Below are 60,948 nucleotides of genomic sequence, written 5' to 3'. Positions count from 1 at the left end.
TTTCCTCCTACATCTCTTTTGATTAATGTTCGTCGATGATATTCTAAGACAAAGTCTTGCTGTAACAGTGGCTGGCCTTGAACTTGTGATCTTCCTTCCTCAGCCTCAACTGGAATTATGGGGGTGGACCACCACACCAGGTTCTTAGATTTTTTTCAAACAATGACAGACTCCTGTTTTTATTGTTCTATACTTTGTGTTTTTGTGTGTGTAGGTGTGCACTCGTGGAGGCCAGAATTACTGTGTTGGGTATCTTTCTCTCTTCCTTTCCAGGTTGTTTTGAGACAGGGTCTCTCACTGAACCTGGAACTTGATGTTTCAGCTTGACTGGCTGGCCAGTGAATCACAGGGATCCTTCTTCTCCAACCCTTCTCCAACAGAGCTGGGAGCACGGGTGTGCATTGCCATATTCAGCTTTTCCGGGAGTGCTGGGGATCCAACGTCAGATGCCTACACTAGTGTAGTAAGCCCTTTGCTCACTGAAAGATTTCTCATGGTCCTTTCTTTTAACTTTCTGGGTTTTTCAAAAAAGGTTTTTCATGAGTAGCCAGAAGACCTGAAGAGTACTAACTTTTTACTATTATGCAAATTAAATGATGTAAGCAAAGTGATTTGTCCATTGTAAGTATGCAATAAATGTTAGATGGCCTTGATAATCACCTATGATTCAACACCTAGAAGTCCAATTTGCTTTCCAGTTTATCTTGAAGGTAAATATAAACTAGCTGCAAAGATGGATGGGAAGGAGGCTATATCTGAGGAAATGAAGTTGGAAAAAATCCATTTTTTTTCTAATTTATGGAAGAACTGTGTGTTCATACTGCACCAGGCAGAAACCTCAAACTATAAAAGCTCATATTAACTGTGGCTTGGCTCTTATATCACCCAGATGGCAATCCTGGTCATAGTTCTGCTCTACGTCATCACTGGAAATACAGATGCCTCTCAGTAAACCTGAGAGACCATGAGAATCCAGGGTGGAAACCATATCCCACAGATGCTGAAGGCCTTAATACAGAACAGTAGTATTTGCTTAAAACATGCACCCACCCTCCTCTATACCTTATCATCTTTGGATGACTCATAATAAGCCAACATAACACTTATGCTTTGCAAATGGTTGTTACCCTGGCAACCACTCTAGGCCAACTACATGGTGCAAAGTAGCTACAAAGTAACATCTGTCCCCCCTCTTAATCTCATTGGTCCAAGATTGGTTGATTGCATCCCTTGGCACAGTGTTGATGGATAGAGATGGCAAGCTGAAATATTTTTTCTGGGCATGTGGCAAATACAAACTGACAAAGAGGATACTCATGATTTTACCTGGGTATTAGAATAATGTCTGGGCTTTTTATTTTCTTTGATAAAGGACTCCAAGAAGTGAGTTTTGATTCTAAGATTGCAAATTCAGGTATCAGTGTATAAGGATGTCTGGGGACCTTCTGAAAAAAGTGACTAGGGCTGAAGACGATGGTCCAAGTAAATGGCAGAGAATGTTTGCTCTTTTGGTGATAGAGATAATTTTCCTCTGATAAAAAGTTATGAGCCCATCACAAAATATCTACATTGCTTTCTAGACGCTAATGATTGATGTCATATTTAATTCATGGATTTTTATTTTCAGTAAACAGCATTAAACTGATAACACAAAACTAATACCAGAGTCACTCACTGATAACATCATACTTTTTAAAAGTTGTTTGTAACAACTAGGGAAATTAAAGAGAATATTTTACAAAATGTATAATTTATATTTTCATAAATACTTTAAAAAGAAAAGTGGGATGTGTATGGTGATGTACAAATTGTATTTTCTAGCACATTTTGTGAACTTTGTTTATTAAGCATACATAGGTACACATGTATAACTTGTGTTTTCATAACTATGACCAAAAGATGTATTTTGAGCAGGTCTTCAGCTACTTTAAACTTTCATAAAATTTTGTAGATTCTGCTCTTCCTTTTCAAAATTGCACTAAAAGCACATTTGAAAATCATCAGAGATTGTAAATTAGGTGGCTTGGTCTTCAGTGTACTTTAACTATGAAAGAGTCCCTGTTTAATTTTGAAGAAGTGGGCCTCAGCAGCCTCCGGGGTACAAACCATGAGCTGAGAGGCCCCGTCATCTCTGCATTGGGAGTTTTTGGTTCAGCTTCTTTCTATTGGAAAGGAGTCGGTTTGTCTATAATGGAGAAAGTTCATGACACTAGCCCACGTAATTAAGAGACACTCTACTGCTGTAACTATAGCATATTTCCTGGTGCACTAAGTAGAAAATCAGTCTCTGAACTTCATGTTCAAGAGATGTATGTTTTCTTTGATCTTACACTTGGAAGCACAAGTTGACCTACCCCAACAAGGAACTCAGTAGAGATCCCTCAAGTCAACCTTGGTATTATATATATATATATATATATATATATATATATATATATATATACATATATATATATATATATATATATATATATATATATATTCAACATGATCTTAGATTTCACTGTGTCAATCATTTCTGTAACATTTATTGGGATTTAACTAGTGCACAGAAAATGAATGTGATGTGACCACATTCTACTAACTAGATCATTTATGTGACTTAAATTTATATAAATTTGCTCTTGTAATAAACAGCACAGGAAAGGAAGTCACCTTTAAGCCATATCCTGAGCTTACCTTGATTCTAAGTTTACATTCGGAACATCTTTCATTAAAAAAAAAAAAGACAAATATAAATGGCCTCATATGATCACAGCAACATACGTGGGACAACTTCATTATGTTTCCTATATACAGATGGTGGGCCATGCCGCAGCAACCATTTGCCTCAACCAATATGCTTCCCTGAGCACCTGTTAAATTTCTCCTCTGCTTGTCTTCAGCTCCAGATCTTGGAGGAAGGCCTCATTGTTCTGAGGGCAGTTGGAGTAGCAGGTACAGGTTCCAATGACCATGACTGGTTTCTTGATGATTTCCCCCGGGAGACACTGAAACTCCACCTGGATGGTTTTGGTGTTGTGGGGGGTACAGCAGCGGCCATCACTGCAGACCCCACAGAACCGGGGCTTATAGGTGTACAAGCTAGTGCAATTCTCGAACTGTAGGTGGATGGCTTTCAGGGATTTCTTGGTGCGGAGACACTTTTTACCTTTCTAAGAAAAGAAAAAGAAGAGTGTTGAGTGGGGGATCCTGCAGTTTTTCTGAAGTTAACCACCCAATGCCCTTTGGCTTTCTTCTTTTTAAATAAATCATCAGTTTTATTTGGACGATGTTGTCAGATAACATCAGTTGCTTCCTTAGATTATCTAGGAACTTGAGATAAAATCTGGCCAATAATGACATCAGTCTAATTATTCTGGGCAAACCTCTGCCTTTTAGACAGTTCTTACTTGTCTCTTACATTCCTTTTCCTTTTTCTACCTAGAATTTGAATATAATGCCAAATATGCAGAACCCACTTTTGTCTTTGAGTCTATGAACAGGAAGAAGGAAGTATCTCTCTCTTATTTAAGACATTGCTTTTCTATAGCTAAATGTATTTAGCTTTGGTGTTCTTGAGAGAAGGACCAAATGTAGCATTGGTAAAGTCTATTAATGTTTCAAGGACTGCCCTGGCTTTAATCCATTTAACTACGACAGCATTCATTCATTCATTCATTCATTCATTCAGGGAATATCTGTTTATACAAGGTACAACTGGCCCAAATTTATTTAAAAAATGGAGTCTCAAAGGACTGAAATGATCAGAAAATATTGAGTATTGGTATTTGTCTGATACAAAGCCAGTTCCTTTCAATATATTATGACCTTGGACATTCTGGGACAGTGAAATTTAAGAGTCTTTTCAAGAAACTGAATTGAGTGGAGACTTTATTCAGTATCCTACCAGTTCAGATAACAAAGAAACCAACCCAGTTTCATCAAATAAGCAAACAACTGACTTTGTTTCTTATTCCACTACCAACTTTCTGTGACCCTCTACTGCACACTTTCCCGATAAGGCTCATAGTATGTGAGGTGGTGATTAGGAATCCTTTTATGTCAGTGGTTCTCAAACTGTCATGTACGGACACCACCTCGGGTTCTTGTTAAAACACAGACGCTTGGTCCTTACAACTAGAGTTTTGGATTTAGCACATGTGATTCAAAGCTCATGAATCAGCAGATGCTGCTGTTTACCTGGGGACTACAAAAGAATAGCCTCAGTCACAGACTTAAGAAATCCCAGAAACAAGAAAACATCTAGTCCTATATCCCAAACATATTTCCAGAACCTGTATAATATATGTAAACCCGATAAACATCTTAAGCATTTTGTTCTCCCATATAAAGTGAGGTGGTAAAAGAAACAACAGTTATATGAAAGAACAACACAAAAGACCAGATTCTAGAAGCACCATATAAAAAGGCCTTATTTAATAAAGAAGTATTTATGAAATATGCAATATTAAATGTGAAAATATTGAAGGTCCTGTTTTTCCTTTTTTGGTAGTTAATATTCAAGATATATTCTTTTCAGTGGCCATTAAAAACTGCTGAATTGTGTGTGTGTGTGTGAATGTTTATGTGGGTGATCTTTCATTGTGAAATGAAATGTTTCTTAAAGTGTCAGAAGATGCAAGGGTATAATTTTGGAGAAAAGGTGTCTCGAGGTGTTCTTTCTGAATTTGCAGAAGCAACATAAAGTTGTGATAACTCTCTAAAATCATATAACTGAACAGTCACATAATCAGTAAGATCACAAGGGTCTCTTTTTTAGCATCAAGGAAAAAAATTAAGTATTTGATAGCTAACATTAACAGAGTATTTAATCTGTGTCCATTGTTTTGTAAATTCATTTTGTTTAATCCTTTTGTCTATCTGTGCCTCCGTGTCTCTGTCTCTCTCTGTCTGTCTGTCTGTCTCTCTCTGAGTCTGAATTTTTCTATGTATCTCTGCCTTTACTGGAACTTTCTATGTAGACCAGGCTGGCCTCAAACTGCCCCTACCTCCTGAGTGCTGGGATTAAAGGTGTATGCAACTATCCCCAGCAAGAGATATAAATGGTCACAGTCTATGAGGAAAGAATTTAAAATAAATTGCCCAAGATTACAAAGCTAGGTCATGTCGAAAGGATTTAAAGCCAGGCTGAACTGGTTCTAGTCTTGTCCCCTTAAACATTATATGATACTGCTTCAGAGTAGAGATACACAGAGCTTGAATTTCCAGGGGCTATTTTATTTTGTCCTCGGCTGATATAAGAATCTATGTAATGGTTAATCTGATAGTTTAGTTATCTGATCCAGTTCTGCAACAAGACCTTTTATGTCATCAGGAACCAATTAGGGCTCCCGATCTTTATACCTAGAATCAACATACTGTGTTGACATAATTCCATCAACAACAAAAAGAAGGTGGTGGTGGTTGGGAGGAAATATGTTGTTTCATTTGGCTCCTGTTGCCTTACTCTGGCAAACGTACTGTGTCTACCAGGCTTTTGAAAATATTGTTCATAATTCCCAGACATCCATTCATGCATTTGCTGACAGCTGTTTATTATGTACACAATATATTCCAGGGCACATAGTAGGATCTTTGGACTGCAAGATGAGTAAAGCAGGCATAGTCTTTATCCTAGTCCTATAGCTCATACCTGGTTTATTTAAAAAGCTAACTTTGCTAAAGGCAGCTCTTCTTCACAATTAGAAAGCTACTTTTTCCCTCCAGGTATGGGATTTGATTTACTAGAGCATCCTCATTAGGATAAAGTATTATAGCTCTGCATCCTTTCCCATGTGTTTGTAGACCTGCTGTGAGTTTCCTGGGAGCATTTGTGTATGTTAAAAATGAAAGATGGGAGGTACTGATTTTGATTCAGGGTGCTCCATGCTCTTTGTTTGGGTTAATGCCCACCTAGGGCATATTGTTTTCTTTTTTTTCAGCTAGTGTGACAGTGACTTTCTAGAGGCCAGGCTCCAAGGAGTCAAGGCCACTGGTATAAAGGGATAGGTTCCTACCTTGTCTGTTACTTCCTCGGGCTCTTGTTCACAAGGCCGAACGATGCAGAGACGAGTCTGTTTTACCATCTCACACTGGCGATTCCTGTTGGTGACCCGGGTGGACACGCCCATTCCACAGCTCTTGGAACATGCGCTCCACTCCGTCGTCTGCTCAATGCAGTTAATGCTGGAGTCAGAGACTTCAACTCCTACGGTGGCTTCCGGTCTATAGGCTATTGAAGGCATAAATCATTATTACACTAAAGGATGGAGATATAAGTGTTATCTCTCAGAAAACACTAGATCATAAATTTTAATTCTGTAGCTGATATATACCAGTTTTGCAGAACACAGCACTAGGTTTATGTACAATCCCTTAATAGGTAGGGCACAATGTAGGATTTCAACAAATCTTTATTCACCGAACCCCAAGAAGCTTAGGACAAGTTGCCCTAAGAAACTTAGTAATTATATGTACTTAAGAACATATACCATCATACGCTGAATTTTCAATACATGATTTGGTACACAAGAAGTTCATGTTAACAGTTTAATTTTTGTATATTTGTTCAGGGGTGTGTGTGTGTGTGTGTGTGTGTGTGTATGCCCATGTGTTTGAAGGTGTGCATGCACATGTGTACAGAGGCCACAAATCTACCTTCAGTGTTGTTCTTCACAAGCATAGTCACTGAAATCTGGGGCTACTTGATTAGTTTGGCTAGTGACCCCAGGCAGGGTTTTTGTTTTTGTTTTTTAAGAATACTGAGGGTCCAACTGAGGTTCTCACACCTGCACCATATTACTTTACCAACTGAGGCATTTCCCCAATGTCACATTTTAATTCTGATGAGCAAGCAGAGCCAGCCAAATTAAGAACAACAACAAAAAACTATCACAGAAAAGAGATTTCTTCTTTCTTTCTTTCTTTCTTTCTTTCTTTCTTTCTTTCTTTCTTTCTTTCTCTCTTTCTTTCTTTCTTTCTTTCCTTCTTTCTTTCTTTCTTTCTTCCTCTCTCTCTCTCTCTCTCTCTCTCTCTTTCTTTTTTTCTTTCTTTCTTTCCTTCCTCCTTCCTTCCTTCCTTCCTTCCTTCCTTCCTTCCTTCCTCTCTCTCTCTCTCTCTCTCTCAGAAGGCAAAAATGAAACACTGTGGCTGTCTCTATTGGGCCCCTTTAAAACAGAGGCTGTGCGCATATTTCAGTAATCTAGCTCAGAGTTAAATAAATGATGCGTTTGATCTTGTTTGGGCGATCTGTAGTTCACAATGGGATGGAAAGCAGCGCCTCATCTTAAATCCCAGAGTCACACCTGCATTGTGACTAGATTTCCCCTTAACTGTCCCACGTCTGCTGGGTTTCTCACCTGGAAGGGCCAAGCCTCCCAGCGTCCCCTGCGTCCCCTGCTCGTCTGAGCCACAGGTCCACTTTTCGCAGCACTCCCCTGGCACTGCGACTTTTCTCGGAGCTGGGCAGTCAGGACCCGGCAGTAGCACGTCTAGCTGGCAGCGGGGCAGACAGCCAATCTGCCCATCTCTGCAGGTGCAGAAGTACTGACAGTTCGGCTCAAACTTCTCTCCGTTGCGGTAAATGACCCCATCGAACACACAGTTGTCTCCCTCTGGAACTAGAATATTCAGGCAGGAAGGCAAAGGGAAGAGGAGAGAAAGAGAGAAACGTGTAATTCAACTGGAAGCTGTGTAAAATGGTAGGACATGGTCAGAAGTTCTTCATTTTCTAGTGCAGATGACTGGCTTAGTATATGTCTTAAAGAGAGATAAGTCCTTGCGGTTGCTTCCAGAAGGAGGAGAAGGCACCAATCCCACCTGGTCCTCCTTTCTTCACCTAGTTCTCATGAGTGAGCAAAGAGGACTGTAAATACTGCAGACTCTGCACATGGCAATACACATATTCTGGTTAATTGATGGCTTCTGACACATCTCTACTTCCTTTCAAAAGTACCTACCCCGAAATGATTTCATTTCTAAGACAGAAACACAGAACAAAGACCAGAATAGATGCTGAAGTCATGCTCCAGAGACCCTATTCTCTAAAGAAGAGATGGTCTCCAAAGAGTCATCTTCTGTAGTAGTTTAGGATTTACAACCAAATAGGTTCACTGGTCAGATTGGGAAAGGCATTAAGTTTTCTTGATATTGAAGCACAGTATGTCACCACTAGCTGAAAGGGAGGGAGGGAGAGAGAGAGAGAGAGAGAGAGAGAGAGAGAGAGAGAGAGAGAGAGAGACAGAGAGAGAGAGACAGAGAGAGAGAGACAGAGAGAGAGAGAGAGAGACAGAGAGAGACAGAGAGAGAGACAGAGAGAGACAGAGAGAGACAGAGAGAGAGAGAGAGACAGAGAGAGAGACAGAGAGAGAGAGAGACAGAGAGAGAGACAGAGAGAGAGAGAGAGACAGAGAGCGCTTCAGACTCTTACCAAGGGTGGTAGGTATGACCCTAATTACAGTACCTGATGGGAAATTGATCTCCCATTGATTACTTCCCATAAGTCTCGGTTGGTGAGTTGCCTGCATTTTATTTTACTGTAGCTCAGATTGGAGTGTCATAGTCCTCCCAGGAGAAGGAGTTGCTTTGGCTCCAATTAGGACAATTACAGGTGTGAAAGCAAACTCTCTGGGCTGCTGCGGGTGGGGGGTGGAGGCAGAGGGGGACTATAGACCTGGGGGTAAGCTCATACTTCCATCACCCCAAGTGTTCCCCTGGAGCTGGCCAAACTCTGGCCCTTAACTCTGTTTTCATCCCTTCTCTAGGCGGCAAGTGACCTACCTGCACGGTGCATGTTTCCTCTCAGCCTGATACCCGGTACATTGAAAGCTCTCCACACATGTCAATTACTGTACTGCACTATTGCTACAAATGTTTTTGCTTAGTTCTCTGGGAAAGTAAAAAAAGAGGGCCAAGTTTCACCTAGCTGCCAGAGGAGAGGTCAGGCCAAGAAGGGGACAGCAGGGTGGGAATGGAGGTAGGATTACCCATGCAAATGCCAGTCTGGTTGTTGGGGTCTGCGCTGCGGTCACAGTAGAGACCACTGCTCTGGTCACAGGGTCTCATCTCAGAACAACTCTCCCCGCGCTGGCGGGCGCACACCGGACAGCAGGAGCAGCCGTCCAGCACCGAGCGCACCCCGGGGGCGCAGGTCGGTGATATACTGGGGCACTTGGGTGGGCACCGAGAAGGGCAGCGCAGAGATGCAGAGACCTAGGAAGATCGACGAGACAAGAAAACGAACTCAGGTTATCAGGGGCGAACCAAGGCAGGGTGAGCCCGGGACGGACCAGAGGCAGTCCAGGAGGTCCAAGTAATCGGGGGCATCTTAAGCGTGCGCCACTTACTTGACTTAAGAGATGGAAGAGCAGGAAGCCTAGGCAGAGGCATCGCTTTCGCAGGAAGAGGCTCATGTTCTGCCTGCTAGGGCTGTTACAGGCTGGAGATGGGACTGCCCCTTCACCCAGGTCTGGCTGAGCGGCGAGCGCCACCCGTGCAGGTTTTATAGTGCGCTCCAGGGACGCAAAACCGGTTGGCTGCACTGGGAGGAGGGGGTGGGGTGGGGGGAATCAGCTGGGTGGGGAAATAGAAGGAGCTCCGCGGTTGCCTTGGTGATGGGCCCCAAGGCAGCTCTCCTTAGGGCGTGGCGCCCGGCCTGAGTATGCCTCTGTGTGTGTGTGTGTGTGTGTGTGTGTGTGTGTGTGTGTGTGTGTGTGTGAGTGAGTGGACTGGCTTTTCCCTGAGCACAGGGAGGGACTGGGTGGAGCCCGGAGGCCAAGACCCCGAGCCAGCTACAGCTCGTGAGAAGGAAACACCCTCTTCCTCTGGGTGGTTGCTTCACCTTCCCCCTGACACCGCTACTTCCTAGCACCCTCCGCCCTCACAGTTCCAACCAGAGCTACAAATGTGGAGCTCTTGATCGGGATGCTTAAAGTTTGGAGCCATATGAGCTGGGCAGGGATTGGCCAGAGGCCCAGAAGTTTAGTCATAAGGGAAGCACATGCAAGTTTGTCACCCTTTATTGGGGGACTCTTTGAAATATTTTGAGGGGGTGGGTAGGAGGAAAGGACACGACACGACACACACACACACACACACACACACACACACACACACGAGGGAAATGAAATAACAGAAAAGAGTCACTTCATCAGAGTTGGGGGCTGCTATTGGCCAAATGGCCAAATTCTTCTGATTGTAATCACGCCAAGATTTGCAAAGTCTTAAAACCCAAGTTCTACATGCTCAGTAGAAATAAACATGAAACAATGGAACACAAATAAAAACGGGAGCAGGGAGACGTTTTCTAGTAGAGGAAAAGTCTTGAAGCATCTGCCATATGACATCAGATGTAAAACTGCTTCTAACTGCCTCACTGGCTTGCACTCAGTGCCCCATGAATGGAGCAGGAGCCTGAGAGAGGATGCTTCCTGCTTGACTTGACTCTCCAGCTGGCATTCATTTGCAAAAGAAAAAGGTGATGTGCTGAGGTATGCTTCCCTTCTGTCAGAAGAAATAGAGAGCAAGTTTGACCCCTTCAAAAATGACCAGCAGGCAGTGGCGCACACCTTTAATCACAGCACTTGGGAGGCAGAGACACATGGATTTCTGAGTTCGAGGCTAGCCTGGTCTACAAAGTGAGTTCCAGGACAGCCAGGGCTATACAGAGAAACCCTGTCTTAAAAAAACAAAACAAAACAAAACAAAACAAAACAAAACCAAAAAAGTGACCAACAGATTTAAAACATGTTTTCGCCTTGACTTCAGTATTATGCCCCTTGGTGGGGAGGGACTATGCGCACGCAGCCCTCTTGAGGATAGCTACTTCAAATCACCAAACCAAACCAAATCAACCAACCAACCAACCAACCAACCAACCAACCAAACAAACAAAACACTTGGTGAGCAAGATTATACAGGCTTGTATAGCTCTAGACTTTACAAAGAAACAAATTGCCCTTGCATTACTGACCTTCAGCAGGAGGGAAACCAATGGCAGAGTGCATAGGGAGCCCGGGCTGTCCCTCTAATACTCCAAGATGGCACAGTCACTTCTACCTCCTTTATGGCTATTCTTTTAGAGCTCAGAACTGCTCAGATGCATTCCCACAATGGTGACAATTCTGCTTTTGTTTGGCACACTCTGGATGAGAAGCATGCAAAGTTTAGGCAGAGGTAGGGGAGCTAATTTGCACATCTGATTGGAGGCGTCCATCAGGTTAGTGGGGCTCATGTATCACCTGGCTCTGCCATGCTTCCATCCAGCTGCACATCCGAGACAATGAGAGCGCACGTCTCCCAAAATCGCTGATTCTTGACCCTCTCCAGGGTGGCTCTTGGGATGTTGAATTTTAGTGCCTGATTAAATGGAAGCTAACTTTGGGCAAAGGAATTGGGCACAGCACTGAGTTTGGGCTTCAGTCTGGGAAAGGGTGAGGAAGGGAAGAAAGGTGTAATTTAAGGACAAGGAAATGGCAGACACACTTCTATGTTATGGCTAATCTGGTGCTGTTATGTATTCAAATGCTGAATACTGGCTCCTGAGATTTGGTTACCCCAGTGAACAAATCCTCCTGTATACCAAGTGATGCTATGTAACCTTGTTCCCTAAGTTAATTGGTCAGTAAAAGGCTAAAGCTCTTGATTGGATAGTTGATAAAATAGGTGGGTTTTCAGTTACCTGGCTGGGGATCACAGGTAGAGAGACTGGGAGAGAAGAAAGGAAACCAAGAGAGGAGGAAGCCACCATGACAGGACATGGACCATGAGCATCTGGCTAGAAGAAAACTGCAAGTAACAAGAGTCATACGGGCAGGATATAAGTTTGAAAAGCTCCCAAATCTGCCCAATCTAGATTTATAGCTTGTAAATAAAATGCCTGGATTGTGTGTCTTTCATACAGGATAGACAGGATAGATAATTCATTTCACTGTTTTAAAGACTCCTGCTGGTGAATTCTAGAAACTAAACTTGACTAAGCTTTGCCTAAAGGAGGGTTTTAATAGGGCATTATGCACAAATTAAGGCTGATAATGCTCCTGCATATGTATCCAATAAGATACAGCAATTTTTTGCATATTACAATATAAAACATATTACTGGTACACCACACAATCCCACAAGATAAGCAATTATAGGAAGAGCCATGCATATCTTAAAAGAGATGCTTATTAAACAAAAAGGAAGAGTAGAAAATCCCAGGGGCAGCCTAAATAATGCTTTGTTAACTCTAAATTTTCTTAATATTGGTGAAAAAGGAACAATACCAGCAGAAAGACACTGGATTATTGGAAAAAAAAAAACCCCTGAGGTACTAAGCCAACCAATATACTCTAAGGGTGTGTTGACATTAGTATGGAGACCTGCAACAGTTTTAAGACGGGGTCGTGGTTATGCATATGTATTTACAGGGAATAAAAAAATGTGGTTACTCACAAAGCTTACAAAGATTAGATCTGATCAGAGAAAACCTTTTATCAGCTGAGACATGAATGTCACCACCAAGCAAATAGCCCTGACTCTCACAGACTGTCTCAGTTACTGATTTCTCCAAAATATGAATGTAAAACAACCTAGACTACCCGAAAGATTGATCACACAGAGACTGGACAGACAACACAGAGACTGGGCAACAAATGCTACAGCTAGCTCTCTAAAGTCGAACCATTTTTTTGGGCGGAGCCCAAACACATTTTTTTTACCCCAGTTCAGCAGGATGCAATTATAAGAAACCTGTGGTCCTTGTCCCTTAGGTTGTGGTGGATGGTTTTGGTCATTTGATGTGTTATGGTTGTAATCATCTAGGGTGGTAGGTTGTTAATGGTCATGACCAGGGAGGAAACAAAGTAAGCTTTAAATCATGGATTTTACTCCCCTGTTTTCCTTTCTTAAAATGAACTTTCTTATCTTATGACGGGAGAAAGCAATAATAAATAAAGGAAAAGGGAATAACAATAAATAAGTTTTTAAAATAAAAATTAAGTATACCGGTCTTAAATATTTTACTTTGGCATGGTTTAATATATCGTGATAGAAATTTAAGGTTGTTTTGTTTGGCTATTGTTTGATATATTGTACATATGCAGCTTTCTTTAAAATATGATGTAAAGTTCTAGTTTTATGGTTCTTTTATTTCTGTTGTGTGTAGATTGTTAATGTTAGAGATGATTTTTAAACAGAAAAGGGGATATGAAGTGAAAATTTCTGGTTTCTTTGGAAACTCAGTTGTGTCCCATGATGTTTTTCTGGAAGCTGTCTTGTAAGAGGATGTTTTGCCGAAGCAGACACATGAGAGGATGTTTTGCTGAAGCAGACACATGAGAGGGCATGTGATGATTTGCTGGAGAGGACACTTGAGAGGGCTCGTGATGTTTAGAAAAAATATAAATGTAACCCCACAGAGAGTGATAGGATGCTCTTGCATTGCTCTGCCTTGCAACGCTCAGCTGGTCTTAGCTGGTCATCACTTCGTAGAGAGATATGCATCAAAGAACTTCTCGTGGTATTCTGACTGATTCTTGCCACTTCCGCTGACCTGTGCCAATTCAGTGGAGCCTTGCAGTTTCTGCCGGATCGAGCTTCTGCTACTGATTCCTGTTTGGCGTTTGCTATTGGATTGGACTGCTGATATATTGACACAGAAGATTGTAATTGCCCCAAAGAACTACTTCTAAACAGGTTTACAAACCCTCTTTCCTATTAAACTTCTTCTTGTGTTACCTCTGGTTGGTGAGCTAGACGGGAGGTTAATGCATTTAAGAACACTAATTAAAGTAGGTTCTGAAAAATCTAAGTCCACAGGATGGCTGTGAGGGCACTGACGACTGCCAAGACCAAGTCTCTTTAATGGTCCTTATATTTTCTCTGCGTTTCGACAACATACACCAGCCTCTTCCCTACAAAGGGAGGGATGATTCGTTCAAGTCCCTGACTTTTATGGCCACATTGCCATAGAAGGAACATCCCTTTGTATTAGATTCAACTTAGAGAAATTAAGGAAAGGGAAACCCAGGAATCAGTCTGGGGTCATCTGAGGAAACGAGAAAGTTTGGTGGAAGAGAAAGCAAAAGCAGTTTCTTAGGAGAGGGGGACTGTTCTTTAGAAAGAGAGGAAACCTGGCAAACAGAACAATACACTTCCATTCTCTGGTCTACTCAGAAGGTCGGAATAAAGATCCACAAATCAAAACAACTATGACCTGAAGACAAGACCATCTGGTAGTACCTATGTCACATAAGGCTTCCTGTTGTCCTCGAAGCCAATCTGGTATGGCTTGCTGGTCTCTTTTATCACTCTACAATTAAGATTTTGTGAGAGTTGAGGTCTCTGTGAAGTCCTTATTGGAAATTCTTGCTAAGTTGCTGGCCTAGATAGCCAACCATAGTGGTATAGGGTTTTTTTTTTTTTTTTGTCCTCCATCTTTCCCTCTCTTCACTTTTCCTCCTTCTATATTTGACAATAGAGGCTCTTGTCTGCATGTTCTTAGTCTACTCTAACCTCATTACTTATCAGACAATACTCCTACCCAGGATGTACTTGGAGAACTTTCCTTAGTTTTATAGCACCAAGTATACAGAAACAGGCATATCCCAACTCGCTGCGAAGCCAGGCTACCATAATCCGTGAGCTCCAGGTTCAGTGGGAGATCTCGTCTCCCAAATCAAGGTGAAACATGATGGAAGAAAACAGCTAATTTTGACCTCTGATCTCTACATGCAACACATGCACGCATGCACGTATGCACACATGCACACACACAGAAGCAAACACACATGCATGCCTGTAGGTACACATGCACACACACACCACACACCAGGCACATCTTAACACTTAATCTTCTCTTCTTTAACAGTGTTTTTAAGTTGCTTACACTGTAAAAAATTAAGATGGAATTTAGTGAAATTCTTAAAGAAAAAATGTCCAGAAAGTGAGAAAAGATTATTCAAGTGAAAGTTGCTAGATGTATGAAAAATAAGTTATTTTTTTTCTCGCTAGCTAAGGACTTTCTTTTAGAAAAATGTTGCCAAACTTAGGTATTCTAATTGCGTTTTTAATGTTTCCTTCATTGGAAAGGACTCTGGATGTCTTATATCCAGGCCACACTCACAGCTTCTGGTTACAAAAACCCTCCTTCTTTTGGATAGCTGAAGTAGCTTTGGACTACTTGGCATAGTCAAGCCAGTCCTACTTCCAAAACTTGAACTATTGATGCTATGAATTAGCACTGGAGACAAGGCACCCATATATGGACTGCACATCAGGTTATCTGATAGCCTATCTACAGTACTTTATACTGGTTGATGGGAAACTCAGTTCATAAATATTGGGGACAAAGTGTTTAACAAAAAAGGAAGTTATAGTTAAATACAGGTTAAGCCCTAATTAATTTGTTATTGTCCTCAGAAAAAGAAGATAAAAATTACATTCTGTGTTTGAGAGAACTTCTATTTGTATTTAGAGCCTGAAAATACTTAGCATAATATCTCCCACTCAAACTTCTGAGTTTTCATCAGGGAGTATACTAGAAGATATACGACTACAGAATTCTGGTGAAGTTGACAATGTGAGTGTTGACACTGTCCAGTCACTCCTGGATAACCATTTTATATTTCATGGCATTAACTGAGGATGAACAAAATGTTTTGTGTTTCAAGGATTTTATAATTTAGCAGGATAATGAAATAAAAATAACTACTGTGCAACAGCTGTAACAATTCCTATAAATAAACATAAGCAAAGTTGTGAGGCAGTATAGAGCAGAAAGAGAGAGATTTCTTTGGAGAATGGTGGAGGCTGGGCAGAGAATGTTGGGAAAGACAACTCGGCATTCATTGTCGTCCCACGAACGGGACATTGCTGTGGAGACTGAATGTCATTAGATGGACTGAGCTCGGAAATGTGTGTGTTTGTCACAAACAATGTGAACACAGTTATGATGAGGGAAATTCAGAACCTTTCAAGAAATAGAAAGTGTTGAATGTGTCTGAAGCCAATGAAGGGAGCAAGAGATTAGACTGGAAAAGAGTCCACAGTCACCTCCTATTGAAAGACTCTAAACAACCAATGCCAGAATTTGTGGTTTAAACATTTGCCTTTATTCAGGGTACATTGGGGAAAGTCAGAAATTCATGCTGCCTTGCAGCAGGAGGAGCTTAGGGGAAAGGGGAAAGGGGAAAGGGGAAAGGGGAAAGGGGAAAGAGGAAAGGGGAAAGGGGAAAGGGGAAAGGGGAAAGGGAGGGGGAGGGGGAGGGGGGGGGGAAGGAACAGGAAGGGGGTAAGAACTGCAGCTATCTTCATGAAGGTCTTTGTCTAAGCCTGAGGCCCCCTAAGCTTTCCCTCTCCCCACTTAGCATGCTTACTGGTATCATCCTTGCTTGGTTTGGCTCCACATAAACTTTTATCTTATCATTTAAAATTTCTTCAGCATCATTTATTCCCAGTTTCCACCCTTATGTCATGCAACAGTATTCTCTCAAGTAGTTTATAGTATTGCTTCTTGCTTTTTCAAATTTCCATATTTAGCATTCATCTTACTTCTTTGTGAATGGGGGCTTAACTCTTTTGTGTCATAACAAAGCACAATTCTATGCTTTCTTTTTCTGCACTGACCATGTCTCCATTTCCAGTTTTCCATAAGAATGTCTGTTTAAACAAACACCATTTAAGGTTAGTTATAGTTGATGATGTGTTACAATATGTTCACTTTTTTTAAAAAAATGAAACTCTGTGTTTCCAAAACTTACTATTTATTTTTCTTCATATCCCTTATTAAGTCCTTCCTTGGTTAGGGTCATATAACAAAGGAGGAGGTTAGAACAATCGTAAGTCTTCTGACAAGAGAAAAGGTTCAAGACCAGATAGACTCACAGAAGAAGTCCACCATACTTTCAAAGAACTACAACCAACCCTTTCTATCTTTAAAAAAAAAAAAAGGAATGGAAAGAACACTCCCATAGTCGTTTTATGAAACCTGTATCACTGTAATACTCAAGCCAGGTAAATAAATAAATAAGTAAGTAAATAAATAATTAAAACTACAGACTGATATTCCTGATGAACATTGACGCAACATTCTCAATAAATTACTAGCAAATCAAATGCAATCAAATACCAGATTATCCAACATGATCAAGTTGGTTTTATGCTAGAAAGGTAGGGTTGGTTAAATATACATATATCTATAAATATAATAAATCATTAATGGACTCAAAGACAAAAATCATATGATCATCCAAGATACTGAAAGGATCTTTGCAAATTTCAACATGCTCTCATAAAGCTTCTAGAGAGAGTATGACAGGAGGGGACATTCTCCCAACCACCCTCATCCTAAAGGGAGCAAAACTTGAAGCGGTCTCATTAGAATCAGGGATAAGACAGAACTGAGCACTGTCCCCACCCCTTCTCTATGGAGTTCTTGAAGCAGTTGCTGAAGCAATATTATAAGAGGAGGAAATAACGGAATAGGAATAAGTCAAATCATCTCTGTGTGCAGAGGTCTCAAAAATTCCACCACAAAACTCCTAGAAAAAAATGAAGTGACAGTTACACAATCAACTTATAAAAGTCAATATCCTTTCTAGACCCCAACAACAAACACACCGAGAAAAACAGATCATGGGCATACTTTCATTTACTACACCGTAAGACATCAGGATAACTGGGAATAAACCCAAGGATGTGAAAAATCTCTACAAGGAAAATTTCAAAACCCTAAGGGAAGGAATTGAGGAAAATGGTATGTCAAAGTGTCTTTCACATGAAAGACATTTCATGTTCGTGGACTGGTAGAATTAATATGTAAAAACCACTAACCTACCAAAAGAATGTACAGATTCAACACAATCTCAACCAAAATCCCCAGAACTTTCTTCTCAGAAATAGAAAAAAAAAACCCTAAAATTCATATGGAACCAAAAATGTCCCAGGAAAAGCAATCCTAAGCAAAAAGAATAATACAGGACAGGAGGGACTGTTATTCCAGACATTAATTGAATCTCTCTCTCTCTCTCTCTCCCTCTCTCTCTCTCTCTCTCTCTCTCTCTCTCTCCCTCTCTCTCTCTCTCTCTCTCCCTCTCTCTCTCTCTCATCTATCTATCTATCTATCTATCTATCTATCTATCTATCTATCTATCTATCTATCTATCTATCTATCATCTATCTATCTTTGGGCTGACAATGTCTTGCACAATAACCATAAACTAAAAAAACAAACAAACAAACAAACAAACAAAAAAAAACCCAGTATAAGTCAGGAGAAACTTACTTTTGAATTGTTGCTCAGAGTTGTTTAGTGACTCCCAGAACGGTACAGATTATTGACATAGCCTTTAATTGCTTCTCAGGGATTGAGAGTGAACAATATTGCTGAAGATACCACATGCTATGACACAGGATTCAGATAATTAGAGCTAGATCTGACTTGATAGTCTTTTTTTGCTGCAGTCTAGTTTCCATGGCTCTAGAAAGTACAAGCTTCCAAGGGAGTGAAGATTAAGTTCAACTCTGCTGCAACATCCATGGATGACATCAATAGCTAGCATGTCAAGATTTGCAGAGAGGTGCAATAAGTGACACTTTCAAGGGCCAACAGCTGTCTAATTGGACTTAAAGCTGAATCAACAGGAGAAAAATCATGTTTGATGCTAGAAATCTTGGCAGCTTCTTGTGGTCAGGGGGCTTATGGGCTTTAGAAATGGATCTACTATTCTTACTTTGCTAGACCAGCATGTTTTTTTTTTTTTAAATTGAATTCTAAATCAGGTAAGCATGGCTACTATGACTCATCCAAGGAGACTCTCTTCACAGGAAACAGAGACCATCACACAAAAACACAATTGGACACAATGCGAAAATCTAATGATTGTGGGCAGTCCCTGTTTCTGTGGCTCAGGAAACATTGCAGAAGAGGAGGAAGAGAGATTCTAAGAGCCAGAATACCAAGAAATGCGCGGTAGAACAGTCTTTCTTAGAAATGGTTGCATAAACCAGACCAGAACAATGAAAACTGCAGATGGCATGTTTCTATGGAAGGGGGTTATTTCCCCAGGGCCCCTCTACAGGCAGCTGATGTCTTGGGAGAAGGAGAGTTAGTGTCTTCCAGGGATGAGACCTCTCTCTTATTAGTTGTCCAATGTGCAGTGGTTCTCCCTGAAACCATATTCACAAAATCGACAAAAATGGATCCATCAGGTTGTATTTATATATACTTGTGCATAAACCAACATACATGTATGTATACAATAATAATCAAAGATAAAGAGGCTATTGAGTTGAGAGTTGGAGAGCATGGGAGGGTCTGAAAGGATAGTATGTGGGACAGTTTAGAGGGAGGGAAGGGATGAAAAAGTGATGTAATTCTATTTTGATTCAAAAAATTTAAAATAAAAATTTAGGGCCAAATCATAACATTCCTCAAAAAATGGCCAGGACATCTGATGAACTGTCACTTTCCTTTTCTCTCTTCTTGGCTGAGTTTTTCTTGGGGCGTACAGCCTCTTACTCGTGTACTATTTTCCATATATCTGACTTGGGTTCTACTGGGGCTACCCTGCAGCTGGGAGGTCTCTTTACCACACGGTAGTGCTGGGTTTTGATTCTGTGAATCCTAGGTTCTACTTAATTTATTCTCTTGTTTTGGCAAACTGCCTCTTGTAGTAGAGTCTGCATCAAATGGGCATGCAAAGTGGATTTTTTTTTCTAGAGAACACAAACCTTAAAATATTCTGACTAATGTCTTTGGTGGATGGTATGACTGTGACTATGGCACTAGACTGGGAACTATGAATGGTGAAGTGAATTACTCTATTAACTTCCAGCTCTCAGTCCCCCCTTTTTATATGGCATGTTACCTTTCGTCTCTGAAAGTGTCTAGAAACTTGTTTTCAATCTAGACTTCTAAAATTTAATTAAGCCGTGTTTTTCTTGCTTTATTATTTATGTGTGTATGTATGTATATATGTGTCTGTCTATTATTTGTCTGTCTCTGTCTGTCTGCCTGCCTGTCTAACACACACACACTCTCTCATATCTCTGTCTTCTATCATCTGTATCTATCATCATTATCATCATCTATCATCTCTATCATCTATCTATCTGTCTATCTATCTATCTATCTATCTATCTATCTATCTATCTATCTATCTATCTATCATCTATCTATCCATCCCCCCCTCTCTCTTTCAATCTATCATTTATCAACTTTCTATCATCTATCAGCCTCCCTAGTTTCATCTGGTGTTCTCCGAGGATCTGATTAAACCTTCAGTCTAGAAATCGTTATATTCACTCTGTGAGGTACTGGACATCGAACCTAGGGCCTCACACATGTTAGGAAATGTTCTACTGCTGAGCATTTGAGTCTCCAGTACTCAATTACCTGTTTCTATTACCGTAAAAAAAAAAAACCAAATTTCTTTTAAAGCTGAATGTGTAATCTCCAAAGCTGGTGAATAAATTACAAAAGAACTTTCCAGACTTCTTTCATTAATTAGTGTTTTTTTCCTCTCTACTTCTAGAAAGTCTATACTTTGACTTCATTAAAAAAAAACAAAACCTCTTACTGATTTTCAAAGTTTTTCAATGCAGGCTAATTGCCTAACTGGTATGGTTAGCCAAGGTTTTCTTTTTCTTTTTTATTTTTATTTTTTTATTATTAGGTATTTTCCTTGTTTACATTTCCAATGCTATCCCAAAGTCCCCCATACCCACCCCCACAATCCTCTACCCACCCTCCCCCCCTTTTTGGCCCTGGCGTTCCCCTGTACTGGGGCATATAAAGTTTGCAAGTCCAATGGGCCTCTCTTTGCAGTGATGGCCGACTAGGCCATCTTTTGATACATATGCAGCTAGAGTCAAGAGCTCCGGGGTACTGGTTAGTTCATATTGTTGTTCCACCTATAGGGTTGCAGACCCCTTTAGCTCCTTGGGTACTTTCCCTAGCTCCTCCATTGGGGGCCATGTGACCTATCCAATAGCTGACTGGGATCATCCACTTCTGTGTTTGCTAGGCCCCGGCATAGTCTCACAAGAGACAGCTATATCTGGGTCCTTTCAGCAAAATCTTGCTAGTGTATGCAATGGTACATAGTTTAAGTTGGCCTGGAGCTCAGGATCTTCTGTGCTGGAATAGGTGTGCAACGCCATGCTCTGTTTGGGGTGATTTTACACACATTAAAATGTATGCATATATTTTAATGTCTAATTCCATATCATCTTATAATGGCTATGTAATCATTATTGAACCAGGACACAGAAAGGCAGATCAATCACAGCTCAAGTGTTTTCCTAGGTCTTTTAGCCAGCTCCTGAATACCACTTGTCTGCTCTGTGTTCTTCTAGCTTTGCCTTTCTGGAATGTCATGTGAAGCTTCAAGCGCTTTCAGGCCACTGCCTTTTGTATTCTATGCAAAGTTTTCAGCTGAGAGAGACAGAAAGGCTGCAAGCCTTTTCCATGTTGACTGATGTGGTTATTTTCTCTTGAATTTAGAGAAATTATTATTTATTTTATCTTGTAATATGTTAATCATGTAGTATGTTATGTAAAAATTACTTTGTTAGACTTTCAATGTTATATCTGTTATTCAAAGAGAAATTTCATTTGTTTATAATACTGTTTTGGATTCAATGTGCCAGATTTGCTGAGAATTTTCATAACTATACTGATGAGAAATATTCTCTTGTATTCTTTCTTTTACTTTAATAATTTGCCTAGTTTTTATAGCAGAAAATTGCCAGACTCAGATTGAAAAGTGAGAAATTTCTTTGTTATAGAAGAAATTTTAGAGTTGATATTGACTGTATGTAATTGTTTGGCAGAGTTTATTGACAAGGTTGTTTGAACTTGAACTTTTCTTTAAGATTTATTTATTTGCATGGAAGAAGTTGTGATTCTTGAAATCTGATGATTAATCTTTGAGAGTTATATAATACAGAGAGCCTGTGAAATGTCTGCATGCTTCCAAAAGCAGTTCTTTCAATATTAATCTGTATTTTCCCATACTAACTATAGATCATTGTCCAATAAGCCTACAAAGTTAGAAACTTTAAAAGTAGATGTTTCCTTCAGCTCAATGATATGGTCGATTTTTTTTTAATTTGAGGATTTACTTTATTTGGAATTGATACATAATACTTGTACAAAGTTACAAAGTACACTGTGATGGTTGTGTACATGTATGCATTGTGAAATATTCAAATAAGTATACTTATTTTTTTTTACTTCTTTTAAAAATTAGGTATTTTCTTCATTTACATTTCAAATGCTATCCCCAAAGTCCCCCATACCCTTCCCCCACTCCCCCACCACTCCTACTTCATGGCCCCTGTACTGAGGCATATAAAGTTTGCAAGACCAAGGGGCCTCTCTTCCCAATGATGGCCAACTAGGCCATCTTCTGCTACATATGCAGCTAGAGTCATGAGCTCTGGGGGGTACTGGTTAGTTCATATTGTTGTTCCACCTATAGGGTTGCAGACCCTTTTAGCTCCTTGGGTACTTTCTCTAGCTCCTCCATGGTTTATTGTTTTGATTGAACATTTCTTCTACTTTGTTGTTTTCTGGTCATTCATAGTTACTTTCCTGATTTCAAAGCCCCACAGAATTTAAAAGAATCTGCAGACCAGTTTCTTTTTTGTTACTTGGATGTAATGTTAGCATCACTCCAGCCAGTTCCACTTGTCCATATCACTAATGTACTCAGGGTGGTACTTTTAGTCCAGCAGTGTTCTGAGTTTGTGGAAGACATCATCCTCACGAGTTTCAGTCATGTTGGGATCTGTCTTCCTCCCTCCCTCCCTCCCTCCCTCCCTCCCTCCCTCCCTCCCTCCCTCCCTTCTTTCCTTCCTTTCTCCTTTCCTTCCTTCTTTCCTTCTGTCCTCCCTTCTTTCCTTCCTTCCTGTTGTAATACTTCATTGCTATCTTTGTTGGTCTCTGGTTACTGTAGTGAAAATTCTGCTTTCATTTCTGATATTGGTACTTTCTTCTCTATGTATTTATCATTCTGGATACAAGTTTATAATTTTATTGATGTTTTCAAAGATGAAAACTTTGGATCCATTGATTATTCAACAACATTGTTTCTCTCTCTTAAAATTCACTTACAGGTCCCTAACATAGGTCTTATATTTTTTCATTTGAGATTTTTATTGTTCTCTAATATATATTAATACTATTTTTCTAAGCACTTGTTTATCTGACTCAGATATTTTGATAGGCACATTTCAATTTCTCTGGTGACAATTTCTTTCACCAATAAATTATATAGAAAACACTGTTCAAATCTTGAATACTTGGTGATTTTCCATATAGTGTACTGTTATCTGTTTCTAGTTAAATTAGATATAGTTAGAGAATGTACTTTGCATAATTCAACTATTTTTCAACTTTTCTATGTGTTTTAATTTTCAAATTTTTATCAGTTATTATAAATTTATTTTGAAGTGTCATTATTCACATAATTAATAAATAACCCATTTTGTTGACTATTTTGAAGTGAATGATTTTTTTCTTTCATTGAAAAGACTTTTCTTCCCTTCGAAATGTAGAATATCCAGATTTTGATTTCTTCCTGTACTCCTCCTAGTTTCTCCCCTCTTCCATATTTCTCTCCCCTTTTCTGTCTCTTGCTAGAAAACAAGAGAATACCCAGAAGATGCTCCAACATATAATAAGGACATAAGCTCCACTATGTTCATAGTAGCTGTATTTATAATAGCCAGAAGCTGGAAAGAACCCAGGTGTCCCTCAACAGAGGAAGGAATGGATATAGAAAATGTGGTACATTTACACTATGGAGTACTACTCAGCTATTAAAAACAATGAATTTATGAAACTCTTAAACAAATGGATGGATCTGTAGGATATCATCCCGAGTGAGGTAACCCATTCACAAAAGAACACACATGCACTCACTGATAAGTGGATATTAGCCTAAAAGTTCAGAATACCCAAGATACAATTCACAAACCACGTGAAACTCAAGAAGGAAGAGTAAAGGGTGGATACTTTGATCCTTCTTAGAAGGGGGAACAAAATACTGTGGAAGGAGTTACAGAGACAAAGTGTGGAGCAGAGACTGAAGGAATGACCAACCAGAGACTGCCCCACCTGGGGATCCATCCCATATACAATCACCAAACCCAGACACTATTGTGGATGTCAACAAGTACTTGTTGACAGGAGCCTGATATAGCTGTCTCCTGAGAGGTTCTGCCAGTGCCTGACAAATACAGAAGTGGATGCTCACAGCCATCCGTTGGACTGAGCACAGGGTCCCCAATGAAGGAGCTAGAGAAAGGACCCAAGGAGTTGAAGGGGTTTGCAGTCCTTTCGGAGGAACAATGTGAACTAACCAGTATCCCCCAGAACTCCCTGGGACTAAAACAACCAAAAAGTACACATGGTGGGACTCATGGTTCTAGCTGCATATATAGCAGAGGATGGCCTTGTGGAACATCAATGAGAGGGGAGGCCCTTGGTCTTGTGAAAGCTCTATTCCCCAGTATAGGGGAATTCCAGGGCCAGGAAGTGGGAGTGGGTAGGTTGGGGAGCAGGGGGAGAGGGAGGGGAAAGGGAAAGGGGCTTTTTGGAGGGAAAACCAGGAAAGGGGATAACATTTGAAATGTAAATGAATACAAAAATAATAGAAAGATAAAGTTAAAAAGGAAACAAAAAACAAAACAAAGCAAAACAAAAGAGAGAAAGAAAAGAAAAGAAAGAAAGAAAGAAAGAAAGAAAGAAAGAAAGAAAGAAAGAAAGGAAGAAAGAAAGCCCTGATATAACATAATGAGACAAGGAACCCACAAAGATGCCCTTGAGTTTGTTTGCTGTTGGCCCTCTACTTCTGGGCATGCAGATTACCCTTAAGAGTAGTTTGTTGGGCCTAGAGAGATGACTCAGTGTTTAAGAGCACTGACTGCTCTTCCAGAGGTCCTGAGTTCAGTTTCCAGCAACCACATGGTGGCTCACAAACATCTGTAATAGGGTCTGATGCCCTCATATATATATCTAATAAGCAAACAAATCTTAAAAAAAAAAGAGTAGTTTGTTCCCCCCATGAGACTCCTTTGGAGGAAATAAATTTTCATTTGCAAGCGGTTATCAGTTGTTTTAGGGACAAAACTATGAGCTACATTGGTGACTATTTTTTGTGCACTTGAAAAAAAAGTGTTTACTCATTTTAAAAATGGAAATACTTATTAAATGGACTCAAGGGATTTTTTTTAAAGAATAAATGATGTAATGTTTATAAGAATTTAAGGATCATTGCATATGGGAAACACCAAAATAAAACAAAAAGAACTCTCTGTTTTTTTTTTTTTTTGTTACGATTGTTTTCTTCTCCACCCAAGAACACACTATGACTTTGCTTCCTTTTTTAGTAGTCTTTTTTCAAAGTAAACATTGACCTCATTAAAGCCAATTTTTGGTGACTAAATTTGTTCCCAGCTACAAATAGTCTCTGGCTACTGTAGCAAAGATATTTCGTAAACCATTGTTTGTTGCATATTTGATATATGTAATCTTTAAAATTCATCATTAGTTCTCAGTCCTTTCAGACACTCTACAACATTAGGCTGACATTTACTAGCTGCAACTCTGGGCACTGCACTGGGTGGTTCCTGCTCGTTTTATTTCTTTCCCCTTGTTCCGATGAATTGTTTACACTTAATTGATTACACTGTCACACCAGTATTAGTTACTGGGCCAGTGGCAGAGGGTTCTACCTTCTCTAAGACTTTCATGAGAACTCCTCTAATATATTGTATCCAGGATCCTGTTGATGTAAAGAAAATGTTTTAAACGCACTTTGCTTGTTCCATTTCATTGCATCCATTTATTGTAGGATTGGTAGAAATTGCATAGATTTTCCCATTAAACTATTCTGTATCGCATCAACAGACCCTTTGGTTATTAAATAATTTTATATTCTTGGAAAAGGCTATTAGTTATAGGATAGAATGCTAAATTGATTTCTTAGCTTTTATTTAGCATTATTGTCTCCATATTTGTAAATGAAATGTTATCTTATGCAAATGAATTAGAAAGTCCTTCCTTTTAGTTTTTGGATGTTTGTTTTGCCTGAGGATCATCTTTCCCCTAAAGCTGGGAAGGAGTCACTGTAATTTTGCTTATCTTTCAAAGAATTTGAAAAGTTTATTTTCTAAGGTTAAAATTAGCATATGTAATTAACATTATTCCTCATGTTACTAAATTCCTCTATATCAATACTTTAAACACACTAATGTTATTTGTGCCAAAAGATTATGTTGGTATTTTCCATAACCGTTATTTTTAGCCTTTGTATATTTATGACCTCTTTCAACATTTTAAATGTATAATACATGTGATCAATTTTTTCACAGTAAACTATATTTTTCTTTTGTGTGTGTGTATTTCCAGACAGCATTTCTCTGTAGCCTTGGCTTCTCTGGAACCTACTCTGTAGACCAGGCTGGTCCCATAGTGATTCACTTGCCTCTGTCTTCTAAGTGCTGGGATTAAAGGCTTGTGCTACCACAGACTGCTTTCCTTTCCTTTTCTGTCTGTCTGTCTGTCTGTCTGCCTGCCTGCCTGCATCTATCTATCTATCTATCTATCTATCTATCTATCTATCTATCTATCATCTATCTATCTATCTATCTATCTATCTATCTATCTATCTATCTATCTATCTATCTATCTATCTCTTTCTCCCCCACTCCCCAACCAAGATAAAGTTTATTTATGTAGTGTTCTGGAACTTGTTCTGTAGACCAGACTGGTCCCACAGAAATAGATCCACTTGCCTCTGCCTAATGAGTGCTGAGTTTAAAGGCCTGTGCTACTAGAAATCGGCTGTTTTAGTTAAGGTTTTACTGCTGTGAACAGACACCATGACCAAGGCAAGTCTTATAAAAAACCAACATTTAATTGGGGCTTGCTTATAGGTTCAGAGGTTCAGTCCATTATCATCAAGGTGGGAGCATGGCAGTATCCTGGCAGGCATGGCACAGGCAGAGCTGAGAGTTCTATGTCTTCATCCAAAGGCTGCTAGTGGAAGACTGACTTCCAGGCAACTAGGGTGAAGATCTTATGCCCACACCCACAGTGAAACACCTCCTCCAACCAGGCCACACCTATTCCAACAAGACCATACCTCCAAATGGTACCACTCCCTGGTCCAAGAATATACAAACCATCACACCGGCTTTTATTTTCTTTCTTTCTGTCTGTCTGTCTATCTATCTATCTATCTATCTATCTATCTATCTATCTATCTATCTATCTACTTCTTTCTCTTCTCCCACCACCTACCCCATAACCCAGGACAGCGTTTATCTGTTTAGCTCTGGTTCTGGGACTTGCTCTGTAGTCCAGGTTTTCTTTGAACTCATAGAGACCTTCCTGTCTCTGTCCCTGATTGCTGGGATTAAAGGCGTGTGCCATTACCACCAGGCTCTTGTATCCTTTTTTTTGGGTGGGGAGGGAGGTCTGGGAAAAATATTTCAACTCCTATCTTCCTCTTATTTTTCTGACATATTCTTGATGAGATGATTTATTGATTTTAAGTTTTCTGATTTATTTTTGTTTGTGTGTACATCTTTATTTAAAATTCTACTGTTCTATGTTTCTATTTCAAATAGCACACAGAAACACTATTATAGTTGAATTATTTTTGTAGAACCATTGCTTTAATATGGATAATACCCATATGTGTTTGCTTATTGTCAAAACCTTCAGGATTGTCTTTACCTATTGTCTTGCCCTGCATGCTCTAATATTTGGGATGTCTTGTTTTTTTTGAAGTACTTTTCCTTGTTTTTTTCAGATAATTTTATTGTTGTTATTTTTTAAACACACAGTTTCTACAGATTTACTTGGAAATTAAGTTGCTCAATTTATTTTATTAGTCTTTATTTTGAAATGAATATACCTATTGTGTGTCATGAAGCTAAAGTTTGACTATTTTGCCTTATATAGTCCATTTTGAGTCCTACATTTTATTTTATAATTTTATATTATATTTAATATATTATTGTACATTATTTATAGTTTTATTTTTATTTCTTAATGTTAAATTGGTTTCTTTGTATAAAATTCACAGAGCTTTTAACATTTTGCATTTTCTATATATTTAAATTGACTTTTAATTATAGATTATCATGTGACATTCTCATATGTATAAATTTATGCTATATATTTATAAACAAAGTAAAATTGAAAAATTTCACTAAGGACTCCTTGTGATATTTAAAGTGTTATAATGACCCCATCCTACTCTGATTTTCCTTTTATTGCATAACTTGCTTTGACTCATTTCTTAGCTCTTTGGAGTATAATATCCGTAACTTTTCAGGAGGCCTGATTGAATTATGTATTTTGAGGAGCCTTTGCATATAGAGAAGACCATTGCAGCTGAAGGACAGTTTATCTGGACATTGAATTCTTGGATGAATGTTCTCTTTATGGACTGAGAAGATGGCTCAGTGGCTAAAGTGCTTGCTGTGTAAGCTTGAGGATACAAATTTGGATCCTTAGCACCATATTCATATGGTTATTAGGCTATTATTATTTGTAAGGCTATTATGACAATGTCTGCCTGCAACCCCAGTGATGGGGTGGAGATGCATGCCTGCCAGGGACTTGCTGGTCAACCAGTTTTACTGAAACAGCTACCTTTTGGTTCATTGGCAGACATATGTGAAAGCCATATAGTTGGAGACATTATTAACAAGACATCTGTGTCAAACTTATGGTCTTGATAAGGCCCTTATTATGTGCACACCTGTATGTAATACAGAGAGAGAAAGAGAGAGGGGTGAGGGAAGAAAGGTGGGATGGAGGAGGGGAAGGAGAGAGTCATTTTAGAGAACATATTTATACAAAGTTGTCCTGAATAGACACATATACTACAAATGAGTATCAACTCATTTGGAACGTATTTGAAATCCTGCATGTGGTATCCTTGTTTGAAGATGCTTTATCGATGCACAAGCTGTTTATGTAACTTGCCAAAGGTGAATGACTGGCAAGTTGAGAATTTAAACCCAGGGACATTTTTTTCAAACTCTTTGATAATAACCACTAGGCATTTGGCGCATTAGATGACCAGGTTCAATTATTGTCTCTAGGTATTTACAGATGTTAAATCATTGTCTTTATCTAAGTTTATAAAAGAGATCACTGAAGTAACTTTTTTTGTAGAATGGGAAAGAATAGAAGGAACTGCCAAGTAGAGAGAGAGCAAACTGCATGAAGACTGCCAGACATGTTTTTCTAGCTGGGCTGTCTTGTCTGTCCTCAACTGGAGAGCATGGCTCTAGCCCTGCAGAGACTTAATGCGCCAGGATGGGGGACAGGATAGCTAAGGGGCCTCACCCACTCAGAGGGAGGAGGGCACCGTGGATGAGGGAAAGAATTGTAGGAGGGAGGGAGTGACCAGGAGAGGGCCAGTGCACAGAACATAAAGTGAATAAGTTAAAAAAAAAAGACGGATGTAGTGAGTTCTAGACCAGGTAAGAGACAATGAGCCATGAGAAAATGCAATGTATTTAGAAACTAGATAAATGAGTCTGTGTGGTTAGTGTTAAGAATTTTTGTGCTTTTTAGAAAGGAGAGGAATTGAAAGATTTTACACAGTAGAATTGGATAATTTCCAGTTTTGACTTCAAGAATGAGTTAAACAGAGCACACAGGCAGGTGAGGAACCCTTTCAGAAAGATGTGAAGCCAATGGGTGATACTGACCTGGGCCAGTTTTTGACAATGGAAATGAGAAGAAAAGATAATTTCAGAAGCAAGTACAAACTAAATGTTCTATATTTTCAAGTTCAAATAGTTTGAGTGTTGATGGTAGATTTGGAGGGATGTTTCGTAGTAAATTCCAAGATTCTGGGACTAAGGTGTGGCTTAAACATCTACATGAGGAAGTAGTAGTTTAATGACTTTACCTTTCATGAAGCAATAGATAAGTCAAGATTCTGAGAGTATCAGAAGATGAAGAGTTAGAGTTTCAAGTTTTGAAATGACAATGGAAGGGAGACAGAAATGATTAAAGAGTGTGACAAGCAAGCATTCAGCTTCCAAGGGTTTAACTGTTAGATTCTGACAGAGATGGACCATGTGTATTAAGGATGAACAGTTTTGCAGAGAGATGGTTCTTCTGGGTTGGAGACATTCCCTGAAGTGGGAGATCTTGGGAGAGTTTGAGGTTGCATGAGAAATTAAGCACAAGTTGAGGTCTGGGTTTGGGTTTGATGCAATTCACACTCAGCACAGTGCCTGTGGTGCCCAGGCCATAGCCAGGCGCATTAAGTATATGGTTAATGACTCTAGTCTTATCTGTGTGATAACTAATAGTTTTCTTTCAACATTTAATACTCTAGATGAAATTCTTTAGTTTAATGATTTGGACATTTTTATGTTAAAAATGTTTAAATATTCCGGGTCTCAGAACCACTTTCTGAAAAGCATGGATATAATAACAATACCTGCCTCATAGGTACTTGTGAAGTTTCATCCACGTTATATGCATGTAGTGCTTAGCTTCTGTTGTAGTAGTCAGTCAATATCTATTAACAATAGAATTATTAAGTATTTATTGCTATGGGCATTCTTCTAACCTGTGAGTTTGTCTGTGTTTATATTGCCTGTTCCTATGACAAAACACCTGAGGAAAAAAACTTAAAAGCAGATGTACTGAAGCTCATAGCTTCAGAGCCACCAGTTCTTGCTTATTTGCTCCATGGTTGTAGGTGTATAGTCTCCATTTCATCATACAAGGAGGCAGAGAACAAGGTACAGAAGAGGCTAGGGTGGAGACAGATAACAAGAACACATCCCAGTGATGTTCTTCCTCCAAAATTGCTAGCTAGAGTCATTCAACAAATATTTACTTTACAAAGTATAGACACTAGGCTGGTCTGCTATTAGCCCAACCAATTAGGTTAGAGTCCTCACAACCTAATTGTCTCTGTAAACTTTCCCCAGAGATACCCAAAGATGTACTTTATTATGTTCTTTTAGATTTTTCTAAATAAAAAGTTTAGTTTTTATTATTAATAGTGTATGTGTGAGTGTGTGTGCATTCCATTAACACATGGATATCAGAGGGCTTCTGGGAATCAGGTCTCACCTTTCACTATAGAACCAGTGGTTGAAACTTCCGTTCTCAAACACTTGAGGTAAGTGGTTTTCACAGAATCATCTCACCATCCACAGAACTTCATTTTCTCATGGTGTTAAAATGTGCATAGCCAGGTGTAGTGGCACATGCTTTTAATCTGAGCACTGGGGAGGCAAAAGCAGAGACAAGTGAGGTTTGGGGCCAACCTTGTCTAAACAGAGAGTTTCAGGACAGCCAAGCTACATAGAGAAGGCCTGTCTGTAAAAAAACCCAAAATGTTGTTCATGAGAAGTCTGCTATTGATGTGTTTTAGAATGGGAAATGGAATGCTTTTCTCTGTGAGCGATTGGTGATTTCTATCAATTTTCAGTGTCTCCAGTTTGGTATGTGTTTTAACTTGACTAGTCCTTAGTGGACTTTTAAAATATGGTATAATGAGATATAGTACTCTTTTTTTGATTCTTTTTTTATTAGATATTTTCTTTATTTACATTTCAAATGCTATCCCGAAAAGTTCCCTCCCCCCATCCGAGTCCCCTACCCACCCACTCCAACTTCATGGCCCTGGCTTTCCCCTGTACTGGGGCATATAACATTTGCAATACCAAGGGGTCTCTCTTCCCAGTGATGGCCGACTAGGCCATCTTCTGCTACATATGCAGCTAGAGACACGAGCTCTGGGGGTACTGGTTAGTTCATATTGTTGTTCCACCTATAGGGTTGCAGATCCCTTCAGCTTCTTGGGTGCTTTCTCTAGCTTCTCCATTGGGGGACCTGTGTTCCATCTTATAGATGACGGTGAGCATCCACTTCTGTATTTGCCAGGCACTGGCATAGCCTCATACGAGACAACTATATTAGGGTCCCTTCAGCAAACCCTTGCTGGCATATGCAATAGTGTCTGTATTTGCTGGCTGATTATGGGATGGATCCCCAGGTGGGGTAGTCTCTGGATAGTTCATTCTTTCATCTTAGCTCCAAACTTTGTCTCTGTAACTCCTTTCATGGGTATTTTGTTCCCTATTCTAAGGAGGAATGAAGTATCCACACGTTGGTCTTCCCTTTTCTTGATTTTCTTGTGTTTTGCAAATTGTATCTTGGGTATTATAAGTTTCTGGGCTAATATCCACTTATCAGTGAGTGCATATCTAATGACTTCTTTTGTGATTGAGTTACCCCAGTAAGGATAATATCCTTCAGATACATCCATTTGTCCAAAAATTTCATAAATTCATTGTTTTTAATAGCTGAGTAGTACTCCATTGTGTAAATGTACCACATTTTCTGTATCGATTCCTCTGTTGAGGGACATCTGGGTTCTTTCCAGCTTCTGGCTATTATAAATAAGGTTGCTATGAACATAGTGGAGCATGTGTTCTTATTACCAGTTGGAACATCTTTTCGATACATGCCCAGGAGAGGTATTGCTGGATCTTCTGGTAGTCCAATTTTCTGAGGAACTGCCAGACTGACTTCCAGAGTGGTTGTACAAGCTTGCAATTCCACCAACAATGGAGCAGTGTTCCTCTTTCTCCACATCTTTGCCATCATCTGCTCTCACCTGAATTTTTGATCTTAGCCATTCTGACTGGTGTGAGGTGGAATCTGAGGGTTGTTTTGATTTGCATTTCCCTGATGATTAACGATGTTGAACATTTTTTCAGGTGCTTCTCAGCCATTTGGTATTCCTCAGTTGAGAATTCTTTGTTTAGCTCTGTACACCTTTTTTATTGGGGTTATTTGAATTTCTGGAGTCCAGCTTCTTCAGCTCTTTGTATATATTAGATATTAGTCCCCTATCAGATGTAGAATTGGTAAAGTTCTTTTCCCAATCTGTTGGTGGCCTTTTTATCTTATTGACAATGTCTTTTGCCTTACAGAACCTTTGAAATTTTATGAGGTCCCATTTGACAATTCTTGATCTTACAGCACAAGCCATTGCTGTTCTGTTTAGGAATTTTTCCCCTATGCCCATATCTTCGAGACTTTTCCCCACTTTCTCCTCTATTAATTTCAGTGTCTCTGGTTTTATGTGGAGGTTTTTGATCCACTTAGATTTGAGCTTTGTACAAGGAGATAAGAACGGATCAATTCGCATTCTCCTACATGATAATTGCCAGTTGGGCCAGCACCATTTGTTGAAAATGCTGTCTTTTTTCTACCAGATGGTTTTAGCTCCGTTGTCAAAGATCAAGTGACCATAGGTGTGTGGATTCATTTCTGGGTCTTCAATTCTATTCCATGAATCTACTTGGCTGTCGCTGTACCAGTACCATGCAGTTTTTATCACAATTGCTATGTAGTACATCTTGAGGTCAGACATGGTGATTCCACCAGAGGTTCTTTTATTGTTGAGAATAGTTTTTGCTATCCTAGGTTTTTTATTATTCCAGATGAATTTGAAAATTGTTCTTTCTAACTCAGTGAAGAGTTGAGTTGGAATTTTGATGGGTATTGCATTGAATCTGTAGATTGCTTTTGGCAGGATAGCCATTTTTACTCTGTTAATCCTGTCAATCCATGAGCATGGGAAATCTTTCCATCTTCTGAGATCATCTTCAATTTCTTTCTTCAGAGACTTGAAGTTCTTAACATACAGATCTTTCACTTCCTTAGTTAGAATCACACCAAGGTATTTTATATTATTTGTGACTATTGTGAAGGGTGTTGTTTCCCTAATTTCTTCTCAGTCCATTTATCCTTTGTGTAGAGAAAAGCCATTGATTTTTTTGAGTTAATTTTATATCCAGCTACTTCATTGAAGCTGTTTATCAGGTTTTGGAGTTCTCTGGTGGAATTTTTGGGGTCACTTATATATACAATCATATCATCTGCAAATACTGATATTTTGACTTCTTCCTTTCCAATTTGTATCCCCTTGATCTCCTTTTGTTGTCGAATTGCTCTGGCTAGGACTTCAAGTACTATATTGAATAGGTAGGGAGAAAGTGAGCAGCCTTGTCTAGTCCCTGATTTTAGTGGGATTGCTTCAAGTTTCTTTCCATTTAGTTTGATTTAGGCTACTGGTTTGCTGTATATTGCATTTATTGTGTTTAGGTATGGGCCTTGAATTCCTGATCTTCCAAAACCTTTATCATGACGAGTTGTTGGATTATGTCAAATGCTTTCTCAGCATCTAAGGAGATGATCATGTGGTTTTTGTCTTTGAGTTTGTTTATATAGTGGATTACATTGATGGATTTCCATATATTAAACCATCCTTGCATCCTTGGGATGAAACCTACTTGGTCATGATGGATGATCGTTTTGATGTGTTCTTGGATTCAGTTTGGGAGAATTTTATTGAGCATTTGTGCATATATTCATAACGGATATTCATAACGGAATTTGGTCTGAAGTTCTCTTTCTTTGTTGTGTCTTTGTGTGGTTTAGGTATCAGATTAATTGTGGCTTCATAGAATGAATTGGATAGAGTATCTTCTGTTTCTATTTTGTAGAATAGTTTGAGGAGAGTTGGAATTATGTCTTCTTTGAAGGTCTGATGGAACTCTGCACTAAACCCATCTGGTCCTGGGACTTTTTTTGTTTGGGAGACTATTGATGACTGCTTCTATTTCTTTAGGGGAAATGGGACGGTTTATATTGTTAATCTGATCCTGATTTAACTTTGGTACCTGGTATCTGTCTTGGAAGTTGTCCATTTCATCTAGGTTTTCTAGTTTTGTTGCATATAGCCTTTTGTAGTAGAATCTGATGATGTTTTGGATTTCCTCAGGTTCTGTTATTATATCTCCTTTTTCATTTTTGATTTTGATAATTAGGATACTGTCCCTGTGCCTTCTAGTTAGTCTGGCTAAGGGTTTATCTATCTTGTTGATTTTCTCAAAGAACCAGCTCCTGGTTTGGTTGATTCTTTAAATAGTACTTTTTGTTTCCACTTGGATGATTTCAGCCCCTTGTTTGATTATTTCCTGCAGTCTACTCCTATTGGGTGAATTTGCTTCCTTTAGTTCTAGAGCTTCTAGGTGTGCTGTCAGGCTGCTAGTGTATGCTCTCTCTAGTTTCTTTTTGGAGGTACCCAGGGCTATGAGTTTTCCTCTTAGGACTGCCTTCATTGTGTCCCATAAGTTTGGGTATGTTGTGGCTTCATTTTCATTAAACTCTAAAAAGTTTTTATTTTCTTTCTTTATTTCAACCTTGACCAAGGAATCATTGAGTAGAGTTTTGTTCAGTTTCCATGTGACTGTTGGGTTTCTATTATTTATGTTGTTATTGAAGATCACCCTTAGTTCATGGTGATCAGATAGGATGCATGGGATAATTTCAATATTTTTGTATCTGTGGAGGCCTGTTTTGTGACCAATTATATGATCAATTTTGGAGGAGGTACCATGTGGCGCTGAGAAGAGGGTATATCCTTTTGTTTTAGGGTAAAAGGTTCTGTAGATATCTATTAAATCCATTTGTTTCATAACTTCTGTTAGTGTCCATGTATCTCTGTTTAGTTTCTGTTTCCAGGATCTGCCCATTGGTGAGAGTGGGGTGTTGAAGTCTCCCACTATTATTGTGTGAGGTGCAATGTGTGCTTTGAGCTTTACTAAATTTCTTTAATGAATGTGGTTGCCCTTGTATTTGGAGCATAGATATTCAGAATTGAGAGTTCCTCTTGGTAGATTTTACCTTTGACGAGTATGAAGTGCCCCTGCTTGTCATTTTTGATAACTTTGGGTTGGAAGTCAATTTTATTCGATATTAGAATGGCTACTCCAACTTGTTTCTTCAGACTATTTGCTTGGAAAATTGTTTTCAAGTCTTTCACTCTGAGGTAGGGTCTGTCCTTTTCCCTGAGGTAGGTTTCCTGTAAGCAACAAAATGTTGGGTCCTGTCTGTGTAGCCAGTCTATTAATCTATGTCTTTTTAATGGCGAATTGAGTCCATTGATGTTATGAGAAATTAAAGAAAAGTAATTGTTGCTTCCAGTTATTTTTGTTGTTAAAGTTGGAATTCTGTTCTTGTGGCTGTCTTCTTTTAGTTTTGTTGAAGGATTACTTTTTTTTGCTTTTTCTAGGGTGTAGTTTCTGTCCATGTGTTGGTGTTCCCTTTATTATCCTTTGAAGGGCTGGATTCATGGAAAGATATTGTGTGAATTTGGTTTCATCATGGAATACTTTGGTTTCTCCATCTATGGTAATTGAGAGTTTTGCTGGGTATAGTAGCCTGGGCTCGCATTTGTGTTCTCTTAGGGTCTGCATAACATCTGTCCAGGATCTTCTGGCTTTCATAGTCTCTGATGAGAAGTCTGGTGTAATTCTAATAGGCCTGCCTTTATATGTTACTTGACCCTTTTCCCTTACTGCTTTTAATATTCTATCTTTACTTCGTGCATTTGTTGTTCTGATTATTATGTGTCGGGAGGAATTTCTTTTCTGGCCCAGTCTATTTGGAGTTCTCTAGGCTTCTTGTATGTTCACGGGTATCTCTTTCTTTAGGTTTGGGAAGTTTTCTTCTATAATTTTGTTGAAGATATTTGCTGGCCCTTTAAGTTGAAAATCTTCATTCTGATCTACTCCTATTATCCATAGATTTGGTCTTCTCATTGTGTCCTGGAATTCCTGGATGTATTGAGTTAGGATCTTTTTGCATTTTCTTTAATTGTTGTGCCCATGTTCTCGATGGATTATTCTTCACCTGGGATTCTCTCTTCCATCTCTTGTGTTCTGTTGTTGATGCTCGCATCTATGTTTCCAGATTTCTTTCTTAGCGTTTGTATCTCCAGAGTTGTTTCACTTTGGGTTTTCTTTATTGTGTCTACTTCCCTTTTTAGGTCTTGGATGGCTTTGTTCAATTCCATCATCTGTTTGGTTGTGTTTTCCTGTAGCTCTTTAAGGCATTTTTGTGTTTCCTCTTTAAGGGCTTCTACCTCTTTAGCACTGTTCTCCCATACTTCTTTAAGTGTGTTATAAATGCCCTTCTTGATGTCCTCTACCCGCATCATGAGATATGATTTTAAATCTGAGTCTTGCTTTTTGGGTGTGTTGGGGTATCCAGGACTGGCTGAGGTGGGAGTGCTGGGTTCTGATGATGGTGAGTGGTCTTGGTCTCTGTTAGTAAGATTCTTATGTTTGCCTTTCACCATCTGGTAATCTCTGGAGTTAATTATAGTTGTCTCTGGTTGGAGCTTGTTCCTCTTTTGATTCTGTTAGTCTCTGTCAACAGACCTGGGAGTCCGGCTCTCTCTTGAGTCTCAGTGGTCAGAGTACACTTTGCAGGCAAGCTCTCCTCTTACAGGGAAGGTGCACAGATATCTGGTGTTCAGACCTGCCTCTTGGCTGAAAATGAAGGCCCAAAATAGGGCCTGTTCCAGAAGATGTGTTGCTTCTGCAGTCTGCACGCTCACCTACACAGACTGGTCTCTGAAGAATGTGGGACACAAGATGGCTCTCTCACCTGCTCTGTTGGTCAGAGTCCTTCTGAGCAGACACCTTTCCTCTGCAAGGAAGGTGCCCAGATGTCTGTTGTGTTGCTTCTGTAGTCCACACTCTCACCTGCGCAGACAAGTCTCTGAAGGACCTGGAACCCAAGATGGCTCCCTCACCTGCTTCAGCAGTCAGAGCCCTTCTGGGCTGGCAGGCACCTCTCCTCTGGAGGGGAAGGTGCCCGGATATTTGGAGACCGAAACGGGGTCTGCCCCAGAAGCTGTGTCACTTCTGCCTTGCTCACCCTCAAAGATGTACTTTATTAATCCCTTAGACAGTTATCATCACTGTCTTTCCCAGATTTCTTCTAATTTTCGTAGAGCTTGGGCAATTTGGAGGGCACCAGCATCCTTTTAGATCTTGATGGTATCATGCACATGTTCTCCTTTGAAAGGGTAGCAACTCCCAATACTGGGTCCATTTGAATGGGACACGAAACTCCAGTTTCCGGTAGGAACCTTGGAGAGTGTGTGAGAGAGTGTATTTATTATATCCTTTTGATCACACTGGGTCAACAGGTCCAGGCAGTGGTAATGAAATTGTGGATTAATCTGGAAGCACTTAAATGATAAAAATACCCTTGTCTCTCCTCTGTGGAAATCATATAGATCTTTAGTTTTATCATATGATTGAGAGTGTGAAGCAGGGCCATGATGTGTGTCTGTGGGCATCAGAGCAGTGGATCTTAACCATCCTAATCCTAGGACTCTTTAATACAGTTCCTCATGTTGTGGTGACACCTAACCATAAATTTATTTTTGTTGCTACTTCATAACTGTAATATTGCTACTGTTATGAACTGCAATGTAAATCTATGTGGTTTCCTGTGAAAGGTTGTTCAACCCCCAAAGGGGTTGTGACCCATAGGTTAAGGATGACTGTTTAGGGGCACCCCAAGAAATCACCCAAAAGAGGACAGAGCAGACCAAAGCGTGGGTAGAATATTTTGAATTCCTGAATTAAACCTACATAACGCTGACTGCACTCCAGAGCTCCCATTATGTGAATTAGCACATTTAATTTACTGCTTAAAGTGTTAAATTAGGACTTGGTTATGCATACTGTGCATTCATAATTGATTTATAATTTTCATTACAAATGTGATTTCTTTACCTCATTCTTATATTGAACAAGAAAGACTTATTCTTTTAATAATCTCATGTAGAAATTCCATTTCTAGACTAATCAATAGATATTAGGTCATTAAGCACTACTTATATTTATTTCAGAATAAGTTAAACTTCCAGATCAAAGTAATATTTTGAAACTCACTGTCTCTTTGAAAGAATTATGCTACAATTCTCATGTGACTAGGCCAATTATATTTCTATGTACAAATTAGTTTTGCTCAGTGATTTATTTCAGTTTTAAAACGAAACAAGTGTATCACACAAATCTATTTTATTATTCATTATAAAGCTGAGTTCAATGCTTTACTCTTTAATATCCAGTATTAAACTTCTGTGTTTCTACAGCCTTTAAGTTTGAGAGACCATGGTTTCTGTTATTGGGAGAAAACTTTTGAGGGAGAATGAAATCTGAAGACTGATAGACCTGGGTTCTGAACTCAGTCTCTCTGCTTTCTTTCTCATTGAACATGAATGAGTTTTTTATTTAGCTCTGAGTCTCAAGTTTTTCTTCATAAATTGTGAATGACAGCATAATTTCCCGAGGGATGTGCAATGAAGCTCTCAGTCCTTGGAAAGATACTTCAAAGCTCGGAGAACCCTATTTCCCTCATTATCGCCAATCAAATGGAAAATATTTATTGTAAGGGCAACCCAGCAGGTGTATTTTTTTTTAAATTAAAAGTATTGAGTGACTTCTTTACTAGATTCTGAACATCCTATGAAAAATGGCTAATGATGGATTTTTACTTTGGCCCTTGCTCTATGCAATTCTATGCCACCTTTATGTTGCCTTTGAATGATGTATATTTATGGATCGTTATAGGAATGCTCTTGGTTCAGGAAACACTGCATTTCAGAGGAGCACAGAGAGGATTTTTTAAATTAGGTTTCCCACCATTTTATCACCATCATTATATACATCAGCTTATTTGTATATTGTCCTGTTTTGGTTTGTTAGCAAGCTCATGTTGCTTCATTGAGTTTTTGACCTCATATTATCTTGTGTTGCTAACTGTGTAGCTCATAATGAGGAAATTGAAAAAATATGTGTGCAGTCAAGCTGAAAACTGCCCACTTCATATGAACACAGAAAGAACTACCTCCTCCTTCGTTTTATTCTTATTTTTGAAGCAATTTCAACACTTGGATGTGAAGTCTGCTGGAAGCCCTTTGTCTTTCTTAGTGCCCTTTTCTTTCTTTCTATAAATAATTTTGAAATGATTTTCACACTAAGGAAATTTTACTCCCCCCACCCCCTGATCTCAGTTCTAACTTAACCAGAAACCAGTGAGATCTTCTATTTATATATCTTCCTCAGAGGCCTCATGGCTTTGACCTGGTCATAGCCATTGGATCCTTCCTCCATTCCCAGCTGGAGACTCAACAGAAGTAGCTAGGGAACCTCATCAAACACAGGGATAAACATACCCAAGTCTGAGTCCATCTGAAAACTGGTACAACCGCCTCAATGACTGAGTTTTCCTTTTTATTGTGCAAGTTAATTCAGAAGGGAGAAATTAGCCTTGGAAAGGCAGCAAAGACAAAAGTAGGTAAACAAAACATTGCCTTCTGCAGAGCTTCTCTATGATACGGTAGTTACACTTAGAAGCAAGAATCATAATGGGGTCATGATTAAAATCTTGGATTTGGTGTCTTGGGTTTGATTGCCCAGCTGTCAGTTACTCACCATGATTCATTAGAAAGAGCCAGTCTCGTTGTATGCCTCTATAATGTAGAGGTAACAAGCAGGAAGCAAAGATAAATAAAACAGAAACACTTGTAACCGAGGTTGTTATTTTTCTATTGCTGTGACATAACACCATGACCAAGTTGAGTTATAAAAGGAAGCATTTAATTTGGGGTCTGTAGACTTAGATTTTTTGAAACCTACTTTAATAAGAGTTCTCAAATGCTTTGACCCTTCTTCTAGCCCACTGTCTAAACAGGGGAGAAAAGATGGTAAATAGGACATGGGGATGTGGACATATTGAGAAGTAGTTATTGGGGGCGATTACAATTTCTGTTGTCAGGATATCAGCAGTCCAGTTCAGTAGTGTCAGAATACCAACAGTCCAGTTCACCAAACACAAATCAGCAGTGGCAGCATGGTCCAGCAGAAACAGCCAGGCCTCCACTGAACTGGCAGGAGTCAGTGGGAATGACCAGAACCAGTTGAAATTCAAGAAGTTCTTTGCCATGCCTCTCTCAATGAAGGGAAGATTAGTGAAGACATAAGACTGAGGAAGCATTGCATAGCTAGCAATGCAAGTGCCCTTCACTGTCTGTTGAGTCCTACTTATAGTTTCTCCACACATTACATCTCTTCTCAGAGGTCTGCTTCAGCAAAACACCACAGGAGTCTGCATCACGTGACACAACCAGAAATGTCCAATTCTGGGGCCCATGGTTTAAAAAGGTAGTAGAATTCATGACCATTGTGCTGGGGAGAGTGCTTGCAGAGGGGAGGGTGAGGGGAAAGGGAAAGGGGAGGGGGAAGGAAAAGGGGAGGGGGAGGGGGAAGGGAAAGGGGAGGGGGAGGAGGAAGAAAAAGGGGAGGGGGAGGGGAAAGGGAAAGGGGAGGGGGAGGGGCAGGGGAAGGGGAGGGGGAGGGGGGAAGGTAAAGGGGAGGGGGAGGGGGAAGGGAAAGGGGAGGGGGAGGGGGAAGGGAAAGGGGAGGGGGAGGGGGAAGAGGGAGAGGGAGATGGAGATGGAGAGGGAGAGGGAAAACAAACTGGGAATACTATAAACTTTAGAATCTTCCAAGTCCACCTCCAGTACATACCTTCTCCCACCACCTAATCCTTCTCAAATAGTTCTCATAACTAGGGACCAAGAGTTATAACATATGAGCCTATGAGCCTAAGGGGGACATTCTCATTTCAACCATCAGAGAGCCTTACATTGTAAATTCTAAAAATATTAATTGTGCTTACTGTTATATCTGGATGTGTGAGTGTGTATAATTTAAGAATATTATGAGTAGATATTTCATATGAATAAGTTACAATTAGACTGAGTTGATACAAGGTATAATGTTAGTATTATGTAAATCTGAGCACATGGGAATTGGTGAGAACATTTTTTATTAACTTACACCATTGAAATGATAATGTGATTCATTTAATGTTTAACTGACATCTCTCAGTCATATATTTCTTTCTAAGCACAGGACACAGTGCTTTATAATGCTTTATAAGTGGAAAGGGTCCAATGCGCTTTGGCTTTCAGAGCAGTGCTTTGTTATTGTCTTAAGGGCTGCATTCAGACACTCCCCAGATGACTCCAGCTCTCCCTTTACCTCCTGTTTTAACTGAGATCCTTGACAGGAAAGCGTCCATTGGACATTACAGTTTATTACTTACTTTTCTCTTGGATCTAACACAGTCATTTCATTGCAGATTTCTGAGCTGCTAAAACGAAACAAAACAAAAATAAAACTACATGAGAAACACAACATGTCTTCATTGGTCTTGACAGTTCAAAGAATCACATACTGTTTGTTTTCCCTTTCTTTCCAAACCTCCTTTTTCTCTCTGGCCTTCCTTATTTATGGTCCTCCTGTATTCTTAGTCCCCTCTTAGTCTCTCTGAATATCATTTGTAATTATTTATTAAATTATAACTTTGCAGGATTTCTCTCTCAGACACTTCATTACATCCCCCTTAAATAGTTTGATCTGAGCCAATCCAAGCTAATAATTTCATGCCCTGCATCTAAACTGTCCCAATTTCTATTTCTCAGCTTATGTCAACTTAGACAAGCTAATAAACTAACCTCCAGTAGAAAGAATTCTTCCAAGACTCTTTTTCTTTTGTCCCCCACCTCTCTTCCAAGACTCTTGATTAAAATAAGAGGTAAAGAGAGTGCTGGACTACTTCAGGCAGGACATAGGGTGTGCATCACATAGTATATAGTCATTTCTTTGTATATCACCCAAATGTGCCCTTTGGCTGAATCTACTTTATGAACAACAGGACTGTAGCCCGTTTTCATCCATAATTTTATTATTTAGTTTTAGCCTTTCTCATGCCTGCTGCCCAATATTTCTACAACATACATTGGAAGTCAACATAAGACTACAAAAATAATTAAGAACATCAAATTTTCAGAAAAAGAAGCCTCTGATTTTTCTGAGAAATTTTGCAACAAGATGAAATCCAGGGCTATTCATCACCAGTATGTGATCAAATATTTCAAAGATCATTGATAATTTAGAAGAAACGTGTTAAATATTCCCAAGGGATGTATGCACTACTAAGTAGTGCTGGCACTCAAGGCTGTCCCAGTGTGTTCTTCAAGTTTATCAACTGTGCACTAAAAATCGGTCAGGTACACATTCAGAGTTCATTCTACCATCTTACTTCCAACCCATCCTATGGGACCTATATGACCCTCCTCCCACTCTAGCAAAGTTAATGACTCACACATCACTCTATCTTGGAAAGCTCACCTCGAATCTCCACCACCATACCTTGGTGCAAATCTTACCATTTGTTCTTGAGAGAAGCCCAATCACTTTTGTTGACATTGTAGCACTCTACTAGACATTCGTCATACTTGACTAAATACTTATTGGTTTGCATTTTTATTTATTAATTTTATTATAAGTTTCAGTTCTATTTCATACATATATACAACAAAATATTACCATATCGACCCTATTTTCTCCTTCCAACTCTATTTCCTTTACCAACCTGTTTCTTTTCCATCTTCCAGCTCTCTCTCTTTCTCTCTCTTGGTAACTCACTAAATTTAGTTAGCTATGTCCATATGTGTGTCTGGATTTGGCTCTACCTGCTACAATATGGGAAACATACCTGTAGCCACCCGCAAAAGAACAGTTATCTCCTTTTCCCAGCAACTATCAGATGGCAATAGCCCCTCATGAAAAAGTAGGGTGTGGAGAACACCTTTCTCATCAATGCCAGAATTTTAGCTCCATGTATCTCATGTGGCAATCAGTTGCTTTGAGTTTTCGAGTACTGTAGCCATATCATCCTTTCACAGAATTCCTCTCCATTCTATGGCTCTCATGTTTGTTCTACCCATTCTTTCTCTATATTCTCTGAGCCTTGCAGGTGGGGTTGGTGGTAGGGTGGATAAAGATGCATTATTTGGGGCTGAGTACTCAGTCTGATATTCTGAGCACTGAGTCTCTGCATTAACTGCTACTCATTGCAAAAAGAAGTTTCCATAGCCAAGATAGAAAGAAACACAAATCTGTGGATATAAATATTAGATGATCACTGAATGAAATAACAGTAGCAGATTCTACTCTAGAACATATGACCTCCCATCTATGGGTTTTTGGTTAGGATTACAGTACAGGTCATGACATTTCCTCTGATGGAGCAGGCCTTAAATCCAATCAGAAAGTATGCCATTATTGTATCAGTGAGAATATCCTGCCTGGCAGGAAGGTATTACAGCATGCAGATGCCAGAACTAGGTAAGATTACTGATGACTATAATCCCCCAGTAGACCCATAGACCTTCTGGTACTATGAAAGCTCTCTAGCAGGGAGGAAGTTTGTAGGTCCTTTGAGTTAGATTTCTCTATGTCCTGAAACCAACATGTGTAGTGTTTTCAGCAGTAGGGTCTTACCATGTATATATGGTAGAGAACCAAGAGCAATGGCAATAGACTGTGTTGTTTTGGATTCCTCTTTGATGAAAAGAGACATCAAACAAAAGACACGATAGAGTAATAGAATAACATGGTCATGAATATTACTCAGCCTCAGAAAAATGCCTCTTTCTGCACAACATTAACTGAGTCATCTGCTCATGGTCATTCCAGTTTCCTTACCCACTATTTATTTTGTATCCACTTTCTCCAGCTAATTAACAAGATCAGTTTGGTCCTAAGCATAGTTCTTTGGATTCTATACATTTATACTCTATTCCTTCTTTAGAAGGACAAATTCACTACCCAGCCCAGCATTTACACTGTCCATTTCTCTGTGAAGTCTTTTATATCTCCCCACCTGCCCTGTGACTGACATGTTTCTTCCTGAATACTCTACTGCACTCGTTATTCTGTGATCTATGCTTTGACAACTTGCCCTTTCTTACCTGGTAGGGTTTACGCTTCTTAAAAAGTCAACAAAGTTCTTTTGTGCTTATTCTTGTCTCCTCCAGCAGTGTTTGCAGCATAAAATAGAAATGACTTTATGAATCTGGGGGACCTGAATTATTAGGACTACACACATCTCTATATCAGTCTGAGCTATGTTTACAGGATGTCCCAGTCTTCTTTATACTAGAACTTTTACTTTATACTAGAATTTTTATTTTATAATCAAAACTATGTATAAATTGATGGATAGAAGGATCTTTAGAAGAGCGATCTCTGCACACAATCACTGCAATGTGGCAAGGTGATAAAGTGTGTGGTCAGGAGCACAAGCTTTGCATTTGCTGTTGCTTGGTTTTGAGACAGGCTCTCATGCAGCATGGCCTCAAACTCCTGATCCTCATGCCAATATGTTCAAAGTGCCAAGAGTATAACGCTGTGAGCTATGCCATGTTGAGGTCACAGATTCTAGATCTAGACTGAACCTCGTTTCTGCTACTGATAAGCTGTGACCTGAGTAAGCCACTTATTCCAACAAGATCTCCTATATAGCATCTACAGGTAGAGTGACATTCCTTTCTCTGAAGGTTGATGAGACAATGAAATAAGTTAATATGTACAACATGCTTAGGATGATCCTGGTACATGGATAGTGTTCAGTAGATTTTAGCTACAGCTTACTATTATTAATATTAGTTCACAGAGTCCTCTCTGGCTGTTTCTTCTTTGGAAACATGAAAGTCAGAATGGTCAACACTGTCCTTTCTTGACTTTGTATTTAAGTGACCACCACAGTGGTACACAGTAAACACTGAAAGAGAAGAAGAGAGCTCCTCTCTGCCTTTAGAAATGGACTTGGATTGCTTTGCTTCCTGCCATGGGGCATTCAAACAATTTTCTTTGTTGCCCACATTAACTTCATATTTAACCCTGCTGTTTTTCATTTACTTTATAATTCAATCATAATGAATTTTAAAACCCACTTTAACTTCCAAGAACCTCTAGGGACTTGCTTCATCAGTCTGACATCACATTCATTTACATTTCTGAATTTTTTTGTTTGTTTGTTTCCTTGTATGAGGTCTAAGTACGGTTCCAGTAAAACACTTTTAAGATTGCATTACGTATACTGTGTGCTATTTATTTCTGGCTACATGTTCAAATTAACAAGCAAGAAATTGCTTATGCTCTGGTCAGCTATTGCAAACTGTAATGTTATATCTACTGAAATTGAAAAAAAAATTGGATCCTGACTATTCTTTTGTTACATCTAAACTAACAGTTTAAATGGAAAATATTTCCATGGAAGCATAGCCAACTTGAGTCTAGGGAGAAGTTGATCACTTTCCCAAGCTGGTACATTCTTCTGTAGTCCCCATGATAAATAATTATCTGTCATCTGCCTGGATTGTTCTGGAAGAGTGGATACATTGTTTCCAAAGACGTCTTCCTTTGCTGATTTATTTTGCCTAGTGAGAAGTTAATTTTTATACTGTCTTGAAGAACAATCTAGGGTTGAGTGAGTCACCATCTTCTAAATTAGCCCTAAATATTTGAAAGTAGGTATTTTAACATAAGTCGGTCTATTATATTGATGGTCTGGATCCTGGAAAGCACATAATTTCATATCCTTTTACAGGAAATGAAATGAAAACAATTAAGATGTAAAAAGTTGCCAGTTGTCACACATTTGCCTACTGAATTACCCTGTGTACTCAGCAAGCAGTTTAAGAGATTTGTATTTTTAAGAGGCCATGAATTTGAAAGAGAGAAAGCAGGGATATTTGGGAATGCTTGGGCAGAGGAAAGGGAAGAGAGAAATGACGTCCATGATGGGAGCTTATTAGCAAGGATGATCTACAGTTGTCTTTCTGTATCCTATTGATCCCAACCAATGGTCTTCTGTAGTTGTCTTACCTATTCTCTAGGTAATGATGGCTTGGACTAGACATAGCATTTTATGCTCCTTTAATCATTCATAAATGAGTAGGTCTTGACAAATGAGAATCAATGCAGAGCTAACATTATCCTGATGAAATGAGATGGTACGCATAATTAGGTGAGAAATTCACAATACATGTTTAATAAAGTAGTAAACAGTAATGTATTGCACTAGAGCTCTGACTGCTTTTAATTATGTATTTCAGTTAAAGTAATTGTTCTCTAAAGTAAAATTTGAGCTAGGTATGGTAGTTCACACCTTTCATCTCAGCACTCAGGAGGTAGAGGCAGATGGATCTCTATGGGTTGAGGCCCTAGCTTGGTTTATATTACATAGGGTGCCCCAGGCCAGTCAAGACTGCATAGTGAGATCCTGTTTCCAGAGAACAAAAAAAAAAAAAACCCCAAACCAAACCAAATCAAACCAAACCAAACCAAAAATCCCAAACCCAAGACTAACTAGATAAACAAAATAAACTCTTGTGATTCAACCCCATCCTATAGATCTAGTTTCACTTTTATTGTTATGGCAAAATACCAGGATAAAAACAACTAAGAGACAAAGGGCTTTATTTCTGCTTGTCATTCAGAAAGTCAAGACAAACTGAAAACAGCTAGCCACATTATAGGCACAGGAATGAAGACCAGAGAGAAATGAATGAACGCATGCTCAATTGCTTGCTTGGTTGCTTGTGTTCAGTTCAACTTCTCTACTCTTATACAGTCCAGGAACTTCTGCCTAGGGAATGGTACTACCCATAGTGGGCTGGGTCATCCCATATCAATGGACATAATTAAATAGTTCCTTACAAATGTGCTCATAGATCAAGCCAGTGTAGACAATGCTGATTGAAAGTGTCTGCCCAGGTGATTCTGATTGTGTCAAGTTGACAATTAACATCATTTATGCATAACCCAGTTTAGAGTGTGGCTTACAGAAAGTATTTTGTAATTGGAGACTAAGTGAGTTACCATAATCAGTGCTTATTACAAATGACTTGGTAAAACTCTTCCTTTGGAGATAGTTTTAGAAGAAGGAGAGAGAATCATGACAATATTGGGCAAATCAAAGTGACCACTACTACTAAGAGAAAAGTATTCATAAATGTTAGATTAAAAAGATGTTCTTCATTTACTATGTAAGTGGTATTGGTATGACTGGCTAACAATTTGGAAAAAATAGAGCATAGCTCTATCTAGCACCATATAGTAAATAAAATCCAGATGGATTAATCATTTCTGTGGAAAAAGTAAAACCAACACATTTTGGAGGAAAATAGGGATAAGTGAGTATTCGACCTTGAGCAACAATTTCTAAGAATGTCACCAAAGAAGACATTGTTTTGATAAGTTAGTCTGAATACATGCGTAGCCATTTTAATTATATATATATATTTTTTTTTGAGATTATAATATAATCACATCACTTACCCATTTCTGCCCTCTAACTCTTCCCAGGTACTTGCCTTGCTGCCCTTCAAATTCATGGCCTCATTTTATTTCCGAGACATTTTTAAAAAGAAGAAAAACAAATTGCCAATAAAAAAGGGGGGAAAAGGTCACCATTAGTGATGCTAAAATTTCCAATTAAAATAAAAGAAACATTGGGAAATGGGAGTAGGAGCATAGGAAATACAAGGCCAGCCTTGGCTATGTTGTGAATTTGAGGAAAGCCCAAGTCACATGAGACCATTAGAAAAACAAAAGATAACCATCCTCTGAGATCCCACAAACCAACCAAATGACCCCAAACTTACAACAAATAAAATGGTAGAATTGTAAATTTTTTACCCCTAGGTTGGAAAGTTCTCCAAAAATATCACTAATATCATTGTTGTAAAATATATATGGTCAGTCAGTAGGTAAGTTTGAGACGAGTCTTGTCACTGATAGTTAATGTTGTATTATACAATAATGTAATAATATTGTAATGTATGATAATGTAATAATGTAATATACAACAGTATAATCAATATAATATTATATAACTAATGCATTGTGTACTTGAAATTTGCTAGGACAAGTAGATCTGAATTATTTTTCTTAAGAGAAAAAATTTAATTATGCGAAGACTGCAAGTATACAGCATCATCTCTGTCATTATTTTAATTAGCATGTGGTCATTTCACAGTGTTAGCTGTTTACGCAGTTTTGGACAAAAAGGTATCACTCTGTACTGTGTGCTATAAGTGTGTACACCAGTGCTATAAGTGTGGCCAATGTGAATTTGAGCGTTGTCTGGGTATATAAAAAAAAATGTGTTTCTGACTCTGCAAGCCTGAGACATCAGATTAAGAATATGGCAAATTCCCCAGTGTAATAAATTCTACTCCAAGAAATCTCTTGGGACACAGCCAGACTCCCCAGATGACAGATCCTCTGCCTTTCCATCTGGCCAGCAAGAATAAATTTTCACTTTATTGAAACTTCTGCAGTATATATTAGTCGTCTATTGCTCACTGACTGAAGACCACAAGCTTAGCAGTTCTCACACCATGGACCAGTTATCTCACACTCATTTGACTTAACAACAGAAGTAAGATGTCTTCTCTGTGTAGGGTCTCAGCAAGCAGGCATCAGTGCTAATTGACTGGGAGCATATCTGGGTGCTCGAGTCAGGAGCCCGTTTCCACAGGCATGGAGAGTGCTAGCAAAATCCATGTGTTTATAGCTGTGGAACTAAGGTCCCTATTCCTGGTGACTCTCCATAGGGCTATTTTCAGCTCTTTGGTCTGTGCACACATTTCTCTCCATTATCAGAGTCATTCACAGCTCATCAAATACTTTCCTTGCTTTCAATCTTTTTTTTTTTTTTTTTTTTTTTTTTACTTTTCCTTCTGTTCTCAGGCAAAGAAATCAGGGTGTAGTTTTACATTATGATTTTTCCCTTCCCACCTATGTAGTCATTTGATCAATGACCTATAATTATATTATCTACCACCTCTTTTCAAATAATATTCATATCCTTAGAGTTAGGCGGAAGAATCTTGGTGGGGAGAGCATCTTTGCATTCTGGTATCACATGGTGCCCCCCTTGTATTATTCTCAGTCCTTGACAGTTGGTGCAAAGAATACATAGGAGGTAGTTCTTTTTTGAATAGAGGTAATGATTACACATTCTTTGTGTGCCTGCCTATGCATGCATGTGTGTGCATGGTGTGCATTCATGTATGTGTGCACATACCCATTCACATGTAGAGATGTGGAGGACTTTGGGTATCCTGTTCTATCACTCTCTGCCTTGTTCCCTCTTGTCTCTCATTGAACCCAGAGCTAGGCTGGACTCCCCTTGCTATAGTCCCAGGGTTATAGATAACCTCTACCATAACTTTTTTTTTTTTTTTAAATGTGGGTACTGGGGATTTAAACGTAGGTCTGAGTGCCTGAAGTCGTAAGTATTCTTACTCACTGGATCATCTCCTCACCCCAAGAGGTGAAAGCAAACATTCTTACAATTGGAATCATAGATACTGACAGGGAGCAACATCGGATGAGGCCGGGTGGGTGGGGCCTGTGAAGAGTTGGCCCTGTTGGACTATTGGATGGGGAAAACAGTGCTGTCTGCTAGAGCCTTCATTTTTCCAAAAGGTGCACGTTTATATACACATCCTTGATATTTAAAAGAGAACAGGTCAAGCAGACCAAATCCAAATGAAATACTTCACAAGCTTTCAGGCTCTGGTTTGATTTCTCCCCTACCAACTTGGCTGTGAGAAAATTCAAACTGAAGGGAAAGAGATGACACAACCAAAGCCACTAGATATTTGGTGACAGAGCTGAGATGAGAAGGCCAAAAGAATGGACTTTCTTTCTTTCCCTTTTTTTTCTTTCTTCCTTTTCAAATGTCATGATTTCAGTTTTCTTTATGGCCAAATAAAACCTCACTGTGTACAGAGTGCCATCTCTTTATCCACGCTCTGCTGATGCACAGATCACTGCTCTCACTTTGCTGGCTACTGTGAATGACACATCAGGAAAGATGGACTGTAAGCACCCCTGTAGTGGGATTCAGAGTACTCTGAGTTTAGAGCCTGGGGTAGTGTAACTGGGTCCATAGTACATTAAAACAAAGTTACAGGATTCAGAAAGATGAATTCTGCCTGTGATGCGTGTATATATATATGTATGTGGAAAAGAATTCATAAAACGAGAAAGCAGAACACCATCGAGAAATAGTTTATAAGTCAGAGTACAAAAGAAGGCTACAAAAGGGGGGCGCTATTGGGAAAGGAAGGAGAACATCTGGATGGCTACAGGAGGGGGCAAGGAAGAGGAAAGATGGTGAAGGATCAAGAAAAAAAAAAACAAAATATTTGCAAAAATGCTGCAAAGGAGCCCATTAGTTTGTTTACTAATTTAAAATTTCTGGAAAAAGTGAAACCTTTTTCTAGCTCTACTCAACTTCATCACTACTGTAAAAAACCACGGTGACCAGAGTCATTTAAAAAACACAAATGTTTTCCCATATACTTCAGGAGATGAGACATCTTAAGTCTCATGAAGATAAATTGAGGTTCTATTTGGGTTGAATACTATGGAGGTTTTAAGAAAAAAAAAGTCTCACCTTTGCCTCTTCCAGCATTCAGGGGATGCCAGCATTCCTTGGCTCATGGTACAATCATTCTAACCACTTTTCCTGTTGTCGCTTTAGCTTCTGTATTGCTCCTCCTGTAGGATCATCATAACTGTATTGGTCTACTCAGAAAGACTCTCAGGGCTGGTGAGATGGCTCAGTGGGTAAGAGCACCCGACTGCTCTTCTGAAGGTCCGAAGTTCAAATCCCAGCAACCACATGGTGGCTCACAACCACCCATAATGAGATCTGATGCCCTCTTCTGGTGCGTCTGAAGACAGCTACAGTGTACTTACATATAATAAATAAATAAATAAATCTTTAAAAAAAAAAAAAAAAGAAAGACTCTCAAAATGTTAGATTATGCCTGCAAATCACCCTTTATATGGCGAGAAGTATGCTCGCAGGCTCCAGGGAGGCAGGTATAAACACTTTGGGGAGCATCACTCAGCCTCCTATATACTAGATTAACATTAGATATCTCATATCTGACTGAAAACCAGAATCCCGAGGCAAGTCAGAGACGGTGTACTAAACAACCATTTGCTATGAAATTTTGTCAAGTGTCTGGTGTGACCACTCTACTCAAGCTTTCTCCATTTATTTTCCTTGTCTCAAATGGCAGTCAGTTTCTCAGAATGACAGGTTAAACACACACACACACACACACACACACACACACACACACACACCAAGCAAACAAAAACAAAGCTTTGTCAAGTGATCAAAACCCAAGCATTTGAAAGGTTGAGGCAGGACCCGCTTGAGCTATATACAAGTAGCAGATTAGCCAAGGCTGCATAGCAAGCCCTATCTCAAAAAGAAGGAAGGGAAAACCACATCATAAATATTAACCTTTTTGCTTTCTCTACCCACCTCTCATCTTTACAGTGTGTTGAATATGGTTTTATACCCAAAACCACTTTCTTTTTCCTGAGTATTAAATTTACGGTCAAAACAAAGGGAAACACTTCATCGAGGAGTAATGGGTTTACCATACAGTCAGTATGAAAAAAAAAAATCTTTCTGATCCAGGCTTGCAGTGGCCACCATCCTTCTTAATCGATTTTGCACTTCTACTTCCTTCATAGACTCAGAAGTACTAGATCACAAACAGAAACGATAAATCACGGTGGCCTGCCTTCAAGGCTTTTGAGTCAGTATGGACATCTGAGTCATTCTTGAGAGGTAACAGATTAAGAGAGACAGTCTGGTGGGGACTGGGTCTTGCCTGAGGGTTCCCCTTTGCAAGCTGAGAAAAGACCCATTTGCTCTTATTATACTATATCTAACTTGAAATTTCGGAATGCTTGGGTGAGTGGGACTTTCAAATTTATGTAATTAATATTTATGCAGCTTGATAGGTGTAGAGGTCTATGGTCCAGTTTTACAGACATGCATCAGTGTTTTGTGGTCTTTCTCTGTCCCCAGCATTTGATCTGTCTTGCACCTGCTGGGTTTCTCATGAGGACCTATTCATTAACTAAATACATGCTGAAGTGTTTGCTTGGTGATGCAAAAGGCAGGGTGGCTTTTCAAAGGCAACCTGATTACACAAATTAGACAAAGGAAGAGATGTTTGGATGTGTGCAGACTGTCAGCATAGATGCTCCAGGAAGGATCTGGAGCCTGGAGAGATTAAATAACACAGCAGGCAAGAATGGGAAGCTTGAAGAGATATAAAGAGTCAGTCTGCACATCTGTGTGGACAGTGTCTTGTATGCAGAAAGGAAAAACAATGCCAGTCTAGCCACTGCAAATGGCCTAGGTTTCTAGCCAACATGATGAAATCCGCAATAAAAATTGATTTGGACTATCTGCCAAGCTTCTCTATCACATATGCACACACATAAGGTTTTGGGGAGGAGTGGAAAGATTCAATGCTAAATGCTCTAGAGAAGTGTGGTGGCTCACTAGTGGTCATAGAGTGACACAATCTTAATTTCTAGCCAGTGGCTGGGTCAACTGACCTCATGGAAAGAGTGAGAAAGAGATGCTTTGGAGTCCAGTGCTTCCAGTTAGAAAGTAAGTCCGGTTATATTGAGGGAGGTGTAAGGAAAATACAAACAGTTGTCATGAGAGTGAGTGCCAATTGTCACGACAACTTAGAGCTTATGTCTTTTGTCACGAAGAGCTTCGCCTCTGTGGCTGTTTGCTTTCAGGTTGTAGCCATACATTTCTTTCTAAGAAGAGGCTCATGGCATCTGGATCGCCCCATGTGTTGACCAAGAAAGTAGTACTGCACCAGTTGACTCTGATATATCAATGATCTATCTGATTTTATTGACAGGAAAGTTCAGCAGCTCTCTCTTGTTGGTCAAAAGATGTGTTCAGAAATGCAAATTATGAGTCATAATCATACAGCCACACACTCAGAAGGCTTTTGTGAATAGATGGAAAAGAGGATAAAAGACCAGGACTGAGATGATAACCCTAGAGAAACAGAACAGATGAAGGGAAAGCTGGAGGAACCAGATGTGGTACTTAGCTTGGACCCATTTCATCTGTTCTACTCAAGAGTTTCCTCCAATAGGCAAGGAGAATAAAATTCTGACTAGACATGTGTGGGCTACAGAGGCCTAGGCAGGAACATCTCTAAGTGGTTTACTATAATGTCTTTAAATTTTTTACTACACCGTTGAAATCTATCTGAAGATTTTGTCTGGTCAGTTTTTAAAAAGTCAATCATATTTCATCAAGTGATAGGATTTCCTATTGTCTAGCATCCATCATCTCTCGGATACCGTTTTTAAATATTCAAAGCGAATAACTTAGCAGGTAACCATGGAGCCTATAGTCAGATGGGCTTCTAATTACAGACTCCGTGTTGCTATTTACCACAAGGTTTCAGGAAAGTCCTTTGATTGCTCAGAGACAGTGTCCTTGTAAATAAGATGAGAATGATTCTATAAGAATCTGCCTCAGGGGAATATTTGGAGTATAAAGGGAGAAAAACCATGCAAATAGCTAAAAATTGCACAAGTGATATTAAATGTGATTTTTCTTTTTTAAAAGACAGGGTCTCACATAGCCTAGGCTGGCCTCAAACTTGCTATATATCCTAGTCTGGTCTTGAGCTTCCAATCTCCTCCTTTAGCTTCATCAGTATGGGGACTACAGGACCATACCCTATGCCTGGCTTAATGACTTTTATCTTGACTACTTCAATGTAGAATTTTCTTGCTAGTGCTTGCTATATTATAACTTTAGAAAGAGGCAACTATAGTGCATTACACATGAAAAAATAAATGATGCAATAACATTGAGAAAACCTTACAAATCATTTTACCTCATGCACAGAGACGATAATTGCCTAAAACCTTCAGTGATGCCTTCAAATATTGTATTAGCATGCGGTCTGGAGACTGTAGTGTGATTTCTGGTGTCTCTGTTTTCTAATAGAAGATAGACTATCAAACTAAGGAAATTATTTTCATTTGTAGGAAAATTTCTGCTATGGAAAAGTAAGAATATCCTATAGCAGGTTACTCAAAAGATAGGAAGAGAAAAACAAGCTTTAGATTATAAGCAAAATTTTGTTGTGGGCTTCCTACAAAGCCTGGGTAGAATATATTCTATCAACTTGAGGCTAAAATGTCAAGGGAGGATCTTAGACCTCCTTTAAGTGTGACTAGTCCTTTCGAAGACTCCCCAGTATGATAAATGTGAAGTCACCAGTTCCTTATTTATCCAACTTGCACCTTTATAATTCCCGCAAAGTACACATTTGGATAAAGTTTCACAGGCTTGGAGTCATGAAGGAACCATGAAGTCATACACACTCAGCCACATGTTACCTCCTCCCCCCCCCCCCTCCCTGAGTGCTGCAGATAAAGCAACCATGAAATCAGCCTATCTAAGGAAATGGTCATTACTTCAGTAGGGTCAGTAATGTTTCCAGTGGTCAGTGATTACAGCCTTATCCATTTCTACATCTCCAGCACATTCCCCAGAGGCATGTCTATGATAATTGCTAAGACAAGTGCTTGTTATATAAACTATTGAAAGAATGTCTGACTTCATTGCAAGATATCCGGTCTCCAGAATGATCCCGGCAAGGATGTAATTATACAATAGTAGCATCATTAGTTTAAGAAAGAACTTGGATATTGCTGAGATATCAATAATAAAATAATAATAATAAAAGCGTTCGATTTGACTTGGATGTTTGCTTATATCTGATGGCCAGTTGCAGTAGCACATATTTTTGAGGCCCTGGATAAATAGAAAAGCTAATCCTCTTGTGGCTCAGGCATATACCTGGCATATACCCTTAGGTAACTGATCTTGTGGCTCAGGCATATACCTGGGCACCTTAGGTAACTGATTTCTGTAGCATCAGTCAACAGCTTGAAAGGATCAGAGCCATTCAGTAAAAGGGAATTCATTATTTGGGGCAATGTGGATTTTAGAAGATTTTTCTTAAGGGAGTAACGTTATAAGGAAAGAATACAAATGGGATACAGGGGGAGAGAAGACTATAACATACTCTCCTTTGACATACAAAGTTTTATTTAATGTGTACAAGTCAGAGAGGCAGAGCTAGCTGGGAATGTTGGGAAGATTTTATGCCGAATTCTTCATCTCACAAATCAAGGGAGTGTGGCCAGGGTGTTGAAACAAAATGTCTAGAGTGACTTAGGGAGTCAGTAGGCAGGCTGGGATTGTAATCCAGGACACCCAGCTTCTAACCAGTGTTCTTTCCATTCTCAGAGCGGGCTGCCCAGCCTGGAGCAGGAGAAGACACTCACATAGTGTTATTTGGAGGAGCACTTGTCATCTGGCTGCCACACTCACCAGAGAGCCAGACCACTTGACGGTGGAAAAAAAAAAGAATGGAAATGCAAAAGGCTAAGATGGAACTGAGAGTTTTATATGGAAAACATGAACAAGCTATGGCTTAGAATATTAAAAATAGGTGAGATGCAATTTAAATTCGATTGGGCTCTGACTTTAGCGTTATAAACAAAATGTCTGGAAAAATTTATCGAAAAAAATATCCCTCTTTGCTTTGTGACACATATTAAAAGAACTATTCCCATCCTCCTGCCACTTATTTGAAGGCAGAAATAATTAACCTTAATAAAGGAAATGGGGTGAGGTACAGTCTTATCCCTGTGATGTAGGACTAGGCACCCTGGGCTGGACATGAAAGAAGTGAATTTTAGTCTCACTTAAGTCGTGGCTTTATTCAGTTCCCCAACGGTCCTCTGAGTTTCAATTTATTTATTTGTAACTGTGACTATGAGTCAGAAACAATCTCTGTGAAATTGAGATTCAAAGATCTACCTTCTCTCTTGGCCTATTTGGGTGGCTCTAATCAAATATCACAGACTGTATAGCTAAAACACAGACATTTTTCTCACCTGGAGGTTTGGGAGTCTTTGGACTAGTTACTTACTAGACCCTCATCTTTGTGTGAGACAGATTGCTTTCCCACATCTTTTTTTTTTTTTTTTTTTTTTTTTAGGTATTTTCCTCGTTTACATTTTCAATGCTATCCCAAAGGTCCCCCATACCCACCCCCCCAATCCCCTACCCACCCACTGCCCCTTTTTGGCCCTGGTGTTCCCCTGTACTGGGGCATATAAAGTTTGCAAGTCCAATGGGCCTCTCTTTGCAGTGATGACCGACTAGGCCATCTTTTGATACATATGCAGCTAAAGACAAGAGCTCCCGGGTACTGGTTAGTTCATATTGTTGTTCCACCTATAGGGTTGCAGTTCCCTTTAGCTCCTTGGGTAATTTCTCTAGCTCCTCCATAAGGGGCCGTGTGACCCATCCAATAGCTGACTGATCATCCACTTCTGTGTTTGCTAGGCCCCAGCATAGTCTCACAAGAGAGAGCTATATCTGGGTCCTTTCAGCAAAATCTTGCTAGTGTATGCAATGGTGTCAGGATTTGGAAGCTGATTATGGGATGGATCCCTGCATATGGCAATCACTAGATGGTCCATCCTTTCGTCACAGCTCCAAATTTTGTCTCTGTAACTCCTTCTACGGGTGTTTTGTTCCCATTTCTAAGAAAGGGTAGAGTATCCACACTTTGGTCTTCGTTCTTCTTGAATTTCATGCGTTTGGCAAGTTGTATCTTATATCTTGGGTATCCTAAGTTTCTGGGCTAATATCCACTTATCAGTGAGTACATATTGTGCGAGTTCCTTTGTGATTGGGTTACTTCACTCAGGATGATACCCTCCAGGTCCATCCATTTGCCTAGGAATTTCATAAATTCATTTTTTTAAATAGCTGAGTAGTATTCCATTGTGTAAATGTACCACATTTTCTGTATCCATTCCTCTGTTGAGGGGCATCTGGGTTCTTTCCAGCTTCTGGCTATTATAAATAAGGCTGCTATGAACATAGTGGAGCATGTGTTCTTCTTACCGGTTGGGACATCTTCTGGATATATGCCCAGGAGAGGTATTGCGGGATCCTCCGGTAGTACTATGTCCAATTTTCTGAGGAACCGCCAGACTGATTTCCAGAGTGGTTGTACAAGCTTGCAATCCCACCAACAATGGAGGAGTGTTCCCCTTTCTCCACATCCTCGCCAGCATCTGCTGTCACCTGAGTTTTTGATCTTAGCCATTCTGACTGGAGTGAAGTGGAATCTCAGTGTTGTTTTGATTTGCATTTCCCTGATGATTAAGGATGTTGAACATTTTTTCAGGTGCTTCTCTGCCATTCGGTATTCCTCAGGTGAGAATTCTTTGTTCAGTTCTGAGCCCCATTTTTTAATGGGGTTATTTGATTTTCTGGAGTCCACCTTCTTGAGTTCTTTATATATGTTGGATATTAGTCCCCTATCCGATTTGGGATAGGTAAAGATCCTTTCCCAATCTGTTGGTGGCCTTTTTGTCTTATTGACGGTGTCTTTTGCTTTGCAGAAGCTTTGCAATTTTATGAGGTCCCATTTATCGATTCTTGATCTTACATCTTTTATAAGGCAACTAATTAGATTATGACTCCTCAGCCCACATGATCAATAACTTCCTAGGAGCCCGACCTTGACATGCCAGCACATTGAAGATCCAGTAATATGAGTTTTGGGAACTCACGACAATTAGTCTCGAACACTTTTTGTCTGATAGTTTTCATAGGGATGGTGGGCACCTGTTTGTTGACAGTCTGGTATGTGTCAGTCATTGTACCAAAGTTTGTGTGTATGTGGTAAATAAAAAACCGATGTTTCCGTACCCCATGGAGATGATATGATGAATGGAGATACAATACATAAACAGTAAATAACAAGAAAATATTTACTGGGAGAGGTGAGGAGAAGGATCTGGGGCAGCAGCACTTGCTCTTAAACCATGAGGGCCTGAGTTTGAATCCCCAGTGCTCACTTAAAAAAAAAAAACTGGCCATAGCTGTATGTACTTACTACCCAAGCATTGGGGGACCTAGACAGGCAGACCCCAAGAGCTTGCTGTCCAGCTAGCATAACCAAAAACACAACGAGTTCCTGGTTCATGAGCAGATTCTGTCTCGAGGCAATAGCTGAAGAGCAATAGAGGTAGATAGTCTGCTCTCGATTCAGCATGGGCATGCACAGTTACAAGCACATATATCCTCATGTGCATACACCTCATATACTCACTCACAGACCCAGCCTCACACCCAAAGACAAAGGAAACACCCACAGGCATAACTGTATGCATAACAGGTCTCTGTTGGCTTGATGTATAACTTTTCAGCATTCTGCTGGTGCAAAACCAATGGTCTCTCAACAGCAACCATACTTCAATTGGGATATAGGCTCAGTGGCCTCAAGATCTTGAGGCTAAATAAATGATTCTCTACTGTGGTCAAATATGTAGGTATCCAAATATGTAAGACATTCAACCTTTTATTGTAAAATAGTCTTTGTTTGGATGTAGATTCTTTGCCTGGCAGGAGGTTGGTGTAAACATTCTGAACCGACTTAAGGTAGACAGGGTTAAGCTATGGTGTTTAATAGGCATATCAATTGTGTAGCCAATATTTTTCATATTTTGAACTTACAACATGTTTATATTGAACCTTGATCATAAATTGAGAAACCCTTGCCTATATATCTAGGCTATATTTATAGTATGTAAAAACGTAACCAATTGAGGACCCACAGTGGGTAAGAGAACAAATATCAGGAGGGAAAGTTATTGTGGATGAACTGTGTTTATGGAAGGGGTACAAGTCTCAATATAACATCTAAATAGCCACGAGGAGACTGATTCTAGTCAAGGGATGGAAAAGTATAGAAGTCTGAGGTCAGAAAGAGCTGTCAGGTCATGACCTTTCACTGGGAAGCCACAGAAATTGTTAAAGAGATAAGTACCATGTTTCAGTTTAGTTGGAAAAACATTACTTCCAATTTTATGTGTAGAGAAGATAGAATCTCAACATGACCCAATAGCAACTGTCGGGAGTCGTAGTCACCATGTCTGCACAGGAGTAAACACAATCTGTCTTCCATACATAGTTTCCCAGTGTACTAGTAGTAAACAAACAAACAAACAAACAAACAAACAAATCACAGTGGCATGTATCATTTCACAACTATACAATGACTAACATTTTTGATACTAGCTCAAGGTATACCAGGTACCTTGTTTGGCTTCAGTTGATTGCTTTTGTCGTGGCCATTATGAATTGTGCCATTCCCTGACTGAATCACAAGGTTTTGCTGCCACTTGTGACAACTCTTCAATCAATAAGTCTACAGAAACTTGTACTTTGTGCAGTTCTGGATTTGTCAGCCTCAATCTTTAGTTTCATGGCCCTGTTCACTCACAGCAGGTGGTTCTTTTATGCTGAATTTTGGAGAACTGAGGATGCCCTTGAAGAATAGGATTGCAGAAGAGGTCCTGGAATAGCTGAGAGAGAGAGAGGGAGGGAGAGAGAGAGAGAGAGAGAGAGAGAGAGAGAGAGAGAGAGAGAGAGAGCGCTTAGATGATAGACAGTATAAAGAGGAAAGATTCAAATTACAATATATTTTATAGGTTGTGTTGACTAGGCTGAATGACTGCTAATGTGTGTCAGTTGGGTATAAAAGAGAAATCAAAATGAAATGTGATTCACATATGTGAATCAGTTTAGAGGTTATTTAATAGTATGGAGAAGGCTGGAGCTTCTGTTTGCTGAGAAGTGGGAAGGATGGAGTTGGAAAAGGATTCTGTGGAGGTGGATTCATAGGAGATAGACTCAGCAGCTCTCTCCCCCTCTCTCTCCCTCCACCTTCCCATTCCACTTCCTATCAATTGTTTTCTCTTTGCAAGGCTGGGGATGGAACCCAGAACCAAAATCATGTTGGGGAAATTACCACTGAGCAACACCTGCAGCCCTACATACAGTCAGGTTTGGGTTATAGCAGACATGTATGCAGAAACATATCAAGTCATACATAAGCCTGGGACTCAAAGGAGTGATCCCAACATGAGAGGTCTATAGTTTAAATGACTGGAGTATAGATTAGATTTAAGGCCAGGCAGATACCTGGAGAAAAAAGTGAAAATAGGAAAGAATGCCTAGGGACGGTGGAATAAGCAAATCTATTGAATGGTGAACAAGAGTCACTGATGAAATAGAAAAAGGACTAGAATTCAATAAGCAAAACAGAACTCCCCAAGGAGAACCCCCCCCCTTAAGAACTGTTGAGAAGTTGAATAAAAGGTAAACTGAAAAATTGTCTTTAGATCTTGATTTGGAGCACACTGGTGCCCTTT

At 39.4% G+C, this 60,948-nt stretch overlaps 1 protein-coding gene across 1 annotated transcript; it reads right to left on the bottom strand.

Annotated features, from left to right (window-relative positions):
• Positions 1-1,601: 1,601 nt before the first annotated feature.
• On the bottom strand, positions 1,602-9,454 carry Ccn3 (cellular communication network factor 3). The gene is made up of 5 exons (NM_010930.5): positions 9,327-9,454; positions 8,967-9,192; positions 7,341-7,601; positions 6,000-6,214; positions 1,602-3,155 (listed from the first exon to the last, which is right to left on the bottom strand). The coding sequence occupies exons 1-5, from the start codon at positions 9,390-9,392 to the stop codon at positions 2,859-2,861; spliced, it is 1,065 nt and encodes a 354-aa protein (NP_035060.1). The 5' UTR covers positions 9,393-9,454; the 3' UTR covers positions 1,602-2,858.
• Positions 9,455-60,948: the final 51,494 nt, after the last annotated feature.

The sequence above is a fragment of the Mus musculus genome, chromosome 15, assembly GCF_000001635.26.
Source record: "Mus musculus strain C57BL/6J chromosome 15, GRCm38.p6 C57BL/6J".
NCBI classification, from domain to species: Eukaryota; Metazoa; Chordata; class Mammalia; order Rodentia; family Muridae; genus Mus; species Mus musculus.
Note: the sequence above shows the minus strand (reverse complement) of the source record. Positions and strands in the feature narration are given on the sequence as shown.

Coding starts and splice junctions, on each gene's coding strand:
- Ccn3 (NM_010930.5), bottom strand. CDS start 9,392: ATGAGCCTCTTCCTGCGAAAGCGATGCCTCTGCCTAGGCTTCCTGCTC. Junction 9,193..9,326: donor TCTTCCATCTCTTAAGTCAA/GTAAGTGGCGCA, acceptor CGATCTTCCTAG/GTCTCTGCATCTCTGCGCTG. Junction 6,215..7,340: donor GGGAGGCTTGGCCCTTCCAG/GTGAGAAACCCA, acceptor TGCCTTCAATAG/CCTATAGACCGGAAGCCACC.